The 62,942-nt window shown below is 44.9% G+C and overlaps 2 protein-coding genes across 5 annotated transcripts; both read left to right on the forward strand.

Moving 5' to 3' along the window:
- Positions 1–30,216: 30,216 nt before the first annotated feature.
- Positions 30,217–36,177, forward strand: spcs2 (signal peptidase complex subunit 2). Its single transcript, XM_061720016.1, has 5 exons — positions 30,217–30,313; positions 31,401–31,484; positions 32,352–32,511; positions 33,343–33,478; positions 35,290–36,177. The coding sequence occupies exons 1-5, from the start codon at positions 30,272–30,274 to the stop codon at positions 35,474–35,476; spliced, it is 609 nt and encodes a 202-aa protein (XP_061576000.1). The 5' UTR covers positions 30,217–30,271; the 3' UTR covers positions 35,477–36,177.
- Positions 36,178–37,998: 1,821 nt separating this feature from the next.
- On the forward strand, positions 37,999–60,648 carry abcg1 (ATP-binding cassette, sub-family G (WHITE), member 1). 4 transcript variants are annotated; one of them, XM_061720017.1, is made up of 15 exons: positions 37,999–38,067; positions 40,642–40,903; positions 43,605–43,722; positions 44,751–44,883; positions 47,589–47,639; positions 48,866–49,011; positions 50,227–50,350; positions 52,801–52,915; positions 53,108–53,250; positions 54,225–54,326; positions 54,764–54,932; positions 55,550–55,650; positions 58,095–58,253; positions 58,365–58,483; positions 60,172–60,648. In XM_061720017.1, the coding sequence occupies exons 1-15, from the start codon at positions 38,002–38,004 to the stop codon at positions 60,398–60,400; spliced, it is 2,037 nt and encodes a 678-aa protein (XP_061576001.1). In that variant the 5' UTR covers positions 37,999–38,001; the 3' UTR covers positions 60,401–60,648. The 4 variants fall into 4 exon arrangements, with proteins under 4 accessions (XP_061576001.1, XP_061576004.1, XP_061576003.1 ...); XM_061720020.1 differs by having other exon boundaries at positions 58,365–58,532; positions 60,172–60,189; XM_061720019.1 differs by lacking the exon at positions 37,999–38,067 and adding an exon at positions 38,207–38,242.
- The last annotated feature ends 2,294 nt before the right edge of the window (positions 60,649–62,942 follow it).

The following is a 62,942-nucleotide window of genomic DNA, read 5'->3' on the forward strand; positions in this document are numbered from 1 at the left end:
TCTGATTCGTCGTTACTTCTGACTCGTCGTTACCTCTGACTCGCCGTTACTTCTGACTCTTCGTTACCTCTGACTCGTCGTTACCTCTGACTCGTTGTTACCTCTGACTCGTCGTTACCTCTGACTCGTCGTTACGTCTGACTCGTCGTTACCTCTGACTCGCCGTTACTTCTGACTCTTCGTTACCTCTGACTCGTCGTTACCTCTGATTCGTCGTTACTTCTGACTCGTCGTTACCTCTGACTCGCCGTTACTTCTGACTCTTCGTTACCTCTGACCCGTCGTTACCTCTGACTCGTCGTTACCTCTGACTCGTCGTTACCTCTGATTCGTCGTTACCTCTGACTCGTCGTTACCTCTGACTCGTCGTTACTTCTGACTCGCCGTTACTTCTGACTCGTCGTTACCTCTGATTCGTCGTTACCTCTGACTCGTCGTTACTTCTGACTCGTCGTTACTTCTGACTCGTCGTTACCTCTGATTCGTCGTTACTTCTGACTCGTCGTTACCTCTGACTCGCCGTTACTTCTGACTCTTCGTTACCTCTGACTCGTCGTTACCTCTGACTCGTCGTTACCTCTGACTCGTCGTTACGTCTGACTCGTCGTTACCTCTGACTCGCCGTTACTTCTGACTCTTCGTTACCTCTGACTCGTCGTTACCTCTGATTCGTCGTTACTTCTGACTCGTCGTTACCTCTGACTCGCCGTTACTTCTGACTCTTCGTTACCTCTGACCCGTCGTTACCTCTGACTCGTCGTTACCTCTGACTCGTCGTTACCTCTGATTCGTCGTTACCTCTGACTCGTCGTTACCTCTGACTCGTCGTTACTTCTGACTCGCCGTTACTTCTGACTCGTCGTTACCTCTGATTCGTCGTTACCTCTGACTCGTCGTTACTTCTGACTCGTCGTTACTTCTGACTCGTCGTTACCTCTGACTCGTCGTTACTTCTGACTCGTCGTTACCTCTGATTCGTCGTTACCTCTGACTCGTCGTTACCTCTGATTCGTCGTTACCTCTGACTCGTCGTTACCTCTGATTCGTCGTTACCTCTGACTCGTCGTTACCTCTGATTCGTCGTTACCTCTGACTCGTCGTTACCTCTGACCCGTCGTTACCTCTGATTCGTCGTTACCTCTGACTCGTCGTTACTTCTGACTCGTCGTTACCTCTGACTCATCGTTACCTCAGACTCATGTTTAGAACGGCTTACTCTTCCACCTCCAGTTTCAGACCAAAGCAGTGGATTCCACTGGATTCGCGTTAGCTCCGCCCACTGAGTTTGACGAGTGAAACTGACAGTTTTACATTTACATTTCATGATTCAGCAACACAAAATCATTAATTAAATGTGTCATTAATTAATTAAATGCAGTTTTACATTTCATGATTCACACGCAACACGAAATCATTAATTAAATGTGTCTTTAATTAATTAAATGCTGAGATAATAAATATATATTTTTACTTAAAATGAATTGTATTTTAATTAATTAATGACATATTTAATTCTCATTTTAATTAATTAATGACACATTTAATTAATTAATGATATATTTCATTCCCATTTTGATTAATTAATGATGTATTTATTTATTTAATTTTGGCACAAAAAATCCTCCATACATATTTTCCTCAATTATTTATTTTTAAAGGATTTTTGCATTGATGCTACTTTTTAAATATATGTATATTTTAAAATCTCACGTACCCCCTGGAGTGTCTTCACGTACCCCCAGGGATAGGCGTACCCCCATTTGAGAACCACTGCTCTACATAACTAGAATCACTACAAGCACAGTGAATTTTATATACATATAGAGCAATGGATGTGTGTATGTGTGTGTGTGTGTGTGTGTGTGTGTGTATATATATATGTATGTATGTATGTATGTATGTATGTATGTATGTATGTATGTATGTATGTATGTATGTATGTATGTATGTATGTATGTATGTATGTATGTATGTATGTATATTAGGGGTGTAACGGTATTTGTATTCGTCCTGTCCCGTCACGGTACGGGCGTCACGGTTCGGTGCATGCAGTCATACGGCGAATACGTCTGACTGAGTTCAAAAAAAATTTAAAAATCAATGTCTGAGTCAGTCCCTAGGTGGCGGTAATGCGCCTAAAAGCTGCCAGCAACCGCCATTACGGAAAAAGACGAAGAAGAAGAAGATGCAACAAACGAGGGGACCTATTATGAAAAAGAAGAAGAAGAAGAAGAAGTTGACGCATTAAACGTAGTCCGGGAGAAATACGATGCTTTGAGCTGCAAAATTAAATGAGTGTCGGAGTGGGTTAAGAGTGGGTTCACCTAATTAAAGTTACACCAATATAAACTCAACACGCGAGAGAAATAAAACATTTTTTTGTCTGTTTTGTTTGTTTTAGCTGTTTTCTTCATCCACGTGCTGCAACACAGACCTGCAGGATAAAGGCAGAAGATTTTAGGAATCTCCAGTTGATCTCCAGTTGATCTCCAGTTAATCTCCAGTTAATCTCCAGTTGAATTTCTCCTGCTGCTTCAGCATCAGTGTCAGGATGGCAGACAAGTTGCAACCTGAACCAGGTGAGAACATGAACAGCAGTTGTTGGAACTCCATTACCTCGTTAGCTCTGACTCGCCGTTACTTCTGACTCGTCGTTACTTCTGACTCGTCGTTACTTCTGATTCGTCGTTACCTCTGACTCGTCGTTACTTCTGACTCGTCGTTACCTTTGACTTTTCATTTCCTCTGACCCGTCGTTACCTCTGACTCGTCGTTACCTCTGACTCGCCGTTACCTCTGACTCGTCGTTACTTCTGACTCGTCGTTACCTCTGACTCGTCGTTACTTCTGACCCGTCGTTACCTCTGACTCGTCGTTACCTCTGATTCGCCGTTACTTTCGGACTCGTCGTTACCTCTGACTCGTCGTTACTTCTGACCCGTCGTTACTTCTGACTCGTCGTTACCTCTGACTCGTCGTTACCTCTGACTCGTCGTTACCTCTGACTCGTCGTTACCTCTGACTCGCCGTTACTTCTGACTCGTCGTTACCTCTGACTCGTCGTTACTTCTGACCCGTCGTTACTTCTGACTCGTCGTTACCTCTGACTCGTCGTTACTTCTGACTCACGTTACCTCTGACTAGTCGTTACCTCTGACTCGTCGTTACCTCTGATTCGTCGTTACTTCTGACTCGTCGTTACCTCTGACTCGCCGTTACTTCTGACTCTTCGTTACCTCTGACTCGTCGTTACCTCTGACTCGTTGTTACCTCTGACTCGTCGTTACCTCTGACTCGTCGTTACGTCTGACTCGTCGTTACCTCTGACTCGCCGTTACTTCTGACTCTTCGTTACCTCTGACTCGTCGTTACCTCTGATTCGTCGTTACTTCTGACTCGTCGTTACCTCTGACTCGCCGTTACTTCTGACTCTTCGTTACCTCTGACCCGTCGTTACCTCTGACTCGTCGTTACCTCTGACTCGTCGTTACCTCTGATTCGTCGTTACCTCTGACTCGTCGTTACCTCTGACTCGTCGTTACTTCTGACTCGCCGTTACTTCTGACTCGTCGTTACCTCTGATTCGTCGTTACCTCTGACTCGTCGTTACTTCTGACTCGTCGTTACTTCTGACTCGTCGTTACCTCTGATTCGTCGTTACTTCTGACTCGTCGTTACCTCTGACTCGCCGTTACTTCTGACTCTTCGTTACCTCTGACTCGTCGTTACCTCTGACTCGTCGTTACCTCTGACTCGTCGTTACGTCTGACTCGTCGTTACCTCTGACTCGCCGTTACTTCTGACTCTTCGTTACCTCTGACTCGTCGTTACCTCTGATTCGTCGTTACTTCTGACTCGTCGTTACCTCTGACTCGCCGTTACTTCTGACTCTTCGTTACCTCTGACCCGTCGTTACCTCTGACTCGTCGTTACCTCTGACTCGTCGTTACCTCTGATTCGTCGTTACCTCTGACTCGTCGTTACCTCTGACTCGTCGTTACTTCTGACTCGCCGTTACTTCTGACTCGTCGTTACCTCTGATTCGTCGTTACCTCTGACTCGTCGTTACTTCTGACTCGTCGTTACTTCTGACTCGTCGTTACCTCTGACTCGTCGTTACTTCTGACTCGTCGTTACCTCTGATTCGTCGTTACCTCTGACTCGTCGTTACCTCTGATTCGTCGTTACCTCTGACTCGTCGTTACCTCTGATTCGTCGTTACCTCTGACTCGTCGTTACCTCTGATTCGTCGTTACCTCTGACTCGTCGTTACCTCTGACCCGTCGTTACCTCTGATTCGTCGTTACCTCTGACTCGTCGTTACTTCTGACTCGTCGTTACCTCTGACTCATCGTTACCTCAGACTCATGTTTAGAACGGCTTACTCTTCCACCTCCAGTTTCAGACCAAAGCAGTGGATTCCACTGGATTCGCGTTAGCTCCGCCCACTGAGTTTGACGAGTGAAACTGACAGTTTTACATTTACATTTCATGATTCAGCAACACAAAATCATTAATTAAATGTGTCATTAATTAATTAAATGCAGTTTTACATTTCATGATTCACACGCAACACGAAATCATTAATTAAATGTGTCTTTAATTAATTAAATGCTGAGATAATAAATATATATTTTTACTTAAAATGAATTGTATTTTAATTAATTAATGACATATTTAATTCTCATTTTAATTAATTAATGACACATTTAATTAATTAATGATATATTTCATTCCCATTTTGATTAATTAATGATGTATTTATTTATTTAATTTTGGCACAAAAAATCCTCCATACATATTTTCCTCAATTATTTATTTTTAAAGGATTTTTGCATTGATGCTACTTTTTAAATATATGTATATTTTAAAATCTCACGTACCCCCTGGAGTGTCTTCACGTACCCCCAGGGATAGGCGTACCCCCATTTGAGAACCACTGCTCTACATAACTAGAATCACTACAAGCACAGTGAATTTTATATACATATAGAGCAATGGATGTGTGTATGTGTGTGTGTGTGTGTGTGTGTGTGTGTATATATATATGTATGTATGTATGTATGTATGTATGTATGTATGTATGTATGTATGTATGTATGTATGTATGTATGTATGTATGTATGTATGTATGTATGTATGTATGTATGTATGTATGTATGTATATTAGGGGTGTAACGGTATTTGTATTCGTCCTGTCCCGTCACGGTACGGGCGTCACGGTTCGGTGCATGCAGTCATACGGCGAATACGTCTGACTGAGTTAAAAAAAAAATTAAAAAATCAATGTCTGAGTCAGTCCCTAGGTGGCAGTAATGCGCCTAAAAGCTGCCAGCAACCGCCATTACGGAAAAAGACGAAGAAGAAGAAGATGCAACAAACGAGGGGACCTATTATGAAAAAGAAGAAGAAGAAGAAGAAGTTGACGCATTAAACGTAGTCCGGGAGAAATACGATGCTTTGAGCTGCAAAATTAAATGAGTGTCGGAGTGGGTTAAGAGTGGGTTCACCTAATTAAAGTTACACCAATATAAACTCAACACGCGAGAGAAATAAAACATTTTTTTGTCTGTTTTGTTTGTTTTAGCTGTTTTCTTCATCCACGTGCTGCAACACAGACCTGCAGGATAAAGGCAGAAGATTTTAGGAATCTCCAGTTGATCTCCAGTTGATCTCCAGTTAATCTCCAGTTAATCTCCAGTTGAATTTCTCCTGCTGCTTCAGCATCAGTGTCAGGATGGCAGACAAGTTGCAACCTGAACCAGGTGAGAACATGAACTGCAGTTGTTGGAACTCCATTACCTCGTTAGCTCTGACTCGCCGTTACTTCTGACTCGTCGTTACTTCTGACTCGTCGTTACTTCTGACTCGTCGTTACTTCTGATTCGTCGTTACCTCTGACTCGTCGTTACTTCTGACTCGTCGTTACCTTTGACTTTTCATTTCCTCTGACCCGTCGTTACCTCTGACTCGTCGTTACCTCTGACTCGCCGTTACCTCTGACTCGTCGTTACTTCTGACTCGTCGTTACTTCTGATTCGTCATTACCTCTGACTCGTCGTTACTTCTGACTCGTCGTTACTTCTGATTCGTCGTTTCCTCTGACTCGTCGTTACTTCTGACTCGTCGTTACTTCTGACTCGTCGTTACCTTTGACTTTTCATTTCCTCTGACTCGTCGTTACCTCTGACTCGCCGTTACCTCTGACTCGTCGTTACTTCTGACCCGTCGTTACCTCTGACTCGTCGTTACTTCTGATTCGTCATTACCTCTGACTCGTCGTTACTTCTGACTCGTCGTTACTTCTGATTCGTCATTACCTCTGACTCGTCGTTACTTCTGACTCGTCGTTACTTCTGATTCGTCATTACCTCTAGATTCGCCGTTACTTCTGACTCGCCGTTACCTTTGACTTTTCATTTCCTCTGACTCGTCGTTACCTCTGACTCGTCGTTACTTCTGACTCGTCGTTACCTCTGACTCGTCGTTACCTCTGACTCGCCGTTACTTCTGACTCGCCGTTACTTCTGACTCGTCGTTACCTCTGACTCGTCGTTACCTCTGACTCGTCGTTACCTCTGACTCGCCGTTACTTCTGACTCGCCGTTACTTCTGACTCGCCGTTACTTCTGACTCGTCGTTACCTCTGACTCGTCGTTACTTCTGACTCACGTTACCTCTGACTAGTCGTTACCTCTGACTCGTCGTTACCTCTGACTCGTCGTTACTTCTGACTCGTCGTTACTTCTGACTCACGTTACCTCTGACTAGTCGTTACCTCTGACTCGTCGTTACTTCTGACTAGTCGTTACCTCTGACTCGTCGTTACCTCTGAATCATCGTTACTTCTGACTCGCCGTTACTTCTGACTCACGTTACCTCTGACTAGTCGTTACCTCTGACTCGTCGTTACTTCTGACTAGTCGTTACCTCTGACTCGTCGTTACCTCTGACTCGTCGTTACTTCTGACTAGTCGTTACCTCTGACTCGTCGTTACCTCTGACTCGCCGTTACTTCTGACTCGCCGTTACTTCTGACTCGTCGTTACCTCTGACTCGTCGTTACCTCTGACTCGTCGTTACTTCTGACTCACGTTACTTCTGACTAGTCGTTACCTCTGACTCGTCGTTACTTCTGACTCGTCGTTACTTCTGACTCGTCGTTACCTCTGACTCGCCGTTACTTCTGACTCGTCGTTACTCCTCACTCGTCGTTACCTCTGACTCTTCGTTACCTCTGACTCTTCGTTACCTCTGACTCGTCGTTACGTCTGACTCGTCGTTACCTCTGACTCTTCGTTACCTCTGACTCGTCGTTACCTCTGACTCGTCGTTACTTCTGACTCGTCGTTACTTCTGACTCGTCGTTACTTCTGACTCGCCGTTTCCTCTGACTCGTCGTTACTTCTGACTCGTCGTTACTTCTGATTCGTCGTTACTTCTGACTCGTCGTTACTTCTGACTCGTCGTTACGTCTGACTCGTCGTTACCTCTGACTCTTCGTTACCTCTGACTCGTCGTTACCTCTGACTCGTCGTTACTTCTGACTCGTCGTTACTTCTGACTCGTCGTTACTTCTGACTCGTCGTTACTTCTGACTCGCCGTTTCCTCTGACTCGTCGTTACTTCTGACTCGTCGTTACTTCTGACTCGTCGTTACTTCTGACTCGCCGTTTCCTCTGACTCGTCGTTACTTCTGACTCGTCGTTACTTCTGACTCGTCGTTACCTCTGACTCGTCGTTACTTCTGACTCGTCGTTACCTCTGATTCGTCGTTACCTCTGACTCGTCGTTACCTCTGATTCGTCGTTACCTCTGACTCGTCGTTACCTCTGATTCGTCGTTACCTCTGACTCGTCGTTACCTCTGATTCGTCGTTACCTCTGACTCGTCGTTACCTCTGACCCGTCGTTACCTCTGATTCGTCGTTACCTCTGACTCGTCGTTACTTCTGACTCGTCGTTACCTCTGACTCGTCGTTACCTCTGACTCGTCGTTACCTCTGATTCGTCGTTACCTCTGACTCGTCGTTACTTCTGACTCGTCGTTACCTCTGACTCATCGTTACCTCAGACTCATGTTTAGAACGGCTTACTCTTCCACCTCCAGTTTCAGACCAAAGCAGTGGATTCCACTGGATTCGCGTTAGCTCCGCCCACTGAGTTTGACGAGTGAAACTGACAGTTTTACGTTTACATTTCATGATTCAGCAACACAAAATCATTAATTAAATGTGTCATTAATTAATTAAATGCAGTTTTACATTTCATGATTCACACGCAACACGAAATCATTAATTAAATGTGTCTTTAATTAATTAAATGCTGAGATAATAAATATATATTTTTACTTAAAATGAATTGTATTTTAATTAATTAATGACATATTTAATTCTCATTTTAATTAATTAATGACACATTTAATTAATTAATGATATATTTCATTCCCATTTTGATTAATTAATGATGTATTTATTTATTTAATTTTGGCACAAAAAATCCTCCATACATATTTTCCTCAATTATTTATTTTTAAAGGATTTTTGCATTGATGCTACTTTTTAAATATATGTATATTTTAAAATCTCACGTACCCCCTGGAGTGTCTTCACGTACCCCCAGGGATAGGCGTACCCCCATTTGAGAACCACTGCTCTACATAACTAGAATCACTACAAGCACAGTGAATTTTATATACATATAGAGCAATGGATGTGTGTATGTGTGTGTGTGTGTGTGTGTGTGTGTGTGTGTGTATATATATATGTATGTATGTATGTATGTATGTATGTATGTATGTATGTATGTATGTATGTATGTATGTATGTATGTATGTATGTATGTATGTATGTATGTATGTATGTATGTATGTATGTATGTATGTATGTATGTATGTATATTAGGGGTGTAACGGTATTTGTATTCGTCCTGTCCCGTCACGGTACGGGCATCACGGTTCGGTGCATGCAGTCATACGGCGAATACGTCTGACTGAGTTAAAAAAAAATTTAAAAAATCAATGTCTGAGTCAGTCCCTAGGTGGCAGTAATGCGCCTAAAAGCTGCCAGCAACCGCCATTACGGAAAAAGACGAAGAAGAAGAAGATGCAACAAACGAGGGGACCTATTATGAAAAAGAAGAAGAAGAAGAAGAAGTTGACGCATTAAACGTAGTCCGGGAGAAATACGATGCTTTGAGCTGCAAAATTAAATGAGTGTCGGAGTGGGTTAAGAGTGGGTTCACCTAATTAAAGTTACACCAATATAAACTCAACACGCGAGAGAAATAAAACATTTTTTTGTCTGTTTTGTTTGTTTTAGCTGTTTTCTTCATCCACGTGCTGCAACACAGACCTGCAGGATAAAGGCAGAAGATTTTAGGAATCTCCAGTTGATCTCCAGTTGATCTCCAGTTAATCTCCAGTTAATCTCCAGTTGAATTTCTCCTGCTGCTTCAGCATCAGTGTCAGGATGGCAGACAAGTTGCAACCTGAACCAGGTGAGAACATAAACAGCAGTTGTTGGAACTCCATTACCTCGTTAGCTCTGACTCGCCGTTACTTCTGACTCGTCGTTACTTCTGACTCGTCGTTACTTCTGATTCGTCGTTACCTCTGACTCGTCGTTACTTCTGACTCGTCGTTACCTCAGAGTCGTCGTTACCTCTGATTCGTCGTTACCTCTGACTCGCCGTTACCTCTGACTCGTCGTTACCTCTGACTCGCCGTTACCTCTGACTCGCCGTTACTTCTGACTCGTCGTTACCTCTGACTCGCCGTTACTTCTGACTCGCCGTTACTTCTGACTCGTCGTTACTTCTGACTCGTCTTTACTTCTGACTCGTCGTTACCTCTGACTCGCCGTTACTTCTGACTCGTCGTTACCTCTGACTCGTCGTTACCTCTGACTCATCGTTACTTCTGACTCGTCGTTACCTCTGATTCGCCGTTACTTCTGACTCGTCGTTACCTCTGACTCGCCGTTACCTCTGACTCATCGTTACCTCTGACTCGTCGTTACCTCTGACTCATCGTTACCTCTGACTCGTCGTTACTTCTGACTCGTCGTTACCTCTGATTCGCCGTTACTTCTGACTCGTCGTTACCTCTGACTCGCCGTTACCTCTGACTCATCGTTACCTCTGACTCGTCGTTACCTCTGACTCATCGTTACCTCTGACTCGTCGTTACTTCTGACTCGTCGTTACCTCTGATTCGCCGTTACTTCTGACTCGTCGTTACCTCTGACTCATCGTTACCTCTGATTCGCCGTTACTTCTGACTCGTCGTTACCTCTGACTCGCCGTTACTTCTGACTCATCGTTACCTCTGACTAGTCGTTACTTCTGACTCGTCGTTACCTCTGACTCGCCGTTACCTCTGATTCGCCGTTACTTCTGACTCGTCGTTACCTCTGATTCGTCGTTACCTCTGATTCGCCGTTACTTCTGACTCGTCGTTACTTCTGACTCGTCGTTACCTCTGATTCGTCGTTACCTCTGATTCGCCGTTACTTCTGACTCGTCGTTACCTCTGATTCGCCGTTACTTCTGACTCGTCGTTACCTCTGATTCGCCGTTACTTCTGACTCATCGTTACCTCTGACTCGCCGTTACCTCTGACTCGTCGTTACCTCTGACTCGCCGTTACCTCTGACTCGCCGTTACCTCTGACTCGTCGTTACCTCTGACTCGCCGTTACCTCTGACTCGTCGTTACTTCTGACTCGCCGTTACCTCTAGATTCGCCGTTACTTCTGACTCGTCGTTACCTCTGACTCGCCGTTACTTCTGACTCGCCGTTACCTTTGACTTTTCATTTCCTCTGACCCGTCGTTACCTCTGACTCGTCGTTACTTCTGACTCGTCGTTACCTCAGAGTCGTCGTTACCTCTGACTCGTCGTTACTTCTGACTCGTCGTTACCTGTGATTCGCCGTTACCTCTGACTCGCCGTTACTTCTGACTCGTCGTTACCTCTGACTCGCCGTTACCTCTGACTCGTCGTTACCTCAGAGTCGTCGTTATCTCTGACTCGCCGTTACCTCTGACTCGCCGTTACCTCTGACTCGTCGTTACCTCTGATTCGTCGTTACCTCTGATTCGCCGTTACTTCTGACTCGTCGTTACTTCTGACTCGTCGTTACCTCTGATTCGTCGTTACTTCTGACTCGTCGTTACTTCTGACTCGTCGTTACTTCTGACTCGTCGTTACTTCTGACTCGTCGTTACCTCTGATTCGCCGTTACTTCTGACTCGTCGTTACTTCTGACTCGTCGTTACCTCTGATTCGTCGTTACCTCTGATTCGCCGTTACTTCTGACTCGTCGTTACCTCTGACTCGTCGTTACCTCTGACTCGCCGTTACCTCTGACTCGCCGTTACCTCTGACTCGTCGTTACCTCTGACTCGCCGTTACCTCTGACTCGTCGTTACTTCTGACTCGCCGTTACCTCTAGATTCGCCGTTACTTCTGACTCGTCGTTACCTCTGACTCGCCGTTACTTCTGACTCGCCGTTACCTTTGACTTTTCATTTCCTCTGACCCGTCGTTACCTCTGACTCGTCGTTACTTCTGACTCGTCGTTACCTCAGAGTCGTCGTTACCTGTGATTCGCCGTTACCTCTGACTCGCCGTTACTTCTGACTCGTCGTTACCTCTGACTCGCCGTTACCTCTGACTCGTCGTTACCTCAGAGTCGTCGTTATCTCTGACTCGCCGTTACCTCTGATTCGCCGTTACTTCTGACTCGTCGTTACCTCTGATTCGTCGTTACCTCTGATTCGCCGTTACTTCTGACTCGTCGTTACTTCTGACTCGTCGTTACCTCTGATTCGTCGTTACCTCTGATTCGCCGTTACTTCTGACTCGTCGTTACCTCTGACTCGTCGTTACCTCTGACTCGTCGTTACTTCTGACTCGTCGTTACCTCTGATTCGCCGTTACTTCTGACTCGTCGTTACCTCTGACTCGCCGTTACTTCTGACTCATCGTTACCTCTGACTCGTCGTTAGCTCTGACTCATCGTTACCTCTGACTCGTCGTTACTTCTGACTCGTCGTTACCTCTGATTCGCCGTTACTTCTGACTCGTCGTTACCTCTGACTCATCGTTACCTCTGACTCATCGTTACCTCTGACTCGTCGTTACTTCTGACTCGTCGTTACCTCTGATTCGCCGTTACTTCTGACTCGTCGTTACCTCTGACTCGCCGTTACTTCTGACTCGTCGTTACCTCTGACTCGTCGTTACCTCTGACTAGTCGTTACTTCTGACTCGTCGTTACCTCTGACTCGCCGTTACCTCTGATTCGCCGTTACTTCTGACTCGTCGTTACCTCTGATTCGTCGTTACCTCTGATTCGCCGTTACTTCTGACTCGTCGTTACCTCTGATTCGCCGTTACTTCTGACTCGTCGTTACCTCTGATTCGCCGTTACTTCTGACTCATCGTTACCTCTGACTCGCCGTTACCTCTGACTCGTCGTTACCTCTGACTCGCCGTTACCTCTGACTCGCCGTTACTTCTGACTCGTCGTTACCTCTGACTCGCCGTTACTTCTGACTCGCCGTTACCTTTGACTTTTCATTTCCTCTGACCCGTCGTTACCTCTGACTCGTCGTTACTTCTGACTCGTCGTTACCTGTGATTCGCCGTTACCTCTGACTCGCCGTTACTTCTGACTCGTCGTTACCTCTGACTCGCCGTTACTTCTGACTCGTCGTTACCTCTGACTCGTCGTTACCTCAGAGTCGTCGTTATCTCTGACTCGTCGTTACCTCTGACTCGTCGTTACCTCTGACTCGCCGTTTCTTCTGACTCGTCGTTACCTCTGACTCGTCGTTACCTCTGACTCGCCGTTACTTCTGACTCGTCGTTACCTCTGACTCGCCGTTACTTCTGACTCGTCGTTACCTCTGACTCGTCGTTACCTCAGAGTCGTCGTTATCTCTGACTCGCCGTTTCTTCTGACTAGTCGTTACTTCTGACTCGTCGTTACCTCTGACTCGTCGTTACCTCTGACTCGTCGTTACCTCTGACTCGTCGTTACCTCTGACTCGTCGTTACCTCTGATTCGCCGTTACTTTTGACTCGTCGTTACTTCTGACTCGTCGTTACCTCTGACTCGCCGTTACCTCTGACTCGTCGTTACCTCTGACTCGTCGTTACCTCTGACTCGTCGTTACCTCTGACTCGTCGTTACTTCTGACTCGTCTCCACTTCTGACTCGTTGTTACCTCTGACTCGTCGTTACTTCTGACTCGTCTCCACTTCTGACTCGTCGTTACCTCTGACTCATCGTTACCTCTAACTCGTCGTTACCTCTGACTCGTCGTTACCTCTGACTCGTCGTTACCTCTGACTCGTCGTTACCTCTGACTCGTCGTTACTTCTGACTCGTCGTTACCTCTGACTCGTCGTTACCTCTGACTCGTCGTTACCTCTGACTCATCGTTACCTCTAACTCGTCGTTACCTCTGACTCATCGTTACCTCTAACTCGTCGTTACCTCTGACTCGTCGTTACCTCTGACTCGTCGTTACCTCTGACTCGTCGTTACCTCTGACTTGTCGTTTCTTCTTACTCGTCGTTACTTCTGACTCGTCGTTACCTCTGACTCGTCGTTACTTCTGACTCGTCGTTACTTCTGACTCGTCGTTACATCTGACTCGTCGTTACCTCTGACTCGTCGTTACCTCTGACTCGTCGTTACTTCTGACTCGTCGTTACCTCAGACTTGTTGTTACCTCTGATTCATCGTTACCTCTGACTCGTCGTTACCTCTGACTCGTCGTTACTTCTGACTCGTCGTTACCTCAGACTTGTTGTTACCTCTGATTCATCGTTACCTCTGACTCGTCGTTACTTCTGACTCGTCGTTACCTCAGACTTGTTGTTACCTCTGATTCATCGTTACCTCTGACTCGTCGTTACCTCTGACTCGTCGTTACCTCTGACTCGTCGTTACTTCTGACTCGTCGTTACTTCTGACTCGTCGTTACTTCTGACTCGTCGTTACTTCTGACTTGTCGTTTCTTCTTACTCGTCGTTACTTCTGACTCGTCGTTACCTCTGACTCGTCGTTACTTCTGACTCGTCGTTACATCTGACTCGTCGTTACCTCTGACTCGTCGTTACTTCTGACTCGTCGTTACCTCTGACTCGTCGTTACTTCTGACTCGTCGTTACCTCTGATTCGTCGTTACCTCTGACTCGTCGTTACCTCTGACTCGTCGTTACCTCTGACTCGTCGTTACATCTGACTCGTCGTTACATCTGACTCGTCGTTACTTCTCACTGGCTGTTACCTCTGGAAACTGATCTCGTGAATGAAATGTTTTGTCTTTGTGTCTCTTCAGGAGGACATCCTCGGAAACGTAGCAGCAGCCTCGAGATCTTGCCTCCTTTCAGTAAGTTTCTCTGAACTGAGTCTGAACAGTTCTGATGTTGAAACTAAATCTCGTTGAAATTATAATTTGTCATAAAAAAACTAGTCTCTAGTTAGATGTTTTTTAACATAAAAAAAAGATCACTGATTATTATATTCAGTGATTGGGTTTGATGTTTGGATGTAAAAAGTGACCACACCTATTAAGCAGGGCCTCGCGTGGAAAACCTTTGGGCAAAAACAAAACGGCCCAGCCAAGACTGTTCTTGCTGAGGTTCCTCAGGGAGAACAATATCAAGGAAAAACTGCTGGTATCTTCCCCCAATTGCTCCACAGAGACATATTACTGTCCTGCATTAGTGTTTTGTACCAGCAGCGGCGGCTCAAAGGACGGCTCGTTTTTTGTTCAGTGTCAAGCCTAGCTTAGATAAGTGGTTTAAAATTAGAGCATCTGGTGAACAAGGTAACTCAACTTCAAACATCTTAGACAGATTGAATGCTACTATTTTCCAGAAACTGGTGTGGTGGCAAAAATTGTTGTTCAAAAAGAATGTCAGGACACCTCAGCTGTCTTTCTGATGATTTAATGAAAAGAGGAATAAAATTCAATTGAATGGAGCCACACAGTCCAAGCGGTCACATGAACCGTCAGTCCTGAGTGAGCTGAACGTGCTTAAAGAAAAGTTATCTTATAGTTGGGAAGCTGGAAAACTAGACAAAACATCACCCATCACCCTGACAACCGTACTGTGTCAAAGCGCGTGACCTTGGCAAGGAATGTTCACTTGAAAACAGGCAACAGACAGTGTTATACCAACATTTTCCATTACACTGGGGCGAACACTCCCAAAACATATGAAAAAAACTGCTTATCGTTTTTAAAGAAACGAAAGTACATGATGGATCGTCAATTGCTTTCATTAGATAGAGCTTCCTAGGTGTTAAATAAACCCTATGTATGAAATTGTGATGAATTTGGTGATGATCAGAGTTTCTGGATGCTAAGCCTACATTAATCCATACCTTATCCCAATCAAACATAAGGTCCAAATCTGGAACATCTGCACTCCATATCATGTCTAACGCCAAGGGTCTGTAAGAATGTTGCAAAATAAACCAATAGAGTCTGGAAACAAAGCCGCTTGTACCTCTAACAGGAGAAAGGACTTAACTAATCTTTTTTTAATACTTCTTTTAAATTGCAGTTTGTAAATGATTTCTATTTCATTCTATAATTTCAGTGTCTGAGCTGAGGATTGTTCTGCTGGGGAGCAGCTGGAGTCAGAGGAACTCAGTGGAGAACTTCATACTGGAACACAGCGTCTTCAACACAGAACCTCTCAGCTGCACCAGAAACACCAGCTGGTTTAGAAACAAACATGTAACAGTCATCAACACTCCAGACCTGCTGAGTCCTACAGAGTACAAACTGAACGAGTTCCTGAGAGACTGTGCGACAGTCTCTGATCCTGGACCTCATGTGTTCCTGTTGGTCCTAAAACCTGAAGACTTCAATGAGGAACACAAAGAGAAGTTCTGCAGAATCCTTGAAACTTACAACCATCAGTCGTTTGATCGATGCCTGATACTGGTTACACCCAGAGAGAAGAGCTCGGGCTTGAGGGAAACCCACATGGAGAATAAAACACTGAAAGAGATGATCAGAAAATGCAGATACCGACACCTGAAGATGAGTGACATCGACCGTTCAGAGCTGCTAACACGTTTGGGTCAAGTTGCAAAAGAAAACAATGGAGAACATCTGACCTATGGAGTATTTGAAGAAACAACTTCATCAGGTGAGGACTTCATTCTGTTTCATTTCATTTCTCATTTATTTGTTATAGAGGGATAATGTACATTAATTGATCAGGGACTACATGCACTACAGGTAAATCAGGGACTACATGCACTACAGGTAAATCAGGGACCACATGCACTACAGGTAGATCAGGGACTAGTGCACTACAGGTAGATCAGGGACTACATGCACTACAGGAAAATCAGGGACTACATGCACTACAGGTAGATCAGGGACTACATGCACTACAGGTTGGCTGATTGGGTAACGTATTGCGTCACGCATCGCGTCACTTCCTGGTGTTTGCGGTCTCTTGCTGCTGCACGGCGTGCAGGCTCAGATCTCTCCTGACTTTTTATCTAAAATTTAGATTGTTTTCTGGTAAAATAGCACTATATCTGGTACATTACTGTCTTTATTTCAACACTCGCTCATTTTCTCTTCCGTAACTTTCACTGTCACCAATCACCGATACATTTTCTGTCCGTTAGCCTCCGTTAGCATCTTAGCATGGGCTCTCCGTCTCCCACCGTTTCACCTCTTTCCTGCTCAGTGTGTGAAATGTTTAGCTATTCCTCTGCCTCCTTTAGTGAAGACGGTAAGTGCTTAAAGTGTAGCTTATTTGCAGGGCTGGAGGCGAGGCTCAGTCAGTTAGAGGTCCGGTTCGGCCAACTAAACCATAGTCCGAGAGCCCCCTCAGCTAACCAGGCTAAGCTAGCGGCGGACCGGCCTGTAGCAGCAGCTGGTAGCCGCTCCCCTGCAGCTCCCGAGCAGCCGGCCAGTCAGGACCGCTGGGTGACGGTTCGGAGGAAGACTAGTCTTAAAGGGCTCACGGAACACCACCACCCGCTTCATGTGTCTAACCGTTTTTCCCCACTCAGCGACACATCTGTTGAGAAACCGACCCTGGTGATTGGAGACTCTATAGTCAGACATGTGAGGCCGACTCCAGAGACCTTAGTTAGGTGTATCCCGGGGGCCAGAGCGGGCGACATAGAAGCAAATTTGAAGCTACTGGCAAAGGGTAATCGTAGATATGGTAAAGTTATCATCAATGTTGGAGCTAATGACTCCCGTCTTCGCCAGTCGGAAGTAACTAAAATGAATATTGTCTCGGTGTGTAACTACGCCAAAACCATGTCGGACTCCGTAGGTTTTTCTGGTCCCCTCCCCAATCTGACCAGCGATGACATGTTTAGTCGCATGCTCTCGCTCCGCCGCTGGTTGTCTCAGTGGTGTTCAGAAAACGACGTGGACTTTATTGACAACTGGGAGACATTCTGGGGAAAGCCCGGTCTGATTAGAAGGGACGGCATTCATCCCACCCCGGATGGTGCAGCTCTTATGTCTAGAAATCTGGCCAATGTTATTAGACCCTCCCCCTGACAATGCAGGGTCCAGGCCAGGATGCAGAGCTGTAGTTTAACACACTTCTCTGCTGCTTCTCAAGGACCAACGCCTGCCAACAAAACTGTAGGATTGCATTATGTAATTAGCGACTCTAAAACTGTAGGATTACATGATATTGGCGACTCTGGCCAGGTGCCTAGCAAAATAGAAGTGGTTGCAGTTCCCCGCCCTCCAAAAGTTCACCAGGTGCGGCGTTTTGGAGGCGTTAACCAAAATAACCTTGTAAAAATTAAAACCAATGTACATTTGGTACCAACTACAGACCGAAAAATTAGATGCGGATTACTAAATATACGATCATTAAGCTCTAAGTCTCTGTTAGTAAATGATATAATTACAGAGAGCAGGAGTGATATTTTCTGCTTAACAGAAACATGGTTACAGGAGGAAGAGTATGTTAGTTTGAATGAATCAACTCCGCCCGGCTACTTTAATCATCACATTCCTAGAAGCACGGGCCGAGGCGGAGGAGTCGCAGCAATTTATAACTCCAGTCTCCAAACAAAAATTGAACCTAAGTGCAATTATAATACATTTGAAAGCCTCATGTTTGGTCTGAAATTTCCGAGCTGGAAATCAGAGATGCCAGTTGTGTTAGTGGTAGTGTACCGGCCCCCTGCTGGTGCGTATCTAAAGTTTTTGTCTGAATTCTCAGATTTCCTTTCTGGATTATTAATCAGCACAGATAAATTCATCATAGTGGGTGATTTTAACATTCATATGGATGTTGAAAGCGATAATCTTAAATTAGCCTTCGATTCTCTTCTAGAATCAATGGGTATCTCACAAAAAGTGAATAAACCGACGCACTGTTTTAATCATACTCTCGATCTCGTTCTCACCTACGGTGTTGAAACTGATGGTCTGTTGGTGTCACCTGTAAACTCCCTTTTATCCGACCATTACTTAATAACGTTTGAATTTAATTTTGTTGATGTTGAAGTGCAAAATAGGAGGTATTATTTTAGCAGATGTTTGTCTGATGAAGTTATTGTTAAATTTAGGGAGGCCATTGCTTATCTTACGACAGTGCGAAATAGTGATGTAGTCGAGGCCAGTGACCATGGCATTTTACTGCACAGGTTAGAGCATGTTGTTGGGATTAAAGGGACAGCTCTATGTTGGTTTAAATCATATCTATCTGACAGGTTCCAGTTTGTTCATGTACATGAGGTTTCTTCAGAACAGTCAAGGGTCTGTTATGGTGTTCCGCAGGGTTCAGTGCTAGGGCCAATCTTGTTCAGTTTATACATGCAGCCATTGGGAAGTATAATCCAGAATCACGGCATACACTTTCATTGTTATGCTGATGATACGCAGCTCTACTTGTCTATGAAGCCGGATGAAACAGAACCGTTAGTTAAACTTAAGGCATGTCTTAGGGACATCAAGGACTGGATGTCCAGAAATTTCTTGCTTCTAAATTCAGATAAAACAGAGGTTATCATTCTTGGTCCAGAGCATATTAGGAAGGGATTAGATGGTGTTGCGATGGCTTCCAGTGCAACTGTGAGAAACCTTGGTGTTATTTTCGATCAGGATTTGTCGTTTAAACCATATGTCAATCAGGTTTGTAAAATAGCCTTTTTCCATCTCCGTAATATTGCAAAGATTAGGAAAATCCTCTCGCAGAGTGATGCAGAAAAACTAGTTCATGCGTTTGTATCTTCTAGACTAGATTACTGTAATGTGTTGTTAGCAGGATGTCCAAGTAATTTGCTGAATAGGCTCCAGCTGATCCAGAATGCAGCAGCACGAGTGCTGACAGGAATCAGCAGGAGAGACCACGTCTCTCCAGTGTTAGCGTCGCTCCATTGGTTACCCGTAAAATTCAGAATCCAATTTAAAATTTTATTACTTGCGTATAAAGCCCAAAACGGCTTAGCTCCGCATTATTTGCAAGACCTGATAGTGCCTTATGTTCCTGTCAGAGCTCTCCGTTCTCAGAGTGCAGGTTTACTCGTAGTTCCTAGAGTATCCAAATGTAGATTTGGAGGGCGGGCGTTCTGCTATCAGGCACCACTACTATGGAACCAACTTCCAATCTGGGTTAAGGAGGCTGACACCACCTCCACCTTTAAAACTAAACTTAAAACCTTTCTGTTTAGTAAAGCCTATAGTTAGTGTTTAGTAAACCTCTAGCTGGTGTTGGTAAATCTCTAGGTAGTGTAAACTTTAGTGTGTCAGAGTCGCTCCTGTAGTTTCTTGTGCTGGCCCCCCCTTCTCCTCCCTTTTCTCTCTTTTGTCCATGTTGCAGCATCCTTTGCCGGACACCGGAACCTGCAGTGTGGGAGTGAGGGGGGCAGGGTAACGGCCCCTTTTGGGCGGGGGGGAAGGTTCGTCCCTCAAGACTCCTCTCCCTGGCCCTGCCCCTTTTCAACCCTTCCCCGACCCTGCACCCCAACCTGGGACTTGATGATTGGGCCGGAGCTTCGGGAGCTGCGTGCTGGCCTGCGGTCTCCACCCCTGGTCATCCCGTTGCTGCTTCCACCTGCCTGCTGTGCTGTTGCCGTCCCTGACCCCCCAGTCTGGCCCTCGGCAGGAGGGTCCCCCCTTACGAGCCTGGTCCTGCTCAAGGTTTCTTCCCTCCTAAAGGGGAGTTTTTCCTTGCGACTGTTTGGCTTAAGGTTTTTCTCCCACTAGGGGAGTTTTTACCTGCCATTGTTTATGTAATAACTGCTCGGGGGTCATGTTCTGGGTATGGGTCTCTGGAAAGCGTCTAGAGACAACTCTGTTGTATTAGACGCTATATAAATAAAATTGAATTGAAATTGAACTACAGGTAAATCAGGGACTAGTGCACTACAGGTAGATCAGGGACTACATGTACTACAGGTAAATGAGGGACTACATGCACTACAGGTAAATGAGGGACTACATGTACTACAGGTAAATGAGGGACTACATGCACTACAGGTAAATCAGGGACTAGTGTACTACAGGTAAATCAGGGACTACATGCACTACAGGTAAATCAGGGACTACATGCACTACAGGTAAATCAGGGAGTACATGCACTACAGGTAAATCAGGGACTACATGCACTACAGGTAAATCAGGGGCTACATGCACTACAGGTAAATCAGGGACTACATGCACTACAGGTAGATCAGGGACTAGTGCACTACAGGTAAATGAGAGACTACATGCACTACAGGTAAATCAGGGACTACATGCACTACCGGTAAAACGGGGACTATATGCACTACAGGTAAATCAGGGACTAGTGCACTACAGGTAAATCAGGGGCTACATGCACTACAGGTAGATCAGGGACTACATGCACTACAGGTAAATCAGGGGCTACATGCACTACAGGTAAAACGGGGACTACATGCACTACAGGTAAAACGGGGACTATATGCACTACAGGTAAATCAGGGACTATATGCACTACAGGTAAATCAGGGACTACATGCACTACAGGTAAATCAGGGACTATATGCACTACAGGTAAATCAGGGACTACATGCACTACAGGTAAATCAGGGACCAGTGCACTACAGGTAGATCAGGGACTACATGCACTACAGGTAAATCAGGGGCTACATGCACTACAGGTAAAACGGGGACTACATGCACTACAGGTAAAACGGGGACTATATGCACTACAGGTAAATCAGGGACTATATGCACTACAGGTAAATCAGGGACTACATGCACTACAGGTAAATCAGGGACTATATGCACTACAGGTAAATCAGGGACTACATGCACTACAGGTAAATCTGGGACTACATGCACTACAGGTAAATCAGGGACCAGTGCACTACAGGTAAATCAGGGACTACATACACTACAGGTAGATCAGGGACTACATACACTACAGGTAAATCAGGAACTATATGCACTACAGGGAAATCAGGGACTAGTGCACTACAGGTAGATCAGGGACTACATACACTACAGGTAGATCAGGGACTACATACACTACAGGTAAATCAGGGACTACATGCACTACAGGTAAATCAGGGAGTACATGCACTACAGGTAAATCAGGGACTAGTGCACTACAGGTAAATGAGGGACTAGTGCACTACAGGTAGATCAGAGACTAGATGCACTACAGGTAAATCAGGGACTAGTGCACTACAGGTAGATCAGGAACTAGTGCACTACAGGTAAATCAGGGACTAGTGCACTACAGGTAAATCAGGGACTACATGCACTACAGGTAAATCAGGGACTATATGCACTACAGGTAGATCAGGGACTACATGCACTACAGGTAAATCAGTGACTACGTGCACTACAGGTAGATCAGGGAGTACATGCACTACAGGTAAATCAGGGACTAGTGCACTACAGGTAAATCAGGGACTATATGCACTACAGGTAAATCAGGGACTATATGCACTACAAGTAAATCAGGGACTACTGCACTACAGGTAGATCAGGAACTAGTGCACTACAGGTAAATCAGGGACTAGTGCACTACAGGTAAATCAGGGACTATATGCACTACAGGTAAATGAGGGACTACATGCACTACAGGTAAATCAGGGACTATATGCACGATGCATGGCGAGTCAAACATTTACCAAAGCAGCTGCCAAACACGCTAAACAAGGTAGCCGGAGACGGTGATTCTGCAGAACTGCGGCAGTAAATCCCTTATAAAGAGTGGCGCGCCGACGAGGAGCGCCACTCTTTGATAGGGATTTAATATGAACCCAAACCATTAATAATCATTATTTTCTCCATATACCGCTCCCTGGCTTCCTTGTTTAAGGTATCCCGGTAAATTCCAGTTCCTTTCCAGCAGTTTAACATATTTTTTTGCGTTCCGTCTGTTCACTTGGTAAACAGAAAAGTAGTTTTGAAAGTCCGTCCCGTCTTCATTTGCTATCAAAACAAATGCAGCGACGGGACAGGAGTTTTCCGGCAGTACGCGCTGGTGCTCATGGGAAACGTAGTGTTCTTTCTGGTAAAACACTACCGCTTTGGTCCAAAAGATGCCGCCAAACTCAGAAAAGCTGAAAGTTACGTTGTGCTGCTTTAACTTTACAAACTCAAAAAATGTTTGTACGTTCATATCATTTTTTGGTATATACCGTACAAATGCACAAATGTGTGGAAAAAACTACATCTGATATTTTGATAGCAAAGAAGCAGTTTTTGGAGATCACAAACTTAAAAGACGTATCTCTGAACTCACTTTTGGTGTCTGATTTTGTTTCTCTTCCAGTTTCCAGCAGCTCAGCCGATTCAAACAGGGAATTCTTTGACATGGTTTGTAAATTTTCTTTTTATTTTTTGCTTGTGTGGGGGGTTTGGGGGGGGGGGGGGTTCTGTATGGAAGTCAATAACCACTCTTCTCTCTATTCTTTAATTTTGTTCAACTCCAGTTAAAACCAACAACTGGGTCGACTGGTTTGTTTTGATCATTGTTTCAGTTGTAATCACACAATCTCTTTATTGATTGCTTGAATGTTTTTTTTCTAATTGAAGAATCAAAAGGAGGTCAAACCTGGAGACCTGATCCAGATCTATTGTGGTTGGTTTCACCACTGGGGTGTTTATGTTGGTGATGGAAACGTCGTTCACTTCGTAACACCCGGTGAGTTTCCTCGTTCCTCCAACATGTCAGACTGAAACAAAACCAAACCACGTTTCAGGTTGTTCTCTCTGCTCAACGGTGTGAATCAGCAACAGAGCAGACGTAGAAACATATACATATAGCTCTATACACCAACTCCGATGCTTGCAGTTAGTTCAAAACTCAGCCGCTCGACTCCTCACTTGCACAAAGAAGCGAGATCACATCACCCCGGTCCTTGCATCACTCCACTGGCTCCCCATCCGCTACCGTATTCACTTCAAACTTCTCCTAATCGCTTACAAGTCCCTCCACGGCCTGGCCCCCATATACCTGTCTGAGATTCTCCACCTCCACATCCCATCTAGAGCACTCCGGTCAGCCAACCAGCTGGTGGTGGAAGTGCCCAGGACCAGGCCTAAACCAGGGGGGACAGAGCCTTCGCTGTGGCCCCCAGACTCTGGAACTCCCTTCCCTTACACATCCGGGGGGCCCAGTCTTTACATATTTTTAAATCTCAGTTAAAGACCCACCTTTTTTCCCTTGCTTTTAATTAGTGTCTTTTGTATTGTCTTATTCAGATTTGGTCTCTTAGCCCTTTTCTAGTCCCTTTTTTATGTCTTTTTAAAAGCATTTTTCTGTGAAGCACCTTGGTTGCGGCTCAGCCGTTTGTTTATGTGCTATATAAATCAAATTTGACTTGACTTGACTTGACCATGTCAGCATCTTTAGGTGTCAGCATCATCTCAGTGAGCTGCAGCTGAAACACTTTTCTTCCTGGTTCATCCTTTTAGGGGAACGTTCAAGCTCCATCGGCTCCATGATGTTCATGAACTTGATGAGCTACATTGGTGTTGGTGTTAGTGTTGATGGCAAAGTGTTGAAAGAGAAGCTGCAGGACGTGGTGAAGAAGGACAGGTGGAAAATCAACAATTTCCTGGATAAAATATACAAACCTCGTCCAGCTGATGTTATCGTGGAGCAGGCCTGTTCACTGGTGGATACAAACCGGCAGTTCAACCTGGTGATCTACAACACTAAACAGTTCGCCACTGAGATGCGCTACGGCAAGCCTGGGAGTCGGCAGGTACGTTAAAACATGTTTCTCCTGGTGGTTTGTGTTAGAGAGGGTCCGGGTGGAACCCTGGACCTTTAACAGGACTGAGCTCCTCCTCGTCCTCTCAGCCGTCTCCTCCATGACGGTGTCACACTCATAAAGATCCAGAGATTTAGATCAGCAGACGTGGTTCCAGCACCACTCTGGTCTGCTGCCTCTTATCTTCACATGAAGAGAAGGGCCGGGTTTCCCAGATCCAACCTCTCTTAAGGATTTAAGAGAGGTTCAAAGAAGGTTTCAACTAAGAGAGAACCCTAAGATACGGGTGTTTCCCAGATGACTTCTTAACACCGTTCTTTAGTTTCGCTCTTTCAGAAGCTCTTTGGAGGAGCTGTCCGGTTCTGAAACCAAATCAATCGATGCCAGGCAAATCGATCACCGATCACTATCAGCGCATTTTCACACGCAGCACTGCTACCTAACGGGTTAATTCCCTGCTGCCTGTGCGTTATAATGAAAAATTAAGAGGATAAATATAATTCAATGACCCTTTTTCATCCAAACGGTGCGTTACTCCGTTATTTCTGGCTACAGTGAGGCTTTTTTTCCCCACACGCAGAGACCGGGAGGAAACGTGGTGGGCGTGTGTGTGCGTTCAAAAACATGAGCCAAGAGAAGGCGAGTTTCGCAAATCGCAACGTGGAATTACAGCAATCCCTGGTTTTTCGCAGGGGTTATGTTCCAAAAAGAACCCGTGATAAGTGAAATTCTTTTTACAATTATAGAGGGCTTCTAATTGCGGAGATCAGCACCGCCTCGCACGTATTCCACTGCTCTTCTGATGCTGCTGCATCCCGACTCGCGCTGCAGCGTCTTTTTATCCTAAACCCCGCGGTGCAGGAGGGTTTTTTCAAGAGAAGAAAATAGTTATGGGTCGTTGTCTTCGCTCTTTTTTCTTCTGGGCAAAAAGATTCTTTAATATAAACCGACACCATTGATTATATTTGAGACTGTAATGAACGATTCATCAAAGGCTCCTGTTCTTCAGCTGCTGCTTCCCTGTCATCACATGTAGGTGCTCGGGTACGGCGCAGGAGGATCGGTGTCACGGCTGCCTGGACAGCCCGGTCCGACAGCACGTCCAGGGGATTGAAGTGCTGACGCACGAATGCGTTCATAAAAACAGTTCTGCTTCGCGCACAGCGACGCGGTTGATTTGCAGAGAGAACATGCTGTATAGCAGCCAAATTATCAAATAAATGATATTCATGATGATCGTTTTATTTGTGCGTAATGCATAAAGCATATACAGGAACACACTTGTTATTCCTTATTTTTCCTTTTTTTCCCCCTTTGCTGTCACCAATAAATGCTAAACAATATAAATCTAAAGTATAAAATAAATCAAAATTTGTGCGGGGTGCATTGTTTTAATATCTCATTGCTTGGTGTGATATTGATTTGCCTGACGCGGCTGGATCTGTGAGTCTTTGTTCACTAAGATGGTTGTAAAGACTGGGTCAGCAGCATCTTTCATTTCCTTCTTAATGAAAGAGATACTTAAGCTAAGAGCAACTCTGGGAAACGCGATTTTCTTTCACAGGCTCCTTAAGAAGGTTTGAAAGAAGTCTTTCGCTGTTAAGAACTACTTCACTGATCTGGGAAACCCGGCCAAGATGTGTTGCACATAAATGTTCAGAGTTGTGGATCGTTTCTGAAGTACATCAATCATCTTTTCTATGTGTAAAACATGTTCTTGTTCCTCCTGCAGATGACGGCCGGAGCTACAGGAGTAGCAGTAGGAGTAGGATTAGTAGGATTAGGACTTGCAGCAGGGGTAGCAGGAGCAGAAGGAGTAGTAGGAGTAGCAGCAGCAGCTGCAGCTGTGTGGATTGCAGCTTGGGCACTGAATAGGAGGTAAATGTGCTCGAAACGTAACGACGATTGATGTGCTAAATGAATCTGCACTAGGGAGCAAAAGTGTGCATCTCCTCTCTTGTTTTTTCCTGCATCTATGTTTTGAGACCAGCACCTGTTGAGATATTGGATGTGTGCGACCTATTTCACCCTTTGTTCCAGCTCTGGGACTTTAGGCAGTAAAATCTATGAAAAAGTAACTTGCATATCAATCCATGATTCATATTTCATAAAGTTTGGTCAAATCCACACGACCTAGAAATGAAGGTGCCGGTTCAGACAAGTTAATCAATAATGTTCTTATCTCAACTGAAGATGAGCATGATGTAAATGTCAAAGAAATCAAATAGTTCATATGATGTAAACAGGAATATGATTGAGGCTGATCTGATGAATCAATAATCAAATTCTTACAATTAAAATGAATCCTTTGTTTCTTTGTTTTGTTTCATGAAAGTATTTCAACTTAGTTTTTACACAAACCTTTAGATGTTCATTGATGCTGGATTTCTTTATCATGACAATGAATATGTGTCCATGTATTTCAGTCCTGATTACCGCTGATTCCTGAATCTGAAGATTCAAGATTAAAGATCATTTCTGATCACATAGATAGACGGATAGACAGACACTAAACCAATGTGTTTTAATTGTCTCCAAATATCATTCTATAAAGTATAAACCAGGTGTTAGATACCAGGCAGGAATGAAGCCCCCATTGATCCTGTAGTTTGTTGTGCTGGTCTGCCCCCCCTCCGGTTCTCTTCTGTGCATGTTTGCCGGCCAGAGTTTCCGTAGCTGCATGCTGACCTGCAGTTCCCCCCTCTGATCATCCCACTTCTGACCTGCAGTCCCCCTCTGATCATCCCACTGCTGCTTCAACCTGCAGTCCCCCCTCTGATCATCCCACTGCTGACCTGCAGTTCCCCCCCTGATCATCCCACTTCTGACCTGCAGTCCCCCTCTGATCATCCCACTGCTGCTTCAACCTGCAGTCCCCCCTCTGATCATCCCACTGCTGACCTGCAGTCCCCCCCCCCTGATCATCCCACTGCTGACCTGCAGTCCCCCCTCTGATCATCCCACTGCTGACCTGCAGTCCCCCCTCTGATCATCCCACTGCTGCTTCCACCTGCAGTCCCCCCTCTGATCCTCCCACTGCTGACCTGCAGTCCTCCCTCTGATCATCCCACTGCTGACCTGCAGTCCTCCCTCTGATCCTCCCACTGCTGACCTGCAGTCCTCCCTCTGATCATCCCACTGCTGACCTGCAGTCCTCCCTCTGATCATCCCACTGCTGACCTGCAGTTCCTCCTCTGATCATCCCACTGCTGACCTGCAGTTCCCCCCTCTGATCATCCCACTGCTGCTTCCACCTGTCTGTGTGGATGTCTGGTAGAATTAAAGGTTGAATTAAAGAGTGGATGTGGCGGAATTTTCTTCAATTAAATGAATACAAAACAGAAATAAAAGTTTTTGAAGCTGAGAAAGAAAGACAGTCAGCCTGTATGATCTCATCCTTCCCTGCATCACAAACATCACCCCCAGTTCGTCCAAACTTCACACAAAATACCATGGGCTATTGATTTTATTACGTTAATTATTTGCAGTTGTCTATATTAGTATAAAGGAGGTTACAAACATCTCTGATTGTACTCTATTACAAAGTGGACGATGCCGAAGTGAGAGAAAAGTGGCTGTAAAGACTTCACCTTTAGTAGTGGCCACGCCCACTTAGGAGACAGGAAGTGAGGTCAGAGGGGCGGCCACGCCCACTTAGGAGACAGGAAGTGAGGTCAGAGGGGCGGCCACGCCCACTTAGGAGACCAGAAGTGTATACCATTTCATACCATTGGCAGTAACGGTAATGCGCTATTTCTGTATAGAGGATCTTTGCCCGCACTTCTCAATATTAGCCTCTGGCGTACCGGGACCAGGACTTCTCATGAGCTCATAGTACTCTGTTCTCTCCTTGCGATTTGGCTACAGTGGCGTCGCCACAACGCGACTGCCCCTCGCAAGATGTTCACTCGTAAAGCCTGATTTATGGTTCCGCGTTACACCAACGTAGAGCCTACGACGTAGGGTACGCGGCGTCGCACAACGTACGTGTGCGTCGCCGGGTAACCTACGCCGTGTATGTGTATGCATATATATATGTTTATATATTAAATATAGTAATAATGCACATATATATGCCTTAGGTTTTTACCGGCATGGTATCAACCATTAATATGTGTGCAGTACTGGAGATGAGGGGTGATGAGGGGGGATGGCATCCCCCCTGAAATAAAAACGGTCCAAATCATCCCCCCTGTAAAACTGCCATCCCTCCTTTCCATCCCTTATGTCATTTCATCAATGAATGTGGTTTTACTGCTATTTCAACATTTAGAGTCATCACCAGAAAAATAACACCAGAAAAATAACTTATTTGACAATTTTTACCTGTTTCAAGTAAATTTTCACTTGAAATAAGTAGAAAAATCTGCCAGTGGGACAAGATTTATCTTCTTATTCCAAGCAAAAAAATCGTGTTCCACTGGCAGATTTGTCTGCTAATTTTAAGTGAAAATCTACTTGAAACAGGTGAAAATTGTTGTTTTTTCCAGTGATGAGTCTTGTTTTAAGTGTAATGAGATTTATTTTACTAAAATGAGACATTTTAACTAGAAATATGTATTGTATGTATGTATTTGTATTCTGTTTTTTTCCTTTTTTTTATCATGCATGTTCAAAATAAAATCTTCAAATCAAATCAAATGTAGGTGTGTATGTATGTATATGTGTAGGTATGTGTATGTATTATTGTATTATTGCTTATATAAATACTGTATGGAAAGATGTTAATTAATGACATTGCACTAGTTTATAAAAGCTAACATTTTTGGTGAAAAGGGAAGGCGTCATTAGCTCAGGCTTCAGTCTACACCTTTTGGTCCTTGGTTTTTAGTTAAAATTGTATATAAACACACATATATTGTTAAATAATTGTAATAATTGTTAAATAATACACAACATAGCATAGCATAACAAAACAGAACAGGTGTATTTTTTTTTTTCAATGATGTCCGAGTGATGTTTGGGTCACAGTTTGTTGCACTTTATCCATACATTGTTTGTATTGCTTTTATGTTTTTATACTGTGCTTTTTATACTTATTTATTCCTCTTATTTTGATTGCTTCCCTTGCACTTTGGTCTCATTGTATCTCATTGTAACCTAAGCACAAAGACAATAAAGTCTATTCTATTCTATTCTATTCTATCCTATTCTATATATATATATATATATATATATATATATATATATATATATATATATATATATATATATATATATATATATATATATATATATATATATATATATATATATATATATATATATATATATATATATATATATATATAGGACAAGAAAACAGGATAAACAGGATAAAGAACAGGATAAAAAAACAAGATTAAATAAAATAAAAATAAAATAATCATAGGGGTTGACATTTCAACAAAAGTGCTTCCGCGTATAAATAACACAAGATTGTAACTTAAAGAGCAAGAGACTTTGACATGGTTTCATATAAATCACTTATAGACTGATTTTCTTCTGATAGAACCTTTATGGATGTTATAGCCTATCATTTTTTATTTCATTTTTAAAACAGACGATGGGTTTGCTGTTTTTCCATTTATTTTTTATGTATTTGATATTTTCCCATAATGAGAATTATGTTCACCATCTTGGAACCTTCTTTGACAGACCGTCGTATAAATCATGACCTGAAACTTGCTAAACAAAGAGTTGATCCCAATATTTAACCAGCGATAAACATATTGCCAGAAAAGCATTTTGACCGAACAAGAAAAGAATAAGTGTTCATTTGTTTCGTGTTCTGTTTTACAAAATACACAAAGATCTACTTCCAAATTGAACCTTCTCCTTAGGGTTTCAGCAGCAGATAAATATTGTTTATTATTTTAAACTGAATTTCTTTAAACTGAGAGCAGCGTCATCCGCAGCCCGGCGTGCGTGATGACGTCAGACGTACCGCGGTGTTAACCAATCAGCGTCCTCCAGGCCAATTGTGCGTGATGACGTCAGACGCACCGCGGTACTAACCAATCAGCGTCCTCCAGGTCTCCGTAGCTGTAGCGGAAACAAACATGGCGGCCACGCGGAGCGGGAAGAACGGACTGCTGGACAAAGTAAGAATTAAACCCGTTAAACCGGTCCGGACCGGCTTTAAATTAACCTGTAATAGAAATAAAAGTCTTTAACAGAGCGGATTTAAATATAAACCTTCAGTTTCTGCTGCTGCTGCGTTTAAATCCCACCGGTTTTATTCCGGCCTGCAGCTGCTACACTCGCCTTTTATTATTATTATTAATTATTTATTTATTAAGATCCAGACAAGCCCGTTTAAACTAGACTAGATGAATAAATGTGCTGTTTTATTCAGTTTCACGGATGTAGTCTCTGTTTCCGGGTTGAAGACCCAACCAAACCCCGTTTACAAATATATTTAAAATGTTTAATATAAAATACAAACCCCCTCAAACACAATTAAATAATTGTAATATTTTAATATTTTTCCATTTTAATTCTACAATTCGGCGTTAGTTTGGAGTCACAGGGTCACGTGACCTGATTTATTTAATTTAACAAACTTGAGCTACGTTGATGCAGCATTTATATATATATATATATATATATATATATATATATATATATATATATATATATATATAGTTTATTAATACATTTTTTAATATATTTCTTTGGATATTTATGCATTTTTAATATATCATATATATTTTATTATTAGGCTCGCTTACGTTCTAACTTGTCTGCATATTAATGGTTAATACCTTGTTGGTAAAAACCTGATATATATATATATATATATATATATATATATATATATATATATATATATGCGCATTTTTAATATTTAATATATATCATATATTTTATTAATACATATATTTTTTTTTAACCTATTTATATTTATAATATATTTTATTTGACCTTTTAATATATATATATATTTTAATATACGTTCCGTCTGATACTACAATGCAGCGTTGGTATCATAGTACATGATCGCGGAATTATTATATTTGGATTTAAAATCAGAATAAACCAGCCACTTACTTAGGAATTAAGTTTAATTCAGAATGGCCATTTTCATTCAGAATTAGATGTTTACACGGTAATTTTTGCTCATTTTAAATCTGATTTAATCTTAATTCTGAATGAAACCTCCCACGTAAACGCTGCTCTGTGTTTCAGTGGCGGATCGACGAGAAGCCGGTGAAGATCGATAAGTGGGACGGAGCGGCGGTGAAGAACGCTCTGGACGACGCCGCCAAGAAGGTTCGTCCATCGTCCTGGAAAACGCTGGAATTGAATGTTGTGTTTTCAAGGCCTGAAAAGTGCTGGAAATTATAACAGACTGTATAGTTTAGTTATTACACGGAGAAATAAAACCAGTAAGATGAAACATAACTAGATATTAGGCACGATACAATGTACATAATTGTGATAAAACGCTGTAAAAATAATTCTGAGTATATATATTCCTGTAGATATTTTACCACAGCGATTAAGATGCTTGAAGATTTAGAAAATGACCCTTGAAAGTGCTTGAATTTGAACTTGAAAAATGTGTATAAACCCTGGATTAATCTTACACTGCAAAAACTCAAAATCTTAACAAGAATATTTGTCTTATTTCTAGTTAAAATGTCTCATTTTTAGTCAAAAAAAATCTCATTAAACTTAAAACAAGACTCATCACTGGAAAAAACAACAATTTTCACCTGTTTCAAGTAGATTTTCACTTGAAATAAGTAGAAAAATCTGCCAGTGGAACAAGAGAAGATAAATCTTGTTCCACTGACAGATTTTTCTACTTATTTCAAGTGAAAATTAACCTGAAACAGGTGAAAATTGTGAAATAACAAGTTATTTTTCTGGTGATGACTCTTGTTTTAAGTGTAATGAGATTTTTTGACTAAAAACGAAACATTTTAACTGGAAATAAGACAAAAACTCCTGGTAAGATTTTGAGTTTTTAATGACCCTTTAAAGTGCTTGAATTTGACCTTGAAAACTGTGTAGGAACCCTGTTAGTCCGACCCGGGTCACGTGACCCCCGAGCCCTCGGTTCCCGTGGGTTCCCGGGTCACGTGACCCCCCAAGCCCCGCTCCCCAGTCACCCCCCCCCTCCCCCTCCTGCAGGTTCTGCTGGAGAAGTTCCAGTACGTGGAGAACTTTGGTCTGGTGGACGGGAGACTCGTCATCTGCACCGTGTCCTGTCTGTTCGCCATGCTGGCTCTGGTCTGGGACTTCCTGCACCCCTTCCCCGAGTCCAGACCGGTCCTGGCCTGCTGTGTGATCTCATATCCTTTACTAGGGGGGGGGTAGACCTGGTCCTGGACCTGGTCCTGGTCCTGGTCCTGGACCTGGACCTGGTCCTGGACCTGGTCCTGGTCGTGTGAGAAACTTTCAAATGTCTGATCAGCTTTGTTTTGTTGTAATTCTTTTCTAACATTCTCCTCGGGGAATCTCCTTTGCACAAAGCTCGCAAACTGCAAATGTGTCGTCCTATTGGGTCGTTGTAAAACTCCCATGGCGGTGACGCCATTTTCAGTGTTGATGTTTGGTAGAGATGGCCACGCCCCTTTCACGGACGGCCACGCCCCCTCAGGACACCCAGGTCTGGGGTTTGGGGACGTTGTCGTAAACGTCATCTGATCGGCTGCTTTGAACTATTATTTTTACCGATAGGGCTGTTATCGGGCGATACCGATTGGTTGCCGATCGATCGGTGCATCTCTAGGTTCAGGTCTACTGGTTTACTGAGGTCCAGGTTTACTGGGGTTCTGGGTTCTGGGTTCTGGGTTGTGGTTTTTTCCGTGTTCCCCATTGTTGGTGGTCTTTCTGACCCCCCACCACCTACTTCATCATGATGGGGCTCCTGACTCTACTGGGTTCAGGTCTATCTGGTCTGGGGTCCAGGTCTACTAGGGGCTAGTGTATCTGGTTGTGGTTTTGATTCTGGTTGAGTTTTTCCTTGACCCCCCCCACCTACTTCATCATGATGGGGGTCCTGACTCTACTGGGGTCTAGGTCTACCTGGTCTAGGGTCGGGTCTGGGGTAGTTCTGGTTCAGGTCTAGGGTTGTGGTCCTGGTTCTGGTCGTGGTTCAGTTTTTCCTTGACCCCCCCCACCTACTTCATCATGATGGGGGTCCTGACTCTCTACACGTCGTACCAGGAGAAGAACATCTTCCTGGTGGCTCTGGACCGGGACCCGGCAGGTCTGGACCCGGACCACGTCTGGAGACTGGCCTCGTCCCTAAAGAGGTACCGCATTGCATTCTGGGAGAGGGGAGGGCACGCCGCACTGCATTCTGGGAGGGGGGGGGGGCAACGGCGTAGGCTCTGCGTTGGTTTAACGCGGAACCTTAAATCAGGCTTTAGTCTTCTGGACAAAAATGCTTATTAGTTTTAGTCAAATTTTAGTAATTTCTATATGTGATAGTTTTAGGGCCTGTCCCAATACTCCCACTACCCCTCGTTTTCATCCCTATCCTTAAATTTTACGCGAGGATAGTGGTGTCCCAATTCCTCTTTCCACCTAGGTTGAGTGAAGAAAACTAGTGTAGTGGCTGAATCTGTCCCTACGTAGCGAGTGTTTTCAGATCCTCACTAGCTGATCTAGGGATCAAAAAATTACCCAGAATGCTTTTTGTCGTCATTTGCGAACTGAATAAAAAAAAAAAAACATGGCAGACATTTCTTATTTTTTAGTGAATAAAATCAATATTTTGAGTTAGTTTCTGCATAAAAATGCGTTTTGATTATATTTTTAGCAAGAAATATATATATAGGGGGAGTATTGGGACAGGCCCCTGGAAAGATTTCACGTGCCCTAAAATCTGTCCCTTCTTTTTTAGGGGTAGTGAAGAAAAGTAGGGGGAGTATTGGGATAGGGCCTTAGTCCAGTTTTAGTTTAGTTTAAAGAAAAGATAAAAAAAAGTATTTTCACCGATATTTTTTTTTTTTATATATATCTTTTTATTTCACAATAAATTTCACATTTTCACATGCATGATTTCTATTATACCCACATTCCTACCCTCCCCATAATTACCCTAGGGAAAAAAAAAACATACATTAAGGGAGAACAAAATTAAATAAATATTAAAATAAATAAATAAAAAAAATATATAATGGCAGCAACAGCGATATCAAACTATAAATATATGCATACATACATACATACAAACATACAAACATATAAGGCACAAGTTCGAAAATAAAGATACTCATTGGTCCCCTTAGTTTTGAAAATAATGGAAACCAAAATTCTTGAAAAATATGAGCACGGTTGTATTTTTCTAAAGTAAATTTTTCCAATGGTAAAAAAACTGAAATTTGATCCAAAAAAAACTTGAAAGTTGGAGGGGAATCATCTTTCCAAAGTAAAAGTATGCATTTCTTAGCGTATGTGATCATAATTAATATCCTGCTTTTTTTCCGGTCTAACTGAAGATCCAGTGTGTCATTTAATAAATACAAATTGGAGCTTTACTCAAAATTAATTTCTAATACTGATTGTGTGAAGGAATGAATTGATTTCCAGAAACTTATTAAAAGATCACATTCCCAAAACATATGTACAAATGTTCCATCGATTCTTTTACATCTTGGACATTTTGAAGAGAAATCCTTTGAAATTTTGTGCATTTTAATTGGAGTTAAATACAGTTTGGGAATAAATTTAAAATTAGCCTCTTTAATTTTATTACTAGTAAAAGGAAAATGTATTTTTTCACATATATTTAACCAAGTATTTTCTTCAAAGACCATCCCCAACTCCTTCTCCCATATCTTCACTAAAGTTTGGAAAGATGACAAACCTCCTCGTGATAAAATATTATAAAACTCACGGATCTTTCCTTTAATTGTGTCTGAAGTTATAAATATGTCCTCTATTTCAGATAATCCAAGTCAAATTTTATTTGCTTTGATAAGTGATTGAACAATGCTCCGTATTTGTAAATATTTAAAAAAGTGTGTTTTTCACCGATATTTAAAATAATAAAGGTATATTCTGTAATTATTGATGGCGACCTCTGACCCCCCCGTGACCTCTGACCCCTGTCCCCCAGGTTTGACGACCAGTACTCCCTGCGTGTCTCCTTCACCGACGGCCGGACCCGGAGCTGCCGGGAGTCCGAGTTCAGCAGCTCCGTGGCCTCGTTCTTCGACGAGGCCGGGACTCTGGTGATGGACGCCTTCGAGAAGAGCGTGTCCCGCCTGCACGACTCGCTGGCCGCCGACAAGAAGACCAAGTAGAGGGAGGAGGCGGGGCCTGACCTGGGGGCGGGGCCTAACCTGGGCAACGCCCACGACAGGCGGTTCCCTGGTTTCAGTTTGACCTCCGACATCAGCAGGAGTTTCTCCACCTCCGTCAGGGGGCGGGGAAACTCCGCCCCCTGACGGAGGCGGAGTTTCCCCGCCCCCTGACGGAGGCGGAGTTTCCCCGCCCCCTAGCGGAGGCGGAGTTTCCCCGCCCCCTAACGGAGGCGGAGTTTCCCCGCCCCCTGACGGAGGCGGAGTTTCCCCGCCCCCTGACGGAGGCGGAGTTTCCCCGCCCCCTGACGGAGGCGGAGTTTCCCCGCCCCCTGACGGAGGCGGAGTTTCCCCGCCCCCTAAAGGGGGCGGAGCCTCTGCTGATGTAATGAGACCAACTGAAACCAGTGAACAGGAATCTGTTCTGATTTGTTTCCCCTTCAAAGACCGGTATGATGTCATCAGTGGGCGGAGCCTAATCCAAACTGAAGGGAAATGTTTTTCTTTTTTTTACTTATTTTATCTGTTTTTGTTTCTGGAGTCAGAAGTTTTTCACCTGGAGACGTTTGATCCGGTTTTGATTCGCCTGACGCCCCACAGCAAGAATCTGGACTGAATATTGATCTTTTATTTTGAAAGTTTTTTTTATTTCCTGTGTAAGTTCTGTTGGTGGAAACTATTAAAAACACAAGCTGTTACAAAAACCTGAGTGTGTGTGCAGTTCCTGGTCCGGCCAGCAGGGGGAGCTGCTGCCCAACATTAAAAGCAGCAAGACACACTTAAACAGTAAATAACAAATAAAATGAAGTATTTAATTTAAGAGTATACAGTGATAAGAAAAGAGGTAAAATAATAAAAAGCACAAGATGTTAAAGGGCAGTAGATCCAGCAGTCAGTATTTAATTTAAGAGTAGCTTCAGTAAACAGTAATGTTTTTAGGCCTGATTTAAAAACTAAAATCTTGAATCAGAAACGAGGAACTAAACCAACAAATGAACCAATAAAGTTAAAAACGAGAAAAATAAGCCACTTGTGGATAAAACATTAAAACAAGCTGCTGCTGGTAAATAAAAACTAAAATCCTGAGCCAGAAACTAAAACAACCAATTGTATTATGAACCTTAATTTTAAACAGCTGACCATTAAACTCTGAAAAGTATCTGTTTGTAAAACTGGAACAATCTAGATGAGGACATGGAAATGTGCATTAACTCAAAACTATTTAAAAATAAGGACAAACAAACACTCTTGGCAGCTACAAAGAACTGGACAGCTAATTTTATTATTTTTTTTAGACAGGATTTTATTTAGTTTGCATGTTTGTAATGTGGGTTTTATTTTTTAGATTGCATTGATTTATGGATTATGAATATTCTTATGGAATTGCATTTGATTTATTTTTATATATATATGTGTGTGTGTGTATATATATATATATATATATATATATATATATACCATATAACAATATAATGGGGTCTGAACTTGATAAGCTTTGCTTCCTTCAGCTCCTTCTCCAACTTGCACTTCATTGTAATGTGCTATTTTTTAAAATATTATTATATATACCGTTTGTTTTACGCTTGCGCATGTTTGAGACATAAAAATTAATCAAAATCAAAAAAACAAAGAAAAAAACCCCGGGTCCCAACAGAAATGAGCTGCAGCAGGTGCTGCTGTCCTCTCACCTGCAGGGGGCGGGGCCTGAGTCTGTGTGGGCGGGGTCTGCCGCAGGGGGCGGGGCCTGTAGCAGGTGCTGCTGTCCTCTCACCTGCAGGGGGCGGGACCAGCAGGGGCGGGGCCTGAGTCGGTGTGGGCGGGGCCTGTAGGGGGCGGGGCCGGGCTGTGTGTTTATTTGGTTATTAGTTTATTTAAAAGCTTCCCCATTAGCTGACGCCAAAACCAAAGCTAGTCTTCCTGGAGTCCAGACGATAAAATACTAAATCAAACATACAATCTCAATTCATAAAGCACATAAAAATAAAATTACAAATGAGAAAAACATCATAGAAATGATGTGAGACTAAGGTCAGGGGAACATAATCCACTATTCTCCCCGCCAGTGTTAATGAAGGAATATTTGAACCATACGTTTTATTATTATAGAGAAGTGTTAATAATATATGTAAATATGTCAGTACATTAGTATTTATCCTCAACCCTCAGACGCTCATGTGTTTCTGCAACTCTTCCTGGAGAAACAACCAGGAACGAGTCCTGCAGTCTTGATTTGATCCACCTGTAGTTCCTTTACCAGACTGGTGGAAGCAGCAGAACTGAACACTGAACACTGAGGTGTCGGGGGCGGGGCCAGGGGGCGTGGCCAGCAGCAGAAGGGGCGTGGCCAGCGGCTGTGGGCGGGGCCTGTCTCTGTGTGGGCGGGGCCAGCAGCAGAACTGAACACTGATGTGGCGGGGCCTGGGTCATGTGGGCGGGGCCTGTCTCTGTGTGGGCGTGGTCACCAGCAGAAGGGGCGTGTCCATCAGCAGGACCAGAGTCCCGGGTCTCAGATCTCCAGATCTGCAGTCATGGCCTCGTGTCTGATGGCAGCCTGGACCATCCACAACCCTGCAGTCACCAACTCCATCATCCTGGTGAGTCCTGGGGGGGTCAGGGTCAGACCTGGACCTGGGGGGGGGGGGGACCTGGACCTGGACCTGGGGGGGTCAGGGTCAGACCTGGACCTGGGGGGGGACCTGGACCTGGGGGGGGGGGCAGACCTAGACCTGGACCGTCCACAACCCTGCAGTCACCAACTCCATCATCCTGGTGAGTCCTGGGGGGGTCAGGGTCAGACCTGGACCTGGGGGGGGGGGGACCTGGACCTGGGGGGACCTGGGGGGGTCAGGGTCAGACCTGGACCTGGGGGGGGACCTGGACCTGGGGGGGGGGGCAGACCTAGACCTAGACCTGGACCATCCACAACCCTGCAGTCACCAACTCCATCATCCTGGTGAGTCCTGGACCTGGACCTGGGGGGGGGACCTGGACCTGGACCTGGGGGGGGGACCTGGACCTGGACCTGGACCACCACCCTGGTCTGGGTCTGGCAGGTGTGTGAACCAGGCTCGCCACCCGTCCCTTGAACTACGGAATTGTTACGTAGTTGGGAATTAAAGGTTATATTTTTTATAACTTTTATATACTTTTTTATAACTTATATTCCTCATTCCTCATTCCTTTTTATAACTTTATATATATATGTATATATATATATATATATATATATATATATATATATATATATATATATATATATATATATATATCAGCATGTGTATATATATATATATGTATATGTATATATATATATATATATGTATATGTATATATATAGATCCGATCACAGTCTGAGCTAAGCTACCGCTAACTAACCCCAAAACTACAGAGCAAACATGCAGGTGAACACGCCAGTGTGTATGTCTATGTGTGTGTGCGTGTTTGTATATGACTATATGGCTATGTGCGTGCGTGCGTGCGTGCGTGCGTGCGTGCGTGCGTGCGTGCGTGCGTGCGTGCGTGCGTGCGTGCGTGCGTGCGTGTGTGTGTGGGGCTGTGTGTGTGTGTGTGTGTGTGTGTGTGTGTGTGTGTGTGTGTGTGTGCGTGCGTGCGTGCGTGCGTGCGTGCGTGCGTGCGTGCGTGCGTGCGTGCGTGCGTGCGTGCGTGCGTGCGTGCGTGCGTGCGTGCGTGCGTGTGGGGCTGTGTGTGTGTGTGTGTGTGTGTGTGTGTGTGTGTGTGTGTGTGTGTGTGTGTGTGTGTGTGTGTGTGTGTGTGTGTGTGTGTGTGTGTGTGTGTGTGTGTGTGTGTGTCAAAACTAAATTCAACTAAAGGTGAAACAAATATATAATTTCCCACTACAGTCAAAGTGAGATATTTCAAGCCTTTATTTGTTATAATTTTGCTGATTATGACTCACAGTTTATGAAAACCCCAAATAAAAAATCTAAAAAACAAATAGAATATTTTATGAAATCTATAAACGATTCAAATCATCAAAACGATAACAAATAAAGCCTTAAAATATCTTGCTTTGCATGTAATGAATGTAATATATTAGTTTCACCTTTGAATTTATTGAAATAAATGAACTTTTACACCATATTGTCCATCACCAATTTCCCAACCTTCACCTGTATCTATATTTATATTTACCCTCGTAGCATAGGATGCTAGTTCAGTTGCTAGCATAGGAGGCTAGTTCAGTTGCTAGCACAAGTTAGTTCAGTTGCTAGCATAGGCCTAGACCCTAGAGTGAAGGAATCTGGTGTCAGGATCCAGGAAAAACCCTCGGGGGTTTAAAAGGGGGGATGAACACGACCCCAACGAGGAAGGAAGGGGGTACCAGGGGCAGATCTGAGGAAGGAAGGGGGTACCAGGGGCAGATCTGAGGAAGGAAGGGGGTACCAGGGGCAGGTCTGAGGAAGGAAGGGGGTACCAGGGGCAGATCTGAGGAAGGAAGGGGGTACCAGGGGCAGATCTGAGGAAGGAAGGGGGTACCAGGGGCAGGTCTGAGGAAGGGGGTACCAGGGGCAGATCTGAGGAAGGAAGGGGGTACCAGGGGCAGATCTGAGGAAGGAAGGGGGTACCAGGGGCAGATCTGAGGAAGGGGGTACCAGGGGCAGATCTGAGGAAGGAAGGGGGTACCAGGGGCAGGTCTGAGGAAGGAAGGGGGTACCAGGGGCAGGTCTGAGGAAGGAAGGGGGTACCAGGGGCAGATCTGAGGAAGGAAGGGGGTACCAGGGGCAGGTCTGAGGAAGGAAGGGGGTACCAGGGGCAGGTCTGAGGAAGGAAGGGGGTACCAGGGGCAGGTCTGAGGAAGGAAGGGGGTACCAGGGGCAGGTCTGAGGAAGGAAGGAGGTACCAGGGGCAGATCTGAGGAAGGAAGGGGGTACCAGGGGCAGATCTGAGGAAGGGGGTACCAGGGGCAGATCTGAGGAAGGAAGGGGGTACCAGGGGCAGATCTGAGGAAGGAAGGGGGTACCAGGGGCAGATCTGAGGAAGGAAGGGGGTACCAGGGGCAGATCTGAGGAAGGGGGTACCAGGGGCAGATCTGAGGAAGGAAGGGGGTACCAGGGGCAGATCTGAGGAAGGAAGGGGGTACCAGGGACAGATCTGAGGAAGGAAGGGGGTACTAGGACTGAATCCTGTCCCTCTTTTCTGTCCCCCAGAACACCAACGGGCCCCCGGACCTCATGTTGGACCCCCGGGCCGTCAGCGTCTGCATGGACGAGTTGGTCAGCCGGCCGGCGGGGAACCAGCAGACGCCACTGCTGCAGGGACGGGACAAGAACCGGGACAAGAACCGGGACAAGACCCGGGACCTGGCCGAGGCCCAGAGGTTCTCCTCGTTACCACGGCGACCCGCCGTCAACATCCAGTTCAGGGACGTGTCCTACGCCGTCAAGGAGAGTCCCTGGTGGAGGAAGAAAGGTGGGGGGACGAAAATCTGGGGGACGAAAACCTGGGGCATATGGACCGATGGGGGGACGAAAACCCGGGGGGACGAAAACCCGGGAGGACGAAAACCCGGGGGGACGGAAACCTGGGGGGACGAAAACCTGGGGGACACGGTCTGTTCTGGATCTGGACCCGTCAGGACTCGGGGAGGTGGATCCTGGTCTGGATCCTGGTCTGGATCCTCCTGGATTAGCAGTAATCTTTTCATCTCAGTGTCTCCTGCTCTAAATAGCTGCAGGATTAGCAGGGAACTCCGTCAGGCGCTGAGTCACGGTTGACCTAAAACAAGCAGGACCAGAGTCTGAAATTTCGGCTTTATTGACGAAATTTTGACTGTATTCTTGAAATTGTATTTCAACATTAATTTCAACATTTCGACTTTTTTCTCGAAGTGCACAATAAAAAAAAATCTTCCCCTCTCAAATATTTTTTTCCTGCATGGCCCTGATTCTCTTCCGTAGACGATGGAATCTACGTGACCGGCACGTGTTGTGTGGGGGGGCCACGTGGCCACCCCTGCCCCCCCCCCCTGGTGGTGCCCCTGCTAACGCCCCCTAGACAGAGTTTCTCTCTGAATCTTTCAGGGATCCAGTTTCCTGAATCTCTTTGTTCCTGTTCAAGTGAAACCTCTGAGTTTCTGTGGGAAGGAGCCGCACCTGAAAACCTGAAAACCTGGAAACCTGGAACCTGCCGCCTCCACCTGCCCGGTTCACACGCATGATTAGCCTGATTAGCCTGATTAGCGTGTCTGAGGGTTCGTGCTAACGTTTTAGCAGCTTTTTCCGTTCTTTGGCATCACGTTTCAAACTGAACTTCCTCATGGATTCATCCTGAACGCTGACTGAAAACAGTCAGACAGTACGGAAGAGAATCAGGGCCAAAAATATTGGAGAGGGGAAGATTTTTTTTTATTGTGCACTTCGAGAAAAAAGTTGAAATGTCGAAATGTCGAGAATAATGTTGAAATACAATTTCGTGAATAAAGTCATCATGTCGCAACTTAAAGAAAAGTCTCTTGGCGCTATGGCCGAAACTGAACAGGAAGTCGGCCAGTTTGAATTAATTGTGTAATTTTGGCGCAATTTATGCCATTTATTCGGCCGTTAATGCGGCCCGAACCGTAACGTGCACCCAGGTGTGTTATACATCAAAATGTGCGTCTCCATCCTGTGACGATGCGCATTACTTTTCTCTTTCAAAAGCGTTACCGTGGCGACGCTAGACGCCAAAAAGCACGCCCCCCCTTCATCTGATTGGTTGATGTTTGATAGTTCCTACTTTCTTCTATAACTTTTGAATGGTTTGACATAAAGAGTCATGGTTGATGTCATCGGACTTAGTTTTGAGTCCTTGAACATAATTGGCATGAATTAGCCCCGCCCCTTCTTCTGATTGGTCCATATTTGATAGTTCCTACTTTCTGCCATATTTTTTGAATGGTTTGACAGAAAGAGTCATGGGTGGTGTCATCGGATTTGGTTTTGACTCCTTCACTTTTATTGGTGAAAATTGCACGCGCGAGGGCCCGTTCATCGCTGCTTGCAGCTTTAATTGTAAATATAGTTGTAAATAGGTGAGATCCACCTGAGTACCTGTTTACCTGCTGCAGGTGAGATCCACCTGAGTACCTGTTTACCTGTGTACCTGTGTACCTGTGTACCTGTGTACCTGTCTGCTGCAGCTGAGGCTACTGTCGGTCAGGGGGGATTAAGTCCAACTGCACCGGATCTGATAATCTCATTAAACGGCGTTCGTTCGGCCTCCGTCGGCAGATAAACACGGCAGCATGTTCCGTCGCCACGCCAACCAGATTAACATAGTTTCGGGCCGCAAAACGTCAACAACTGCTGGATTGTGGGAACCTGGAACGGAGACGACGTCAGCAGATCTGAACGGTTAAATGACGTCTGAAAGACACAGGTGCAAAATAAACATATTAGATTCGGAGAAACTGGAGTTTCACATGATCTGAAACCAGGATTAGAACTGGAACCAGGACTAGATACTAGGACTAGAGTCTTTGAGTTAATCAGTCCAGAAACACCAACATATTCTTTGAATAACAAATGCGATTTTTCCCGTCAAATTTCCCCTTTAAAGTAGCCTAAATCCTTTACATGAAAGTGGAAATTTCGAGAATAAAGTTGAAATACAATTTTGAGAAAATAGTCAAACGTTTGTGAATAAAGTCGAAATTTCATGAATAAAGTCGAAATTTCATGAATAAAGTCGAAATTTCGTGAATAATGTTGAAATACAATTTTGAGAAAATAGTCGAAATTTCGTGAAAAAAGTTGAAATTTCGATAATAAAGTTATTTCGACTTCTTTCTCGACATTTCCACTTTTTTCTCGAAGTGCATAATGAAAAAAACTCTTCCTCCTCTAAAATATTATTTTTATTTTTCTCCTGCCCTAATACAACTGAAACCAGGACTAGAACTGGAACCAGGACTAGAACTGGAACCAGGACTAAAACTGAAACCAGGACTAGAACTGAACAATAACAACAATAACAATAACAAACGTGATTTTCCTGGGATTTGTGAGACTCTGCTCAGATTTACTGAGAGGAACCGGCGAGCCGGTCCGAGCCGGTCTGAAACCAGACCCTTTACGGAGGACAAAGTGATTCTCTGGGAACCGGCTGACTCTTTGTTTCCTCTCCGGTTCAGGTTTCAAGCTGCTGCTCCGAGGGATTTCTGGGACGTTCACCAGCGGGGACCTGGTGGCCATCATGGGCCCGTCGGGGGCCGGCAAGTCCACGCTCATGAACATCCTGGCCGGATACAGGTGGGTTCAAGTCGTAATATTATGAGAATAAAGTTGTAATTTACAGGTGGGTTTATCCTGGCCGGGGACAGGTGGGTTTTTATCCCTGGAGGAGCGTTCGGAGGGGGGGTTGCAGGTCAACATGAAGCTCCTGAAGCTCTGGCCTGCAAACATGCACAGAAGAGAACCGGAGGGGGGGCTGCAGGTCAACATGAAGCTCCTGAAGCTCTGGCCTGCAAACATGCACAGAAGAGAACCGGAGGGGGGGCTGCAGGTCAACATGAAGCTCCTGAAGCTCTGGCCTGCAAACATGCACAGAAGAGAACCGGAGGGGGGGCAGAACAGCAACAAACTACAAGAACAATGGACAACAATTATGTTCATGAGATACTTCTAATTAATACTTGAGGGTTGATCTGAAGAAAGGAAAGAGAAGCAGAGGACAGGCGAATGGTGCATCATGGGTCGTGATGGGGTCTAACAAACACGTGGATGATTTAGCTCTATTGACGACTGAGGTGAGCGCAGGATCCAGTCTAGAGTCAAGTCTGAGCCCAGGGAAGTCGCTAAAGCTGAAGAAACACCCACAACCGCTACCGGGTGGTTCTGGTTGAAATATCCTCTAATTTTGAGGATTTTACTGTTAAAGAAGCTCATAAAGTCTTCACTACTGAGAGCTGCAGGAATGAGGATCAACAGAGTTTCAGCCTGGCCACAGCGCTGAACAGAAAACATGAGTTACTTTTGTTATCTTCTATAAACAATGGATAATAAGCTGTTCTAGCTTTACGAATGGCTTTTTTATAAACTATTAGACCATCTTTCCATTCCTGATAAGAGTCCACAGAGTTACAGGAGAATGCTGAACTCATCCGAGGAATAACCATCCATTCCATCCACAAGGCTGCGATTGCAAAAACAAAAATTTACTTTAAATTGGCTTGTCAGTCAATCAGAGACATTGGATTTGTAGTTGTCCTTCATCGGACAATGGAGGTTTTAGAAGAGATGTTTCATACCTGCACGGCTTCATCCATGTGTGTCCACAGGGAGACGGGGATGAAGGGCGAGATCCTGATCAACGGGCGGCCCAGAGACCTGCGCTCCTTCAGGAAGGTTTCCTGCTACATCATGCAGGACGACATGCTGCTGCCGCACCTGACGGTGCAGGAGGCCATGACGGTACGAACCGTCCCCGTCCCCGTCTGTCCCCGTCCTGATCCCTGAGACGTTCAGGGGATGAATCTGGTCGTTGAAAGCTTCACAACACAACAGTTTGAGGGTCTTTCGGGAGGTTAGCTGTTGCCAGAGCAACAACAAATCTTCAAAGCTTTTTCTCTGGCTGTATTTAAATACAGATTCAGAGAAACTTTATTCATCCCCGAGGGGCAATTCAGGACAACTAAGCAGCAATACAAGTACAGTAAATCCGCTCAGCTGCCGGCCGGTCGACCACAACGAGCAGCGACCCGAAACCGGAACAAAGCAGAGAAAGGGTGACATTGGGGATGGGGGAGGGAGGGAGGGAGGAGGGAAAAAAAGGCATCTTCACACTGTGCATAAGTACACAGTGAGAAAGTGCAAAAAAACACTTCAGCACAGAAAGCAGGATGACAAATTTACATCAACTTCACAAGACTCATGGCCAGGAAGGCGTTGAGTTGAGGGAGGTGTGGTTATCAGCAAGTGTGTGTAGCGGTGAGTACATGAACTTCGCTCAGAGCTGCTCCTCAGCCAATGTCCTTGATGTTATCAGACAACTCGGTCAGTTCTGAAAACAGGTCTGCAGATGTTCTGGAGAGGGGAGGGTTAGTGGGGGCAGAGTCACCTTGTTTACATTCCACCAGGGAGATTGTGACTACAGCGATCAGCCAAACCGCTCTGTCAAGGCCAGATTATAGAATCAACAATTGTATTGAAAAGAACAGGCAGATCCCAGTAATTTTCCGTCTGCCTTAAGTCTCTGGTTCATCAATGACGACTCCAAACAGACGAATTTGTGATCAATTCCCGCCAAGCCGAGCTTCCAACTTCTCCAAGGTCTTATCCATCTTGCCAATGAGCTCAAAGACCGCCGCCAGCCTGCAATTCTGTTCAAGAATCGCATCCGGCTTGCGGCCTTGCTCCACCAGCGTTAAAGTCAGAGTGTTAGTCGCAGCGCTTATCCCCTCAGCCACGTCGGGCAGCTCAGAAAGGGCCAGAACAGCTGTCGACGACTTACGCGTTTGTCGATAGACGAGGAATCCCCCCGCTCCAATTAGGAGAAATCCTGAATCATAAGTCCAATTATGAAGGCATCTGCAACATCCTCGACAGACAGTATCGCCAGGCACAACGGTTTCCAATGTGTCCAGGAATCCATTGTGTATCCCGCAAAAAATGTCCCATCGGGTCAAGAGGGCTCCCTTACCCCCTGACTTCTCGTCGCAGAAATTTGGTCAATTGCGTTTTGGAGGAGTGAAAAGAAGAGACTCTGAAGACGAGACAGGACAAAAAGCAGTAGCTGGGCAGATAGAGAAGGGACAGGAGCAGAGAAGCGTCTGCCTTTGCCGAGAGCCGGAAGAGAGAAAAAAAAACAAAAAACAAAAAAAACAAAGCATTCGGTCACGTGACCCGTTGGTTTCGAAGCCGGTCAATCACACTATCAATAATTGTATCACTTTATATAACCTCTCCTGATGTAGAACAAAAACATTCTCCTCCTCAGAGTCGTCATGGATGTGAAATCAAACCTCTGAACCAAAATGGTTTGACCCAGAATATGTTTATTTCTGCCCCAAAACTGGTGGTCAGTAGAGGAACCGCAGGTCTCATCAGCACCAAAATAGGTTCCTCTAATTCAGGGATCATCAACCCGCGGCTCTCTAGCTCTAGTGGCTCCTGGAGCTTTTTCAAAAATGTTTGACCTTTTTTTTTCTTTTTTTTCTTCTTTTTTTCTTTCTTTTTTTCCCTTTTTTCTCTTTTTTTCCTTTTTCCTCTCTTTTTTTTTATCTTTTTTCCTTTTTTGTCTCTTTTTTTCTTCTTTTTTTCTTTTTTCTTTTTTCCTTTTTTTCTCTTTTTTTCTTCCTTATTCCTTACATTTTGACTTTTTTTCTCGAAATTTTGACTTTTTTCTCGACTTTTCGACTTTTTTCTCTAAATTTTGACTTTTTTCTCAACATTTCGACTTTTTTTCTTGAAATTTTGACTTTTTTTCTCAAAATTTTGACTTTTTTCCCGACATTTAGACTTTTTTCTCAAAATTTTGACTTTTTTCTCGACATTTAGACTTTTTTCTCGAAGTGCATAACAAAAATAAATCTCCCCCCAGTTCTAAGTAATATAGAAACATGCAGCATGTGTTGTCTTCATTCTAAGGCTGATACAAGACTTTTCATTTTTTGCGGCTCCAGACATATTTGTTTTTTGTGTTTTTGGTCCAATATGGCTTTAAAACATGTTGGGTTGCAGACCGCTGGTCTAAGTCCAGTATGAGTTTAACTTGCACTATATAAATAAATATTGGCTTATTTTACACAGATTTGACAAGAAGCTGGTAATTAAAAGCCTCACACGGGGCACCATCTATGTTGTGCAGAAGTCCAAAGTCGAAGTCAGGAAACCAACAGAAATACTTCGGCCCTGCTGTGTGTCATGCAGCTCTTTTCCCGGGCGTCATGCGGCTCTTTTCCCGGTGTCATGCGGCTCTTTTCCTGGTGTCATGCGGCTCTTTTCCTGGTGTCATGCAGCTCCTTTCCTGGTGTCATGCGGCTCTTTTCCTGGTGTCATGCAGCTCCTTTCCTGGTGTCATGCGGCTCTTTTCCTGGTGTCATGCAGCTCTAGTCCAGTCCCAGTTTACCGATGTTTACCACGCTCTTGTTTTCACCAGAGACTTGATGTTTCTGCAGGTTTCAGCCAACCTGAAGCTCCAGGAAAAGGTGGAGGCTCGCAGGGAGATGGTGAGTTCTGACTCCAGACTCGCTCGTGAACACACCCGTGAACATGGTTGTGAACACAGTCATTAAAACGCTTGTAAAAAACGCTCGTAAACACACTCTTGAAACAGTGGTGAAACACTCGTGAACATGCTCGTGAACATGCTCATGAACACGATCGTGAACACATTTGTAAACACACTCGCTGGTGAACACGCTCGTGAACACGTTTGTGAACATGGTGTAAACACACTCCTGAACACACTCGCTGGAGAACACGCTTGTGAACACAGTTATGAACACAGTCGTTAAAACGCTCGTAAAAACGCACGTAAACACACTCACGAAACACTAGGGAACACGCTCCCTCGTGAACACACTTGTGAACACGCTCGCTCCTGAACACACTCATTGGTGAACACGCTCGTGAACACAGTTGTGAAGACAGTCGTTAAAACACTCGTAAAAACACTTGTGAAACACTCATGAACACACTCACTCGTGAACACAGTTGTGGACACAGTTGTGAACACGGTTGTTAAAAGGCTTGTAAAAACGCTCGTAAACACACTCTTGAAACACTTTTGAAACACTGGTGAACATGCTCGTGAACACATTTGTGAACATGGTGTGAAAACACTCGCTGGTGAACACGCTGGTGAACACGCTAGTGAACACGCTCGCTCGTAAACACACTTGTGAACACACTTGTGAACACCCTTGTGAACACATTCGTTAAAACGCTCGTAAAAACACTTGTGAAACACTCATTAACACACTCGTTCGTGAACACACTTGTCAACACAGTTGTTAAAACGCTCGTAAAAACGCTCGTAAACACACTCTTGAAACACTCGTGAACACGCTTGTGAACACGCTCGCTCCTGAACACACTCACTGGTGATCACGCTCGTGAACACCCTCGTGAACACATTCGTAAACACAGTCGCTAGTGAACACACTCATGAACACAGTTGTGAACACAGTTGTGAACTCATTTGTTAAAACGCTCGTAAAAATGCTCGTAAACACACTCGTGAAACACTCTTGAAACACTCTTGAAACACTCGTGAACACGCTTGTGAACACGCTTGCTCCTGAACACACTCACTGGTGATCACACGCGTGAACACACTTGATCCTGTTCTTTGTCCTGAACGCGGAGTGTGATCATCAGGTTCGGCTCTGATCTGTGATCTCTGTTCTGATCTGTGATCTCTGTTCTGATCTCTGATCTGATCTCTCATCAGGTCCAGGAGATCCTGAAGGCTCTGGGTTTGCTGGACTGCGCTGAGACCAGGACGTCCCACCTGTCCGGGGGTCAGAGGAAGAGACTGGCCATCGCTCTGGAGCTCGTCAACAACCCGCCCGTCATGTTCTTTGACGAACCAACGAGGTGAGGGACGCCGACGCCGACGCCGGGGCTTCATGTCTAGTTTGTGTTCGTCACCTCTTTCAGTTCTCTTTCCTTTAAAACAAAAGACACGTCTCCCCCCAGACACCCGAAAAACACGCCAACAGTCGTTAGTCCAAGTCCTTTGGGCCGCTGCCAGATTATTAGTGCTCTGAATTCTTTCTTTATTGATTTGTAACCTTAATTTAATGGTTTTTACTGTTTATGATCTTAGCTTGTTTACCCTGGTCAGTTTTGTTTCAGTATTTTGAGTTCTTGTATGATTTAAAGTAGGGGTTTTCAACCGGGGGTCAGCGACCCCTAGGGGGGCCACGGAGGTACTGCAGGGGGTCCTCCAACTTAGCAAGAAATAAAGGCAATTTTAACCAAAATAATTTGTGAGAGTTAAAAAATGAATAAATAATAATTGTAACGTTCCAGCTCGGCCTAACGTTACTCCTTCCACGTCTGACGAGGACAAAGTTTCATCAACCGTAAACACATGTAGCTAATAACCCAGTCAGGAATTATAGGTTAATAAGGTGATATAAGCAGAATAAACACATTCAAAAGTTAGTATAAGTCAGTACAGAAGAGTATTAGGGCCATGCAAGAGAAAAAGGGAAGATTTTTTTTTTATTGTGCACAAACAAGTCTTAATGTCAAGAAAAAAGTCGAAATGTCAAGATTAATGTTGAAATTCAATTTTGAGAAAAATTCGAAATTTCATGAATAAAGTCGAAATTTTGCCTTTTTTCTCGACATTTTGACTTTTTTCTCGAAGTGCATAATGAAAAAAAAAATTTCCTCCTCTAAAATATTATTTTTATTTTATCAAGTTTCATCAACCGTAAACACATGTAGCTAATAACCCAGTCAGGAATTGGCTAATAGGGTGATAGAAGCAGAATAAAACACATTCAAAAGTTATTATTATAATAACCCAGTCAGGAATTATAGGTTAATAAGGTGAAATAAGCAGAATAAAACACATTCAAAACTTATTATAAGCCAGGATTAAAACTTGACACATTAAAAAAAAGGGAAAAAATAGGAATTCCAAGCGGGTCCTGCTCTGTTTTTCTCTCATCCAAGGGGCTAAAAAAGGTTGAAGACTCCTGGTCTTTATGATCTCTATGAACGTCGGAGTTGGAGTTTGTTTCTTGTCTCTGAAAGCCCCGAGGCGCTAACACAGACGTCTTTGTGTGTTTGTCTCAGCGGTCTGGACAGCTCGTCCTGCTTCCAGGTCGTGTCTCTGCTCAAAGCTCTGGCTCGGGGAGGACGGACCGTCGTCTGCACGATCCACCAACCCAGCGCCAAACTCTTCGAGCTCTTCGACAAGGTGACCCGGGAAGAACACGTGGATCTCCTGTAATCACTGCTGAGTTCTGATCACGTGTTGTCACCGAGCAGCGAGTCCTGACTGGTTCTGGTTCAGGTGGAGGTTCACGCTCTGGTCGTGCTACCAGCTAGTTAGCTCAGTCCAATTAGCCAACAACATTAGCTCGAGGGACAGCTAGTCGTTGGTCCTGGACTAGCTGTTTCTGGGTATAAAACACTCGTAAACACACTCTTAAAACACTCGTAAACACACTCTTAAAACACTCGTAAACAGTCGAAAAACACTTGTGAACACACTTGTAAACACACTCGTGAAACATTCGTAAACACTCGTGAACACACTCTTAAAACACTCGTAAACACACTCGTGAAACAGTCGTAAACACGCTTGCAAAACGCTCGTGAAACACTTGTGAAAACTCGTAAAACACTCATAAACATGCTTGTTAACACTCGTGAACACAGTCGAAAAACACTCGTAAACACAGTCGAAAAACACTTGTGAACACACTCGTGAAACATTCGTAAACACTCGTGAACACACTCGTGAAACATTCGTAAACACTCGTGAACACACTCGTGAAACATTCGTAAACACTCGTGAACACACTCGTGAAACATTCGTAAACACTCGTGAACACACTCGTGAACACTCATGAAACACTCGTAAACACACTCCTAAAACACTTGTAAACACACTTGTGAAACACTCGTAAACACACTCATGAAACATGCACGTGAAACACTTGTGAACACTCGTAAACACTCGTGAAACACTCTGGGTGGTCCTGGACTAACTGTTTGTGAACTTGAACTTGTGAACACGCTCGTGAAACATTTGTGAACATGCTTGTAAAACACTTGTGAAACACTCGTGAACACTCATGAAGATGCTCATAAACACACTCGTAAACACACTCGTGAAACACGTAAGTCTAATTAGCCAACTAGGCAGGTGGTTCAGCTGGAGGGACAGCTAGTCGTTGGTCCTGGACTGGCTACCGTGACTTTAGCTTCCTAGCATTTATTGCTGTATTGACTTCTGAGGTTTGAACCAAACCCTACATTACATGAAACCAATCATTCGTACTTCTGCTGGTCCTGGTTCCAACGCCACAGCGACGATTGAAATCAAGATGTTTGGACAGATTTGATCAGAGTTAATACCACAACCTTTGTGAACACACCCATAAAACACTTGTAAACACACTCGGAAAACACTCATGAACACACTTGTAAATCACTCGTAAACACACGGTTGAAACACTCATGAAACACTCATGAAACCTTTGTGAAGACACTCGTAAAACACTCGTAAAACACTTGTAAACACACCCGTGAAACACTCATAAACACACTCATAAAACACTTGTAAACACGCTTGTGAAACACTCATGAACACACTCGTGAAACCTTTGTGAACACACTCGTAAAACACTTGTGAACATGGTTGTGAACACAGTCGTTAACGCTTGTAAAAAACACTCGTAAACACACTTGTGAAACACTCTTGAAACACTTGTGAACACACTCGTGAACACGCTCGTGAAACACTCTTGAAACACTTGTGAACACACTCGTGAAACACTCTTGAAACACTCGTGAACACGCTCGTGAAACACTCATGAACACACTCGTGAACACGCTCGTGAACACATTTGTAAACACACTCGCTGGTGAACACATGTGAACACAGTCATTAAAACGCTCGTAAAAACACTTGTGAACAAACTCGTGAACACAGTTGTGAACACAGTCGTTAAAAACGCTGGTAAAAATGCTGGTAAACACACTCGTGAAACACTCTTGAAACACTCGTGAACATGCTCGTGAACACACTCGGTGGTTAACACGCTCTTGAACACACTTGTGAAACACACATGAACACACTCGCTCGTGAACACACTTGTGAACACAGTTGTTAAAAATGCTCGTAAAAACGCTCGTAAACACACTCTTGAAACACTTATGAAACACTTGTGAACACGCTTGTGAACACGCTCGCTCCTGAACACACTCACTGGTGAACACGGTCGTGAACACGCATGTGAACACACTTGTGAAACACTCCTAAACACACTCGTGAAAATCGTAAACGCACTCGTGAAACACTCACACAGATTTGATCGGAGTTAATAGTAACTAATATTAATTAGCATCAATGGCTAGCTAAGTCAGTGCACTACGAGGAAAAAACAATAAAACACTTGAACAACTTGAAACCAGCTGATGACATCACAGGGGGTGTATCCAGTTCTGTATGTGGATGGTGAGCTCTGATGTCAGCGACAGGAAGTGATGTCATACGTGTGTTTGCAGCTCTACGTGCTGAGTCATGGTCAGTCTGATGTTAGACAGGAAGTGATGTCATACGTGTGTTTGCAGCTCTACGTGCTGAGTCAGGGTCAGTCTGATGTTAGACAGGAAGTGATGTCATACGTGTGTTTGCAGCTCTACGTGCTGAGTCATGGTCAGTGCATCTACCGGGGGAAAGTTTCCAGTCTGGTTCCGTATCTACGAGAACTCGGACTGAACTGCCCGACCTATCACAACCCGGCCGACTTCGGTGAGTCACACACACACACACACACACACACACACACACACACACACACACACACACACACACACACACACACACACACACACATATTATTATTATTATTATTATTGTTATTATTATTATTTTCATTATTATTTTCATTATTATTATTATTTTCATTATTATTATTATTATTATTATTATTATTATTATTAGTCATGGAAGTGGCCTCCGGGGAGTACGGGGACCAGATGGAGAGACTGGTGAAGGCCGTTCAGGACAAGTGTGAGAAGGAGGAGCTGATGGATCTGGACGGAGACGCTAACGGCCACCCGCTGCTCTGGCAGAGAACCGAGGAGGTAGGAAACGTTCACTCACAGAGAACCGAGGAGGTAGGAAACGTTCACTCACAGAGAACCGAGGAGGTAGGAAACGTTCACTCGCAGAGAACCGAGGAGGTAGGAAACGTTCACTCGCAGAGAACCGAGGAGGTAGGAAACGTTCACTCGCAGAGAACCGAGGAGGTAGGAAACGTTCACTCGCAGAGAACCGAGGAGGTAGGAAACGTTCACTCACAGATATCAGGAAACAAAGATAATAAGGATGTGAAACACTCGTAAACACACTTGTGAAACACTTGTGAAACACTCGGGAACATGCTCGTAAAACACTCCTTAACAAGTTTACGACTCTTAAAACACTTGGAAACACATGTGAAACTCGTAAACACAGCTGTGAAACACTTGTGAACATGCTTGTAAAACACTTGTAAAACACTCTTAAACACACTTGTGAAATAAGTGTAAGGGGTGGAAGTGATAACGTGTGATTGAGTCCTGACATTACAGAGGTCAGCTGTCACCAGGACAGTTCAAAACCTGAGTAGATCAGGAAGTGGCTGCCGTGACTTCTGTTAGCCAAGCATGTGACAGTTTCATAATGACAAAACAAGTTCAAAGGTTGATTAACCTCACAGAATGTTTGACGAGTGTGTTTACAAGTGTGTTTACGAGTGTTTCACGAGCATGTTTACGAATGTTTCACAAGCGTGTTTACGAGTTTCATGAGTGTGTTTACGAGTGTGTTTACGAGTTTCATGAGTGTGTTTACGAGTGTTTTACGAGTGTGTTTACGAGTTTCATGAGTGTGTTTACGAGTGTTTTACGAGTGTGTTTTACGAGTGTTTTACAAGTCTTTCATGAGTGTGTTTATGAGTGTTTCACAAGTTTTTTGCGAGTGTGTTTACGAGTGTGTAGACAGACAGACAGACGGACAGACTTGTGTCTTGTGTCTTGTCCAGGTTCCTGAAGCTCCGTGTTTTTATCCTCCGCAGGAAAGCGGTCCGTCTGAAAGTTGCCACAGCTTCTCGGCCAGCTGCATGACCCAGTTCTGCATCCTGTTCCGGAGGACGTTCCTCAGCATCCTGCGGGACTCGGTGAGACGCCCGTCCCACAAACACCATGAGGGACGGGAGTCCAGAACAGGTTCTGAACAAGAACCGGTTCTCAACAAGAACCGGTTCTGAACAGGAACCGGTTCTGGACAAGAACCGGTTCCCAGGGTTTCAATTCCTTGGAATCGTTTGCAAATTTTGCAAACGATTCCCTTTTCGTTTCCAGTGGACACAAATGACGTCATCATGCACGTTGTGTAGATTACGTATTTTGCATAGCAATGTGCGTAAGCCCGCAGCTAATAGTAAACAACCATCTGGGAGGTAGCGCTGTGATTGGTTGATCTGTGATTGGTTGATCTGACGCTGTGATTGGTTGATCTGTGATTGGTTGATCTGTGATTGGTTGATCTGACGCTGTGATTGGTCGATCTGTGATTGGTCGATCTGTGATTGGTCGATCTGTGATTGGTCGATAGGTGCTGACCCACCTGCGGATCTCGTCCCACGTTGGTATTGGTCTCCTGATTGGTCTGCTGTATCTGGGCATCGGCAACGAGGCCAAGAAGGTTCTGAGCAACTCGGGCTTCCTGTTTTTCTCCATGCTGTTCCTCATGTTTGCTGCGCTGATGCCCACCGTGCTAACATGTGAGTTAGCCACACTGATGCCCACCGTGCTAACATGTGAGTTACTGATGCCCACCGTGCTAACATGTGAGTTAGCCACACTGATGCCCACCTTGCTAACATGTGAGTTAGCCACACTGATGCCCACCTTGCTAACATGTGAGTTAGCCACACTGATGCCCACCATGGTAACATGTGAGTTAGCTACGCTGATGCCCACCATGCTAACATGTGAGTTAGCCACACTGATGCCCACCGTGCTAACATGTGAGTTAGCCGCGCTGATGCCCACCGTGCTAACATGTGAGTTAGCCACACTGATGCCCACCGTGCTAACATGTGAGTTAGCAACCGACAAAGTTGTTTCCTACACGCCTCGGGAAATACGACATTAGCATCACGACTCTCACACGGAAACAACAAGCTAGCAGCTAGAGTACGATGAACCTGCGGTTCAGTTCAGGCTGATCCACTAATCAGGATCCAAGAACTCAGAGTTTAGCTGTTAGCCTACATGCTAATGTGATGTTTTGTGTGTGTGTGTGTGTGTGTGTGTGTGTGTGTGTGTGTGTGTGTGTGTGTGTGTGTGTGTGTGTGTGTGTGTGTGTGTGTGTGTGTGTGTGTGTGTGTGTGTCCAGTTCCCCTAGAGATGGGGGTTTTCCTGAGGGAACACCTGAACTACTGGTACAGCCTGAAGGCGTATTACCTGGCCAAGACCATGGCGGACGTTCCCTTCCAGGTGAGTCTGAACCAGTCCAGACCGGTCTGGACTGGTCTGGACCGGTCTGAACCGGAAGCCCTTCCAGGTGAGAGTTTCCTGCTGCTGGTGGTTCTGAAGAGTCCAGACCCGGTTCTCCTGAGATCCCTGCAGAGCTGGTCCTGGTTCTGTTTCTGGTTCTGGTTCTGATTCTGGTTCTGTGTTTCACTTAACTGCGTCAGTACATGTAGGTTCAGGCATGGCAGCCGTTTGTTGGGTTGTTGGGTTGTTAGAGTTAACCCTCTCACTGCAGGACCTGACCCGACCCTGACCCCTGACCCGGCGCTAACTTCTACTCGGAGCCAAGATTCCGGCAGGTTCTGGCTTTATTCATTCACCAGCTAAAGTCCAGGCGGGAGACGACCCAGAAACGTGGTTCTGTGTGGAACCTTCAGCGCAACGGCTCTCGGCCGAACCTGCTCAGCTGAGCCACGTTGTTCCCCAAGAGCTTCCTCTTACCGTATCGGCCTGAATATCAGACAGTGTTTTTCTATTGAAATCAGACTGAAAAAGTGGACGTCGTCTTCCATTCGGGGTCTAGACGTTATACCATCACACCACTAGATGGAGCCAGATACCTTTAAATGCTGAATTTAACTCCCCAGGACAAAGCCAACCCCTGTCACCAAGAAGAAAAATAAAAAAATAGTGGTAAGAAAGAAAAGAGAAGAAAATGAGAATAGATTTGAATGAGGCAAAATAAAAGGCTTTTCCTTTCCAATATATTGTTATAATCATTTGTTTCATTATTTTCTGTATAAAAATTGAATTTGGTGTTCAAAAAGTATTTTTTCAAACTTGAGTCTTGAAAAAGAGGGTTGTCTAATAATCAGGGTCGTCTTATATTTGGTCTCAAATACGGTATTGAAGCTTATACATCACTATGGTGGGGGTGACATCCACTGCCAATCCAGGAAGCAGGAACACACGGAGACACACGTCAGGCACTGGAAATCTGCAACAAAAAACCACAAACAAAACACGAAACCGGCACGGAGCCGACCAAAACATGAACAGCAATCGACCCAAATCTTGAGATCTGATCGCAGTCTGAGCTAATCTACCGCTACCTAACCCCAAAAACTAGAGAGCCAGCATGCAGGTGAACAAGCCAGTGTGTGTGTGTGTGTGTGTGTGTGTGTGTGTGTGTGTGTGTGTGTGTGTGTGTGTGTGTGTGTATGTATGTATATGATCATCCGTGTGTGTGTGTGTGTGTGTGTGTGTGTATATGATCATGCGTGTGTGTGTGTGTATATGATCATGCGTGTGTGTGTGTGTGTGTGTGTGTGTGTATATGATCATGCGTGTGTGTGTGTGTGTGTGTGTGTGTGTGTGTATGTATATGATCATGCGTGTGTGTGTGTGTGTGTGTGTGTGTGTGTGTGTGTGTGTGTGTGTGTGTGTGTGTGTGTGTGTGTGTGTGTGTGTGTGTGTGTGTAATAAACCAAACAAAGCTCCACCTGAAGTGTATCTTTAGTGGGGGAGGGGGGGGAGCAACCCCGCCACCCGCGAGACCAGAGGCCGACACGGAAGAACCCGGAACCCAGGCCACCGGCAACCCCACAGAGGGGAGAAGCAGGAGGGAGGCAACCCACCGCCTGCGAGGCCCCCCCCCCGGCGGCGGCTGAGGGGGTCCGCGGGCGGGGCCCCCACGGCGCGGGAAGAAGCAGCCAGGGATCCCGCGGCGGCGGACCGCGACCCAGGCAATCCCCGGCCACCCGGTCCGGGCCGGACACGCGGCCAGGAGGCCCTCACCCTTCAGGCCAACGACCCCCACCCGGCAGGGGGCCAGCCTGCCCGGAGAGACAGAGGCGCCCCGGCTGCGACGCAGGCAGGTGCACCCGCCCCCCACGAAAGTGGCCCTCCAAGACCAGAGGGGCGCCCCGCCGCAGAGGCAGCGGGGGGGAACGGAGACGGGCCCGGAGAGAGGGAACCCCTCAACAGGGCGACACCCGCGCAGGCCCGACAACGGAGGGCCCCAGACCCGGGCATCCCATTCATTCATCCATTCACCTATCCGATACCTATACTAATAATGAGATATACTATAATAATAAGATATACTATACCTAATAATAATAATAATAATAATAATAATAATAAGAAGAAGAAGAAGAAGAAGAATCCTGCATAGATAATGAGGTTAGAGAATGGGAAGATAAAGACATGGTTTAGAGGCTGAATTTCTAATTTATTTAGCAAAAACAATGGTGGACTTTGGTAGTCTCTGATGGATTCTATGGGGGGTTTGGGGGCTCCAGGTGGTCTAACTTGGTCCTGATCCTGGTTCCAGGTGGTCTAACCTGGTCCTGGTCCTGGTTCCAGGTGGTCTAACCTGGTCCTGGTCCTGGTGGTCTAACCTGGTCCTGGTTCTGGTTCCAGGTGGTCTAACCTGTGGGGGGGTCTTGGGTCTGGTCCTGGTCCAGGTGGTCTTCCCGGTCCTGTACTGCAGCATCGTGTACTGGATGACGGCTCAGCCTCCCGACGCCGGCCGGTTCTTCCTCTTCCTGTCTCTGGGGATCCTGACGTCTCTGGTGGCCCAAAGTCTGGGACTGCTGATCGGAGCCGCCTCCACCTCCCTGCAGGTGGGTGTACCCTAGACCTGGTCCTGGTCCTGGTCCTGGTCCTGGACCTGGTCCAGGACCTGGACCTGGTCCAGGTCTAGACCTCATCCAGGTCCCTCTTCTCCCCCCCAGGTGGCCACCTTCGTGGGTCCCGTCACCGCCATCCCGGTGCTGCTTTTCTCCGGCTTCTTCGTCAGCTTCGACACCATTCCCTGGTACCTGCAGTGGATGTCCTACATCTCCTACGTCAGGTGGGGGCGCCGTTTCCTCCGGTAGAATGTCCTACATCTCCTACGTCAGGTGGGGGCGCCGTTTCCTCCACTAGAATGTCCTACATCTCCTACGTCAGGTGGGGGCGCCATTTCCTCCACTAGAATGTCCTACATCAGCTACGTCAGGTGGGGGCGCCGTTTCCTCCACTAGAATGTCCTACATCAGCTACGTCAGGTGGGGGCGCCGTTTCCTCCACTAGAATGTCCTACATCAGCTACGTCAGGTGGGGGCGCCGTTTCCTCCACTAGAATGTCCTACATCTCCTACGTCAGGTGGGGGCGCCGTTTCCTCCACTAGAATGTCCTACATCTCCTACGTCAGGTGGGGGCGCCGTTTCCTCCACTAGAATGTCCTACATCAGCTACGTCAGGTGGGGGCGCCGTTTCCTCCACTAGAATGTCCTACATCAGCTACGTCAGGTGGGGACGCCGTTTCCTCCACTAGAATGTCCTACATCAGCTACGTCAGGTGGGGGCGCCATTTCCTCCACTAGAATGTCCTACATCAGCTACGTCAGGTGGGGGCGCCGTTTCCTCCACTAGAATCAGAATCAGAAAAAGCTTTATTGCCAAGTCAGACATAAATCAGACGAGAGAACTTGACTCCGGTTCACACCGATGGCACCTTTTATATGGACGCCATTTCTTGGAGGAAGGATGACACTGGGTTGGAGGAGGAGAAAAAAAAGGCATCTTCACAACGTGTATTAATACCTAGTGTCAAGGTGCAAAAAAAAAAAAAAAAACACCTCAGCACAGAAAAGCAACATACACACAACAAAACAACATCATAAGTTGGATGGGTATGGGGGGGGGTTATCAGTAAGTGTGTGTGTGTGAGCGGTAAGTCTGTGACGGCCCGGTACAGTTCTGAAAACAAGTCCACAGGTGTTTCTGAGAGAGGGGGAGGGCTAGTGGGGGCAGAGCCACTTGTTTACATTCCACCAGGGAGATTGTGACTGGAGCAGCGGGCCAAGCTGCCCTGTCAAGGTCAGATTATAGAATCAACAATTGTATTGAAAGAAAAGAAACAGGCAGACTTCAGTAATTTTCCGTCTGCCTTAAGTCTCTGGTTCATCAATGGCGACTCCAAACAGACAAATTTGTGATCAATTCCCGCCAAGCCGAGCTTCCAACTTCTCCAAGGTCTTCTCCATCTTGCCAATAAGCTCAAAGACCGCCGCCAGCCTGAGATTCTGTTCAAGAATCGCATCCAGCTTGTGGCTTTGCTCTGCCACGTTAAAGTTTGAGTGTTGATCCCCGTGCTTATTCCTTCAGCCACGTTGGGCAGCTCAGAAAGGGCCAAAACAGCTGTCGACGACTTACGCGTTTGTCGATAGGCCAGGAAAATCCCCACTCCAATTAGAAGAAATCCTGCTATCATAAATCCAATTATGAAGCATCTTCAACGTCCTCGACAGACAGGATCGCCAAACACAACGGTTTCCAATGTTTCCAGGAGTCCATTGTGTATCCGGCAAAAAATGTCCCATCGGGGCAGGAGGGCTCCCTTACCCCCTGACTTCTCGTCGCAAAAATGTAGTCAATTGTGCTGAGAGACCAGTTAATCAATTCCATGATTGTAGAGTTTCGGAGGAGTGAAAAAGAGAGACTCTGAAGACGAGACAGGACAACCTCTCACCTCTCACCTCTCACCCTCTCACCAGGTACGGGTTCGAGGGCGTGATCCTGTCCATCTACGGGCTGGACCGGGACGACCTTCACTGCGACCCCGACGACACCTGTCACTTCCAGAAGTCTGAGAACATTCTGAAGGAGCTGGACATGACGGACGCCACGCTGTCCCTGGACTTCCTGGTGCTGGCCGTCTTCTTCCTGTCCTTCAGGCTCACCGCATACTTCGTCCTCCGGTACAAGATCGTCTCCGATCGGTAGACCTGGTCCAGGACCTGGATCAGGACCTGGACCAGGACCAGGACTGGTTGCTAGTTAAGACTTTCCCTCGTACATGAAACTACTGTGAGACATTTCTTGTCAAATAACTGAAACATATACAGAGTAGAAAAAAAGAAAGAAAGAAAAATTGAGAAAAAGAAAGACAAAAAATGAAGAAAAAAGAAAAAAAGAAAATGAAGAAAAAAAAGAAAGTGAAAAAAGAAGAAAAAATAAAGAAAAATTTATAAAAAACAGAAAGATAAAAAATTGAGAAAAATGAAAACAATGAAGAAAAAAAAGAAAGAAAAAGAAAGACAAAAAATAAAGAAAAGGACAAAAAATAAAGAATGAAAAAAATGAAGAAAAAAAAGAAAGAAAAAAAGAAAGTGAAAAAAGAAGAAAAAAGAAAAATTAATAAAGAACAGAAAGAAGGAAAAAAATTGAGAAAAATGAAAACAATGAAGAAAAAAAATAAAGAAAAAGAAAGACAAAAAATAAAGAAAAAGAAAGACAAAAAATAAAGAATGAAAAAAAAGAAAGAAAAAAGAAAGTGAAAAAAGAAGAAAAAAGAAAAATTAATAAAAAACAGAAAGAAGGAAAAAATGAAGAAAAATGAAAAAAATTAAGAAAAAAAAGAAAGAAAGACAAAATAAGTCCCAGGTCCTCAGGCGGGTCCTGGAGGACCTGGAGCTAGACCTGGAGCTGGTCCTGGAGCCGGACCTGAAGGACCTGGAGGACCTGGAGCTGGTTCTCCAGGTCCTCCAGGTCTCGCTCGGCAGGAAGACTGGTGGAAAACCTTTCAGAATAAAAGCCTCTCCACTACGGAGACGGGATTTCTCTGTCCCTTCAGAGAAGGACTGGTGACATCAGACGTGAAGGCCTCGAGGACTCGGGGACTCGGGGACTCGGGGACTCAGACTGGTTCAGATTGATCAATTCTTCTTGTTTTTGTGATGTGGATTGTTTTGGTGGATGTGTGTGCGAGTGTGCGTGTGGATGTGAATGAGTGTTTGTGTGATTGTGTGTGCGGGTCAAGGAGACAGACGAGCATAAACATGTGCAGTATATGAAATGTTTTTGTTTTGTTCTAACTGTTGTCACACATTTTTGCCCGTTTTTTGCATTTGTTTTCTTTTCAAATGTATAGTGGACATGAAACGTGTAGAGCCGTGCCTGTGATTGTCTGCCCTTTTTTTAAAAAGTTGGCATAAAATTAAAAAATTGTTAACAAAAAAAAGACTGATCATCAATAAAACCGTTTCACTTCCTCACTTCCGTGTTCAGACTCATTTATCACAAACTGTCAGGGTTTGACATTTCCCCCAGTTTCAGTTTCAGTTCTGTCATTCCTGTTTCTGCCCTGATTGTCATCACCTGTGTCTCGTTATCCTCTGTGTCTCGTTATCCCCCGTGTATTTCAAAAACTTACCAGGAATATTTGTCTTATTTCGTGTTAAAATGTCTCATTTTTAGTAAAAAAATCTCATTACACTAACACGGCCCCGAGGGCGACCCCCCGAACTGTCTCGCCGGTCAGTCCCCAGAACTTTGACCATGTTTTGGCCTCAACAACTGCAATCGTGACTGGTGTTTCAGAGATTTATCGTAGCTAAACAGTTTATCCTGACTCGTTATATTTAAAACGCTGAGCATTTCACGTGTAAATAACCAGATAAACTGCAGGACTTCCTCCCTGTCGTCCTCCCTGTCGTCTCCGTCTCTTCTTGACGAGCCGAGTTTAGTTGTCGTGTTGAAGGTGATGATGAGAAACTAATGAGAAGCTTCAGGCTGTTTCACACTCTGGTCCTGAATGGAAGCAGAAGCAGCTGGTGTTGGAACCGACAGCTGATGCTCGGATCCTGATCCCTGCATCGAGTTCAGGACAAGGAACCTGGACCAAGACCAGAAACCAGGACCAGAATGTAACATATACCGTATGGGAATAAGTAGTTTGACTGCTATCAGAAGTAGGTGGTTATGAGAAGGAATTACATTGAACATAAAGAACCTCAGACACTGTAAATATGCTTGAACCAATGGTATTATTAAATAAACCAAAATAAAATAAACAGCAACAGTTGAGAAAAATCAAAACCCCAAAGTCATTGGTCATAGTTCACAGTTCATAGTTCAGAGTTCATAGCTCAGAGTTCATGTGCTCCCTGGGCTTAGCTCTCCATTGTGTTGGTTGGAGAGGTGATGAAGGGGCTGTGTGGGTTATGGAGCTGAGGGCCTGCCGTCCTGGTAGGTAAGAAACTGGCCCCTGCTCTCCGGGCTAGCTTAGCTCCCTGGGCTTAGCTCTCCGGGCTAGCTTAGCTCCCTGGGCTTAGCTCTCTGGGCTAGCTTAGCTCCCTGGGCTTAGCTCTCCGGGCTAGCTTAGCTCCCTGGGCTTAGCTCTCCGGGCTAGCTTAGCTCCCTGGGCTTAGCTCTCCGGGCTAGCTTAGCTCTCTGGGCTTAGCTCTCCTGGCTGGCTCGCCATTGTGTTTTAAGTCATCCAAGATCATTCAGGTCTGAAAAGAAACCTGGTCTGAACACAAAAAAG

Source organism: Cololabis saira, chromosome 4 (assembly GCF_033807715.1).
Source record: "Cololabis saira isolate AMF1-May2022 chromosome 4, fColSai1.1, whole genome shotgun sequence".
Classification (NCBI taxonomy): domain Eukaryota; kingdom Metazoa; phylum Chordata; class Actinopteri; order Beloniformes; family Belonidae; genus Cololabis; species Cololabis saira.

Excerpts from the sequence above, each read along its gene's own strand:
- abcg1 (XM_061720017.1), top strand. The coding sequence starts at position 38,002 with ATGGCCTCGTGTCTGATGGCAGCCTGGACCATCCACAACCCTGCAGTC. Across the intron at positions 52,916-53,107 it reads TCACAACCCGGCCGACTTCG|TCATGGAAGTGGCCTCCGGG; the intron begins GTGAGTCACACA and ends TATTATTATTAG. Across the intron at positions 54,933-55,549 it reads GATGCCCACCGTGCTAACAT|TTCCCCTAGAGATGGGGGTT; the intron begins GTGAGTTAGCCA and ends GTGTGTGTCCAG.
- spcs2 (XM_061720016.1), top strand. The coding sequence starts at position 30,272 with ATGGCGGCCACGCGGAGCGGGAAGAACGGACTGCTGGACAAA. Across the intron at positions 30,314-31,400 it reads AGAACGGACTGCTGGACAAA|TGGCGGATCGACGAGAAGCC; the intron begins GTAAGAATTAAA and ends TCTGTGTTTCAG. Across the intron at positions 31,485-32,351 it reads TGGACGACGCCGCCAAGAAG|GTTCTGCTGGAGAAGTTCCA; the intron begins GTTCGTCCATCG and ends CCCCTCCTGCAG.